At 38.4% G+C, this 72,089-nt stretch overlaps 1 protein-coding gene and 1 pseudogene across 1 annotated transcript; one reads left to right on the forward strand and one right to left on the reverse strand.

The window, feature by feature from the left end:
* Positions 1–21,187: 21,187 nt before the first annotated feature.
* Positions 21,188–24,796, forward strand: LOC139459339 (uncharacterized; annotated as a pseudogene).
* A 2,291-nt stretch (positions 24,797–27,087) lies between these two features.
* LOC139459340 (uncharacterized) lies at positions 27,088–29,753 on the reverse strand. Its single transcript, XM_071240798.1, has 2 exons — positions 29,552–29,753; positions 27,088–28,169 (listed from the first exon to the last, which is right to left on the reverse strand). Exons 1-2 carry the CDS (start codon positions 29,751–29,753, stop codon positions 27,088–27,090), a joined length of 1,284 nt encoding a protein of 427 aa, XP_071096899.1.
* Between the last annotated feature and the right edge of the window lie 42,336 nt (positions 29,754–72,089).

A 72,089-nucleotide genomic window follows, 5' to 3' on the forward strand; every position in this document is an offset into this window, starting at 1 on the left:
TGTACAGACCGCCGTCATATAGCTGGAATACTGCTGGAGTTCGGCGTTAAACAACAACAACAACAACAACAACAACAAAAAGAACAAACCTTACAAAAACACTGCATGTAAAATATCAATTCCAAGAGTTTCCAAACCTTTCAAAAAAATGTTGGACACAATGATGGATTTCTTTTGAAACTCTTGGAAACTGCTCTTTCGAATTTTTTTAAGAGACAAGAGTAAATTGTTTTAACAAATATCTCCAATATATTACACAACTGTGGGATTCAAGAAAAATTGACTTAGTCGTTTGTGCGTTTGCTTCTTTTGACACGCAGAACGTGTTTCTCGTCTCATTGACAATCAGGTGTTTCAAAAACGAAACGTAAAAACGGCAACACCAGAAAAAAGCCAGTCTCGATCATCTGCCAAAACAGATTTCAATCACAATTAAATTTAACGATTGTACGACTCCGTCGTCATGATGAGCATGTGCATACGAATCACTATTAAATAGTGGTAATACCAAGTAATCGCGAAAAGGCTGTTCGGCTGTTTTAACTAGTATCCAACCGTTATGTGCTAGGTACCACAGTCCGTATGTAAGTGACAGAACAGTCAGGGATACTGACAATGGTGTACCAAACAGCAGACCGTCGTTAAAAGACACAGCTTTGTCATGTCAATATGATTAGAAAATATCACGAAGGAAACGACAATGTAATGTGAATGTGGTACTGATGAGAATTGAGACTTTTTCAAGTTTGAGAGACTTGCTGATTATGCTAGCCATAAGCTAAACAATTCTGAAGTTTTACCTGACATGGCTGCGAAGTTAAGTCATTTGTATTGAGTGAGTAAGTGACGAGAAATTATTTTTTGATACTTATATTTTAACTAAATTAAAACCTGTCATCGATGGACAGTAAAATTACTAGAATATCACAGATTATTATTTATAACTAACATATCTAACATATCACTAGCACTTTTGAATAACGAAAAACAAACCAGTACCGGGTTCGTTATTCAGGCTTGGCATAACAAATATAAGATACTGTATTTACAGTGGGTTCGTTATTCGTTATTCGTTATTCGTTTTTCGAATAACGAAAAACAAGCCAGCACCGGGTTCGTTATTCAAAGGCTGTATAGTAAACAACTACAGTCATGTGGTCAAATACACTGAAACTTATTTAATATATGACAACTTGTTCATCTAACATCACCCAAAAGCTGTTTTGTTATTCAGTACTTTTGAATAACAAAAAACAAACCAGTACCGGGTTCGTTATTCAGTATATGTCCAACAATTCCATCAAATATAAGATAATCTAGTGTCTATCTCCCAACAACTGTTTTTCAGTACTTTTGAATAAGGAAAACTAACCAGCACCGGGTTCGTTATTCAGTTCATGTCCACGAAAATATATAAATAAATGGAATAAAGAATCTGCTACTGTTTTTATTTATGTACTTATTTACAATAAAGACTTAAATTGTGGGGAAACGTTTGCAGAAGTAGCCCTCATTAAATATTGACTGTATTTTAGGACAAATAAACTAATATAGGAAATTTAATTGTATAATGAGTGTGGTATCTGCTCGTAGACCCTGTCACGGTATCACTTTCTTCAACCACACCCCCTACATCCGTTCCCACAGTAAAAAAAAACCTTTCTGGTCAGTGTCCATCATCACCCACAACAGAACAGAGTCTTACAATGTATCTATACTGAACAACAAAAGTTCCCATGACATTGAATAAGATTTAATGCAAAGTTACGTTTTTTACCAAATCTGGAACACATTGACGTCGAAGGCGCCGATCCATCTCATCCCACATGTGCTCGATTGGTGCGAGATCAGGGGAGCGAGCCGGCCAGGGGATGACATTCACGTTTTTTGTTGAAGAGAATCCTGAACAAGTATAGCAATATGAGGCCGGGCGAAAAAACGGTAGAACAACATGGCCGATGATCTCGTCGCGGTAGCGCTGTCCATTGAGATTTCCCTCTACCACTACCAAACGGGTTCTCTGTCTTGCTGCAATAACACCCCATACCATCACGCTGCAACCCCCGAACCGATCTTCTTCCATGACACAATGATTGACGTAACGTTCATCTCGACGTCGTTACAGTCGAATCCGTCCATCGCTGTGGCTGAGGTGAAAACGAGACTCGTCAGTGAATAGAACTTGTCCCACTGTAGACGTGCTTGACGGTGGTTTCCTGTCAAAATGGGACGTCTGGTGGGTCTTCTGGCGACAATCCCTGCACATCTCAGGCGGCGCTGACGGTTTGTGAAGATTTGCAAGTCACTGTTGCTGGCTGGAATCGATTTCGTAGGTGTGTTGTTCGAATCAAGTTGTCTTGTCGATTATTGGTTACGCGTGGCCTGCCACTGCGAGTATGGTCTCTCACTGCATTCGTATGTTGCCAACGTTGTCTTAAACACCAAATGTTGTTTCTGTGGACATTAAATTGTCTTGCAACACCACGTTGACTCGATCTTGCTTCAAGCATACAAATGGCTCGGACAGGCGTGGCATTTCGTAATGTTGAATAATTGCGTAATTTTGTTGTTTTTCTGAGTGGTTGTTGTCAGCACGATGCTAAACAATGCATGTGGAATCCGGTTAACGCACATGTTTTTATACCCATTCTCGGTTAGTGAAATGCATGGGGCTTGCATGAAAGTCAACTTTTGAATGTAATGCATGCTTTTCTGTAGCAGTTGCTTTTTTGAAACGTGATTCCATACATGTAATACAATATTGAAAGCCAAACTTTACTGGTATGAAAAATACACTAAAATATTGGTGTCACAGGAACTTTTGTTGTTGAGTATATGTTTTCATGAATTACATGACTGGCAAGTTAATGGTAGTGACTTATCACACAGCTGCAGTAAGATGCCCTACTACTCTCCGAATGTCTGATACAATGACATTAGATTTATTCGGGTGTGTAACTGTGATGGTTGACTACGACCTGGAATGGATCCCATGATTGTATTAATCATATAGGTGACAAGTTAACCTCACGTTTGTTTCACAGTTCTAGACAACCATTGCATAGTGTAGTAAACTTAGATAGTAGTTCAGTAGAGTTCAAGACTTCAGTTAACATAAATGTACATTGCCTGTATAGATACACTTTCATTTAGTATCATAGCAATCAGATGGATCAGTTTTGCATGGTGACCTATATAACTTTCTGTCCACAGCAAATTTACCTATAAAACGAACATAACTGCAATCTGACGAAATACTTTTTATAGAATATACTGTCTGGGTAACTCACTACACTTAACTGTAATGAAAATTATCATACAAGAGTGTAAGTAGTATTGTAACCCTTTCCTACAAATAAATTGAATACAGTTTGATCTATCCCCTTTTAGTTCATTATTATTCATCCATAAACTGCCGGAAAGAATCCGACTGAATCGAGTTAATGATAAAAGATGAATGGTGCTGTTTAGATTCCAGTTGCTGGACAGCACTTAGTAACAAAAAACTGCTTGAACATAGATTAGACTACCTCACATTTGTCAATGTGTTGGACATGAACTGAAAACTGAAATGCCGCAGGTTAGTTTTTCGTTATTCAAAAGTACTGAAAAAATAACAGCTTTTGGAGACAAATCTGAAGCCATATATTAAATGAGTTTCAGTGTATTTGACAACATTACTGTAGTTTAATATACAGCCTTTGAATAACGAACCCGTAGCTGGCTTGTTTTTCGTTATTCGAAAAACGAAATTACACTCAAATGAGTTTCAGTGTATTTGACCACATTACTACAATTGTTTAACATATGGCCTTTGAACAACGAACCCGGTGCTTGCTTGTTTTTCATTATTCGAAAAACGAATAACGAATAACGAACCCGCTGCTAACTTCAGGCCCCTGAATTTTCACTGGTCTTGCATGTTGTGATGTAGATGTAGGTGATGCTGTGCTTGTGAAACAACATCCCTACCGGATGAATACGAGCTTGATGCTCTAAAGAAGGAGATTTAATACATGTTGGACAATGACATTATCGAACCAAGTCATCATGACTGGAGTTCACCTTGCATTCTTGTGCCGAAACCTGATGGCAGTTACAGATGTTCTACAGACATGAAGCATCTTAACGTGACTCTAACCCAACACCCCAAATCGATGGCTGCATCGACAGAATTGGTTAAGCCTTGTGCGTTAGCAAGTTTGACCTACTGGAGGGCTATTTGCAGATTCCCAGATTCCACTGACTGATTGTGCCAAGCGGGTATCAGCTTTATCATGATTTATAATGTTTATTATTATGTTCTGTACTTAACTGTTTTTGTACTTTTATAAGCAAAGAACGTTCTCACTGTGATCAAACTTTCTTTCTCCAATAGAGTGTCATGTGGCAGTTAAACCTGTGGCAGGAGATAAACCTACTGTGTATTAAAATTTGATGTAGTACCGTCAGAGTAGATACCTCTTATTTATACATTCGAGACCAACGACTCTAAGACACACTAGGTTTATCTCCATTCTACCGTGACATCAAGGGCACTTTGAAAGTGGCGCCCTCTTGCAATGTGTACCTACACAGGGTACAAAGTTCCGCCTTCTTAGAGCATTTCGGAAAGGGTCATGGGTAGTTATTAAAAAAGAAGTTGGCAAATAACCCTCTAAACTGAGTCCAAAGATATATTTCATCGCAACCTGTTGTGCACTGTGTGGACTCACGAAGTCATTTCTTGGAAAACAGCGAAACAAGTCATTTCTTGGAAATCTAATGTGCCATCTCCCATTTCAGGGGTGAGAGGTTGTAGATATAGCTTATCATAAAAATGCCAAACAACAAACTTTACTAAATAACATTCTAATAAGTATTCAAAATGTGTAAGTATTATTAGTTAGTTATAAATTAGCCCCAGTACATAATACACTTTCAAAAGTAAATGCCTCTCCACCCGAACTTGGATGGGTCAGAACTTAACCTACATCATGGTTACTCATAATTAACAACTGTTAATTTGGCTGCCCTTTTTGTTGTTTACCTCAGATGAGTTACACAAAGAAAGATGAAAACACCGATCTAAGATGTGGTTCAAATTTTACCTGTAAATTTACTGGGAATGAGATTGATGGTACAACGTGATTACCAATGGAACTAGAGTAGGCTCAGGACTGAACAGACGATTTTTAAGCTGAAGACAAACCGTCATTTTACAACACTATGGATTGCGAGTTTGTTACCTATCAATTTCAAGATTTCATGGATTAGACGCCGCGTGTGAAAGAAATGCAACATTCGTGGGCAAGAAACAGTGGTTCGTGTATTATTTGCTTAATTTTGCCTGTTCTGAAACGAAGTTCATCAATTTTGTAAACATCCGGCAATGGGACTCAAACTACCTTATGTCCTCTATTACACGCTAGGCCATCTATTAATTGCACTAAAGCAGTGTATTAGAGACCTGACTTGTATTAGAGACCCAGCGTGTAATAAAGGGAATATTGATAATTTCTACAGTTCCTTTGGGTGAATGATCAGCGGACAATTTTTTTATGAATCAATATGTAGGCTATCGATGTATTCATATGCACGTTTTGTTTCAGTTTAGGAATTGACACATAACATTCAATATTCTTGAAAGGTTTCACAGATTCATATGCACGGCAGCCATATTGAAAAAAAACACCACACGGTTATTTTTGAAAATAAAAAGAGGTATATTTGACCTGTGCAAATATACCATGCTATTAAATTCTCCCAAAATGTGTCTCCTCGCACTGTTGACATCGACACCTCAGAAACCTCTGTACCAGTGAATCTTCTACCTTACATTCCTGTTCCACAAAAGAGGGCTCACCAAGTTTTAAAGAGGTTTGAATTTATTCAAGATGTTTTTAGTCTTTACTCGGTCAATTTTGGACAGATTGTACAACCCTGACGCCTGACATATTACTATTTTGTTTAGTCTACGAATGTAGTTTTTGTCCCCTTAATTAAGAGAATTTTATGATAATTTGAATACATACATACATACATACATACATACATACATACATACATACATACATACATACATACATACATACATACATACATACATACATACATACAAACATACATACATACATACATAATTGTACCATGGTCTCACTTGGTATGTAATCAACAGTTTAAGATGTCAACAAAATCAGCCACTTAAAAAAAATCGCTTATCAGTAATTCACTAACCTGCAATGGAATGGAAATTCATGGATTTAACAACCAACATATTTTTGACAGATATGATCAGATGCAGAACAAAAAAACATGGAATTCTAAGTTTGCATAACATTGGTAAAGCTCTTGACAAAATATGTAAAAGAAACTTTCCAAGCGAGTGTTATCCTATACAACATACATAAAAAAACGAAATAAATGATAGATTAATTCTAACTTTTTTAAATTACTAAATCATGCTCATCTAGCAATTAAGCTGAACATTTCATGGCAGATACAACCTGAATAATTTATGGTTAAACATGTCACTGCTGAGACAAAAAAGCAGCTTTGGAATATTAAATTTTGAAACAGCTTTGGAATTTAATCAGCAATAAAATAAATGTCATTAATATTCCCCTGATTTAAGGAATTACAATGTTTCCCATATAATCCACTTTTGCTTATTATTTGTGACTTATGATACAACTTCATGTATATCAAACATGTGACAAAACATGCACATATTAAAATAACCTTTCATGTAAATAAGTAACACCTTCTGAATGATGTTTTCAGTGCGAGACTTGCCGTCTGGCCTTCCGATGTTATGAGGCTGCTTCCGGGAAAGTGACTTGTGTTAAAGGTTAGTGTCGCCTCCTTTTGTCTGTTTCCACTTTGCACACACATGTTTACACAGAGTAACCAATACTTGATAAATTATCAATATCCTCTCAATATCCCCACAAAAAAGCAAACTTATTTTCTATAACTCCCTTTCAACCCTTGACTGAAATAGCAAAAAACATGTTCCCACTAAGGCGAAGGCGTGTTGGATTATTTCAGCCATAATCTGTGTTTATATCTAGGATATGTTATTATATGACCAAAAACTGTTTTAGTAGTAAAGGTAATGGGGATTCTGGTCCACTTCCACTGGAGACAGATCTATATACCTATACCACCACTACAGGAGGATTTTTTATGTGTAAACGCTGATGCGATTTAACGATCGTCATGAGATTAAACTAAATTGTAATGAAAATATTCTCTATTATTTTAATTCATATGTATACCATCATTTTGAACGAAGTGATACTCAACATTTTTACTAAGTTCTTCGTTCATTTTACTAGGAGACCAGACTGTATACTCTTCTTGGTAATTGGAAAGAAACAATTGATGACCGTATTTGGTTGGGTTGACATCACTGCTATAATAAATACCTTATGGTAATTCTGTCCATTTGATAATTTTGTCCCTGAGCATAAATGTTTCAATAGCCTTTCCGAGTTCTTCCTTTGTTTGTTTGTAATTCTCCATTATTATATATTTATGTAAGCATTCTTCTAAATGAATGTATGATTTTTTATGTGGTGCGATCCATTGATAGTAAGCAATCTATTATTAATCTCCAACTAGTTCTTTGGTTTTGGTCTTGCGAGAATTTGATCGAATCTCCTGCTTCATTGCATTGCATTTGGTGAGTTCTGACAACACTGAACGAAACTCCTCCTCGGATATCTTACAATCAGCCATTGCTGTTGAAATATGTTCCTTAATGCTATTCAACTTTGCTTCGGCGAGTATCCGAATATCATCATGTTTTAATGCTTTCTTTTGCAACTAACGAGAAATGAATTTTATCGCTCTTCCCGCCAGTCCTGAGAATCCGGCTTCTTCTTCCAAGTACGGTAGGCGCTGCGATTATAGTTGATAATCAACCGACACCAGCTACACAGAGTCTCATGCCAGCTTAAAAATCAGGTATAAATTCAGATAATAACACCGAATTGATAACGCAAACAAACACAGGCAAAACGGGAATAGTCAAGCCATAGTCACCACATGTTTCACAACCATCTACTGACGTAAAACCACCGCATATTGCAGCCAAAATTCAACAACATATCGATGAAAAAACAGCGCTTATAGTAGGTTGAGTTGCAGCTGGTTTACTCATGATTTGGTTAAATAGTTATATATATACGTACAACAGCTCTGCAATTGCTACGATCAGTGCCTACAAGTTTTGACTAAGCCAAGTGGTGGTCTTAGCTAATATATTCAAGAGCCAGGAAACAATACTCGCTATTATACCGGGAAGTGCAGACGCGGCTTTCCCGGCAAGCTTCCCAGTGCTTCTCCTAATGCTTTTTAATGCTTTTTTATCCACTCTTTTACATCTAATTCAAACTTTGAATAGTAACGACCAATTGGGATAACATCTTTAAAGGTATTGTAATAATCATTAACGGTTGATTGTAAAAGTTCATCATTAAGATTTATGCCACCAACGCTGGTTTCATCAGTACCCTCTTCGATTGTACTAGTATCAGTTACGTTATCTAGATTAATATCATCCATTTTTATATTAAACATAAGGTTACATAATTTCAATATAACAATGTCTTCACAATACGGACGCAAGTTAAACCCACAACGTAGACTTTGGAATCCTGTAACTATAACTAATAACCCAAGTACCATTGATCAGAATCAAACGCTTCTGGTTGACTTTCCTAATCTCGGTGCTTACGATGTGTCCGACTAGCATTTACGATTAGTTTGACTTCTATCGACGTTAACAGGGAGCCTGATCAGAACATAGGTCGTGCTATCGTTAAGAAAATCGCGATTAAAATAAGTGGTAATGAAGTTTTGAGTAACGATGATAGCGATGTATACTATTGTTACATGGATCTCTGGAGAACGGATAAAGAGCGGGAAAACTTACAGTACCAAGGTGTATTTGTAATCTGAACACATTGAGACTGCATGTGGGTGCTGATAATGGTGATAATAAAAGATCTTGCTGTTGCCGGCGCATTAGGTAACCGATTCTATATTCTGCTTGGCTTTGAATTACAATTACAATTAGTCACATGCCCTTTTATCAAGCATTCCTAGGCGATAGGTTAGAATACGAACTCACTTTTCATTACTACAGTAGAGTAATCAGAGCTGCTGAAGATGCTAGCTATTCTATTGAAAATATCTCACTGGAGTATGATATGATAACAGATCCTGAATAAGCCAGACAATTTTGTAACCAGTATACAGAAGTTTAGCTATTTTGTACGATCGCGTGCATGGACACCGAAAGATCATAAGGAGCAAAAAAAATATGACTTGGAATATCAATCTAAACGTCCCCACCAGATCGTTGAAGGGTATTTTAATGTTGTTCGAGGAACCCTCCGATGCATTTAAAAGAAGTTCTACAATCCCAAGATTACAAAAGTAGAATTGACTATCGAGGCCGTGCCTAATTAACTATATAGTCAAGGAATGCTAGCGGAGTAACAATGGGATGAGATTAAAAAACTCCCTTCTATAAAACCAAGCCCAGAAGTTATCCCGGTCGCGAAAGATCTATCTTTTGGGGATGTATCGATGGGTGAATACCTCACCACGAAGTATGCACTATGGCTCGACATGCGAACCGGGGATGATGACCAACTACACGGCAGTGGGCGGAGAATAGATAATGCTAGCGAGGGTGTCACTATACAGATAACGAAGCTCCAGGAAGCGGCTGGTAAATTAAACATTTATTTGTACGTGATTATGGATGGACAACTTAATATACAGAATGGAAGATTCGTACAAGCAATCTATTAATAATCTTTTACCTAAAGAACCGCACTGCGCTATCATGTGCAGGCAAACGGGTTGTGGAAAAACAGCTTTTATTCTAGATATTTTAGAAAGTCATTATCGGGACGTTTTCGATCATATTATTATTATGTGCCCGACTATAAGCGTTAATAAACATACCTATCTAGAGACTGATCCCGGGGTGCACAAAATGATTCGGGCGATCGTTTACAAGACTGTTTACGAGTATGTCACGAAACATACAAAGGAGAATCAAGCCTTTTCATAATAGACGACTGCAGTGCGAGTAAAGAATTTACCAAAAAGAAAGATATGCTTTCATATTTAGCATTCTCCGGTCGGCATACTCAGCATAGCGTTTGGGTACTTACTCAAAAATCGAAGTCTGTCCTGAAAGATCTTAGAGAGCAGACCAAATGGGTAGCCCTGTTTCATTGCAAAGACAGAGATTCATTCGAGGAATGTCTACGCGAAAATGATGTTATTTATACCAAGTCCGAACGAGATAAAGTCAGAAAACTGTTAGCAGCAACAAAGCACTGTAAATTCATATTAAAAACTGATCAACCAGCTGCACATGCAATTGCTTAGCAAAAATAGCAACTGCTAAGCAAAATTATAACAAATATAGCAACTGCTTAACAAAAATAGCAACTGCTAAGCACAAATTATAGCAAAAATAGCAAAATTATAGCAAATGTAGCAACTGCTGAGCAAAATTATAGCAACTGCTAATCAAAATTATAGCAAAATAGCAAATTATAGCAAAAATAGCAAAATTATAGCAAAAATACAATAAATTGAACATTAGCGGTTATTATTATGTAATAATGTTGCTTGAAATCCTAATTCTTTTGCAACAGTTTATTATTACTGGTTGTTTTGGATATGCCATATTTTATTATGTTAGACATAAATATCTCCTTAGGTATTACATTATGGAATGTGGCAAACTCATCGAACAAATGCTCAAAGAACCAGATAAACATAAAGAAAGACTCACTGCTTTGGTAGCCGGTGAAAAATGTTCCCAATATTTGGGGGAAAATTATACCATCGAAAAAATTGATAACATGACCAACGAAGAAATTAAAAAACTGTACGCGTGTTACGAGTCTAGACTGGGAGCTACCATGACTAAAATAATAGGTTCGGCTATGTAATAACTATACACAGTCATAGTTAGTACGTTTCTTCCTATCCCGGCAGAACATCGGCGGTATTTATCATCCTGACAAGGTAATATGCTAAACTTAACAAATATTGAACCTTGAGCAACATTTTGTCCTTTGTGAAGCTTCACTATAAACAGTAAAAACAACAAACGCAATATTTGTGTGGAATAGAATATGGGTGCAGTTTATTACAACATTTGTGATGAAACCCTCGGGGGAGGTTTAAGACTAATAATAAAATAATAACTGAGCGCCGATATATCATACGTGAGCACCTCAGAGCATGAACAGGAGCGGCTTGTCTCACTGGGGTCGCCACAGATGAGTAACACTTCACCCCCACCCCCTGTAGCTATCCCCACATCATCGGAAAGGTGAATGTCATCATTGCATATAAGTTGAAATTGCTTGCTGTTATATCATGCTTAATTCGACGTCCCCTTTTTTTTGCATATTAGATTCGTAACGAAACGTTTTACTCTCTTCTTCTCCCGTTCAATAGCAGCCCCGCTCTGTGCGCCATGCCACACCCTTTTAGGTAGGATTTCCGACCACACCAGAAGTGTTTCAGGCATAGACTCTGTGATACAAGAAACCAACCCTTCTATTTTCTTACTTAAGTCTACACCACTATCCTTCACTAGGTCATTTGTTCCAAGATGTAATACAAGTACCTTTGGAGGAGGATGTGTCTTGAGTCTATTCTTGATGCATGGTCTCAAGTCGTCCATCTTCATTCCTCGCTTGCCAAGCCACTTCACCTCAGCACCCAGCTGGTCTAGTTGCAAATTCTTCCCAAATCCTAACCGCTGTGAATTCTTCTGGGCCCAATACACATAGGAAGATCCGACAAACCAAATGTCTGAAAAACTTACTTGACAGCATAAGCATACACATGAATTGTAACTGTTTCTTATATTAAAGCTATTCCGATATTGTTTGAAGCATCCGATTTCCACCTTCCCCAACACTTGATGACGTCAGTCGGGATACCCTGCATAGCTGCAGAGGTAGCTACACCAATGCAAAAAGAGTGAGACTTGTATTTATTGTGCTCAAGACCAACAAACCCTAATGCTTTTGATAACATTGAAGAAAACTGGTATCCTGTAACTGGAAGACCATCAATATGTATGAAAAAACTTTCTTGGGATGATGAATGGGGTCTGATATCCAAATACAATCTCAGCAATGCCACTGGGCAAATTGAAACATCAGCATTAAGCTGCTCTCAAATCGGTTTTGGACATGCGAATTGTCATAACGATACTTGATGACCATCAGATAGCAGCAGTCCCTGATACGCTGGGCCTCTGTTACTCACTTGTTCACTTACACGCAAGAATCCAAAGAATGCCAAGTAGAACATACTCTGAAACAGAATAGTCTCGTACACCGACTTTGGAACAGATCGCAAGGCTTTCCGTTTACTGTTTTAACAATGGTTAGGTGATAGGAGCTCTTGTATCAGGCTTCTGAGCATCTCTTCTTATTCCTTGTGACAACTTCTTGATGACAAAATTCTCTGTAGGGTCTGATCATGAGGCTAATTTATGATATCTACTGATAGCTGAGATATGTTGATAAGCTGTTGCTGGAGACTTACCCTCCAATGATAGGTTGGCTATGTAATGAGCAATCTGCGAAACTGGAACCGGCCAGGTTTGATCTAGGTTATTGCTGAAACGAAACTGTTGCAATCCATGCAACGCATACCTGTATGCCTTATTGGTGTTTTAAGATACTGACATACTTAATAGCTTGTTAACTTCGTCTTCCATATCTGCCATAGAGAATCTGGTATTGGAGTTGGCTGCGGACAAGCCTGGAGTGACATAATCCGAAACTGCTGCAACTGAAAGCAGGATAAAGAATCTGCTATGCTGTTGTAGCACCCTGGAATATATTGAGATTTCATGATAATGTTAAGCTTCAAGCATTTGAGAGTAAACAAACGGACTAAAACCATTACCCTCGGTGATGACGATGTTAACCTACTCAGTATATGCACTACTGCCTGGTTATCAGAATTAAATATCACTTTCTTGTTTGTGAGATGTTCCCCCCAAATATTAACTGCCACAAATATTGTGAAAAACTCCATGAATATGATGTCTGAGGTGTAACCTTGGAGTCTCCATTCCTTGGGCCATAATCCAGCTGCCCACCTGCCTTTGAAGTACAAACCAAATCCACAATGCTCTCCACCCCATTATCTGTAAATAACTGTAGAGAGTCACTTGTATTAATGTCTTCCTTCACCCCTCTAGTCAGCCTGATATGATGATATGCTCTCCTTATATTTCTTGTTGAATCTATAAATCGTCTTGAAAATGGGCGTCCCATGGGGATTGCTCGGCAGATAAAGTTCAACAAACCTATAAGTGACTGCATTTCCCTCAATTTCACTTTATTACGATCTCCAAACCCATGAAGTAAGTTTTTACATTGATTGATTTTGTCTGTCGGCATTCCCAATTCCATTGTTACTGTATCAATTTCAATTCCAAGGAATGTCAAACAAGTACATGGAAGTACTGTCTTCTCACTAGCAATAGGAACTCCCAACTTCTGACATAGCAACTTAAATGTGTCAAGAGCGTCTTGGCAATGATTAGGGTTAGGTGAGCTTCCAAAAAGAAAGTCATCCAAATAGTGAAGTAATGCCTCTTGTTTTTAACCTGCATAAAGTAGCCCAGTGTATAAAACTTGCTACTTTTTCAAACACTGCACAGCTGGTGCGGCATCCCATTGGGAGGCACATATCTACATAAAAGTTATCCTGAAAAAATATACCTAAGAGATCAAAATCTTGCTTATTGATTGAACATAATCGAAATGCACTTTTAATGTCTGCTTTTGCTAACATTGCCTCTTTGCCAAATTGGTGGACTAAGTCCACTGCTTTGTCAAAACTTGTGTAAGAAACTGAGGCATACTCATCACCAATATAATCATTGACTGATGTACCCTCTGGGTATGACAAATGGTGAATTAACCAATATTCTCCTGGTTCTTTCTTTGGGACAAGCCCAATTGGCGACACCCTTAATTTTAGAAGTTGTGGGAAACTAAATGGCCCTGCCATCCTACCTGATGTAATTTCTGCCTGACTACTTCTGGTAGTTCTGTACATGATTTCTAGTTATTGGGAATAACATGATTCCCTTGGACCTGTATATTTCAAACTAAAAAAAAATTTCTCCTTGCTATTTTGAGGTATATTGGAACCTAAGTTATCTTGGGAGAGAACGATAGGCTGAGGAGCAATAAACTGAGAAATCATGCACACCAAGCCCCTGTGACTGACTAATGCCGGTTGCCATAGCAAGCGTACCGCTGTCGCTGCTATCAAGCCCAATAGGCCTATCGCCTACTGGTTGGAATCTAACTGTAGCTGTACTACTATCAGTATTACTAGACCTACCACTTGTGATATTTATGCTGCTGTCAGACCTGCGACACGAATCATCAACTAAGGAGGATAACTCACCTGTAGTTGAGACGAAACTGGCGGGCGCAATCATTGTCTGCTTGGCCGACGTCGCTACCTCGCTGTCCGCTCGCTGAACAAGTTTCCTCTTTCTTCCAGCCCCTCTAGACTTAACAAACTCCCTGCCTGTCGACCCTAAGGATCTTGAGACATCCTTTTTCCTTGGCATAGCGAGCTGGAAAGCTGTTACTCTTGATAGGATACTTAATGTGCAGAGCGAGCAAAAATTGTTGTTGCTGTCTGTAGCGCAACATGAGCGGAAAGGATAAACACATGAAAACTGCACGTGAATCAGACAGATCTAGAGTAACTTCCCTTTCCCTATAAAATGAAACTGGCAGTTGATAATTGAATTTTATTATTATACTGAAGATATAATTAAATTATTTATGCGAATCTCTCGAGAAAGACCCATTCATCGAAAACGCTATGAGTTTTATCATAGATACGGAATGTTTTTAGCTCCGGTAACCACCGCTTTAATAACCGCTAGGTATTGTCAATTTAAACATAAGTGCCCACTTGATAATAATGGAGACTCAAGTGAGACCACAGATTGTGGAGACACATTCACAACAAGTGAACGAGGAAATAACCCCGATTGCACAATCACAACAGATTGTGTAAACACAATCACAAAAAGTGAATGCGGAAATACCAGCGATTGCAAAATCACAAGTCAGAGTTACTAAGAACCCCAGAAAAATCTCAGCCGGTAGGAAGGGCGGGCTAGCGAGGAAGGCGAAACTAATGCATAATTCAAATATTAAACATAGTCGTCCGATTAAAACTTGGGCCATAGGTGTTGTTGCTATAGCGGTGGTATGGTTGTTTTATAAAACTGGAGAAGAGAAAACATCACCCTCGATTACACAACAAGTTCAATTAGAGGTTAGCCCCCATATAATGCTAAAGAAGCATGACTACTCCAGTTACAGACGGTAAAATGTTGGTAAACGCAACGTATCATTCAGCGGTGGTCAGCGGCTCGGCCGATGGATATGCCCGTATAGCTAAAATGATTACTAAAGCAACACCACCCAAGCTAGATTTTAATGGTTTTGATATTGGTTTGATCATTCTTGATATTGGATTAGCAATGGCTACAAAAGATCAAACAAGGGCTTATCCCGGAAGACATAATGAAGTAATTAAACATTTCAATATTTTATATTATTGAACATGGCAACAATTGCGATGATGGTCAGTGGGGCTATTGTTAATGCTCTAGCTTTTTCGGGGAGTAATTATTTATTTTGAAGAGGAGCGTAAATGACATAATAAAGCATTAGAACAACTCGAAGCAGCCTTGTCACAATGGACCAGACAGAGGATATTAAGATTAGATGTTATTAATGAAGAACTACGTAAACAAGGACATTCAATTCAAACGTTTAAGGATGTTGAATCTGCCATGCACGAATACTTCCTCATTTATGGAAAAAAACTTGACCCAATACAGAGACCAACAATAAGTCAGTTTTATACACCATCAGAGCAACAAAAAAACAGAGAGATATTATTTATAATTTTGGGATTGACTGGTGTGGCTATTTAAGGTTATACAATAACTACGTATAAGCCATGCCACTCTGACTGCTAATCTATAAATAGCGCTGACTGACTGTTAAGTTATGTCAGGTTGACTGTTCTCTATTTGTAGCTACACATAAGCTATGAGCTATTACGTGTCAACTAATCTATAAATAGTGATGACTCACCAGTGGAGATGTGATTTGCATTTAGACAAATGATATGATAGATGTATAACCATGAATTTGTGCAGATTTACACTCATGGGGAAAAAATTCAATGCAACCGACGTTGTGTTGGTATTTACTGTGGGATCCACTTTTATTACATCAGGCAGGGAAACATTAACTATACATGTTCTGTGTGCGGGATAGGGGTCAAAGGTCGTTATTGTTTATGTAAGAAACACGGTGCTGATAGGGTCAGGAACCAGATTATCTTGTGACCCAAAGACTCCGTAATTACATTCATGATACAAGTTCATTTATGAAAAATATAAACAGGACAGGGCTGAGTACACAGCCCTATCTTACACCAGCTGAAGTTCTGAAACATTCAGTGATTCCTTTATCTCTCTTCATACATGCCTTAACTGAAAAGTACATGCTCTGTAGAACGTTTGACAACTTGCCTGTTAATCCTTTAGTAATTAATAAAAACATCATTTTCTTTCTATCCACATAGTCAAAAGCCTTTTTGAAATCGATACAGGCCCAATAAAAACGGCCCTTGGGTTTGATAAGATATGTTGTACACAAAGATTGAAAAATAAATATATTGTCTGATGGGTCTAAATGCAGCTTGGGATTCTGATAACAGGTCATTCACATCTAACCATGTTCTACTAATACGTTTTTCAATTATAACAGAAAACAATTTGCCAGTCACATTTAAGAGAGAAATACCTCGATAGTTGCTTGGATCAGATATGTTTCCAGATTTACGTAGAAGAAATAATCATTCCTATATTCCAGGAATCTGGAAAAACACCAGTATCTAGAATTTTATTAAAAATCTGCCTAAGATAAAGGTTTATGAAATTTGTTATACTTTTCAGATATTCAGGGGGTATACCATCCTCACTGGCTGCTTTACCCACTTTTAACCCATTTAAAGCTTGTTTAATTTCATTTTCAGTAATTTCACCTGATAAGAGCTGAAACCAGATTATTTACACTAGGAAGAGACATTACATCAATGAGAGGAATAGGTTGGGGAGAATACGTATTTAGATATATGAAAAACAACCATTTAGAGATTTGACTCATTTTGTATATATCATTAAGCCACAATGGTTGTTGTGAGAGAGTTGAAGGCTTTGGCAAAACACTGTGGTCTACATGGATATTCTTGAATGAGAAAAGCTGAATTGATCGATTTACTCAGTTTGGAATACAACAAACCCCAGACTGTTAGAGAACTCAAAGCTCAAGTGAAAAACAATGGGCTGAGAGGTTATTCTCGAATGAGAAATGCTGAATTGATCGCTTTACTGGATAATAATCAATCAGATGATGTTAATAAACCCACTGTTGATGATAATAATGAGTACCCACAGCCGGCATTAGTAAATATCTAAGAGATTGGAAGATGGATATTAATTCCAACATGGATGTTAATGATGTTAAGCCCATCATATCGAGCAAAATTAACGAGCAGTTAGATGATTTAAATACCAGCTGATAATTAAAATGTCATTGAGTAAAAGAATATACCGAACCATATTTTCGTAGCAATTAAGAAGTTATAACCGAATCCAATACTATAAACACGTCATTAGATAGATCAATTCACAGGATACAAGAAACTTTAGAACGCTGAACTAATAGAGGTTCGGGTTGGGGTGCGGAAAAATCGATAGTTTATATTTAGATATAGCAAATTATATGCCCTTCAAAGGTGGATCTTATATAGATTTACCCCTGTACTATAAAAAGAAAAAGAAAAATGGCATAATTAATGTAAGAAATAAAGGCAATGACGGTTTAAGAATGATGATAAGATCTACATTGTTCCCCACAGACAAACATCCGGATAGACCTTCAAGCTATCCCCAAATTGATGGACTAAACCTTGATGGTATAGACGAACCTACACCAATCACACAAATTGATAAGGCGAAAAAGCAAAATAATTTAGCTATCAATGTTTTTGGACATTCTTCTAAAGGAATTGTTGTACACAGGATAAGCTCCACTCCGGAACATATTCCCAGAATCAATTCATTTCTGATCGAAAAAGATGGTAAATATCAATATACATGGATAAAGAGTTTAAGCAGGCTATTATGCGATCAAACAAAACATGCAGGAAAGAAATATTTCTGTAAACGATGCCTGCATGGATACAGCAGACAAGATCTATCAGAAGCGCATAAAGAAGACTGCAGAGGTGTTGGACAGAATGCTATCAGGATTGATATGCCTAAAGAGGGGGAAAATATATTAAAATTTGAACATTATTGTAATCAAATGCCAGTACCGTACGTAATTTACGCTGACTTCGAAGCACTTATCAAACCTATAGAAAATACAGTCCAAAGCAATCAAGATAGTTTTACATACAAAACTCAAGAACATATTCCTTGTGGGTTTGGATATATAGTTGTAAGGTATGATGGGAAAACAAACCCGCCCGTGATTTACAGAGGTCCCGATGCAGCGGGAAAGTTCCTAGAATATCTACAAAACGAAGAGAGAATAATCAGGGAAAAATAATTGCGTAAGAATCCCATGTGTATGACAAGGGATGATTGGAGGGCCTATAAGAAGTCGACTAGTCATGTTTGTAATAAACCTCTGAATGGGGATTCTGTAAGAGATCATTGCCACGTCACGGGTTATTATTGGGGAGCCGTGCATAACGAGTGTAACTTGAAACTAAAAATGAATTCTCAAACAATACCCATCCCCGTTGTGTTTCACAACCTTAGAGGTTACGATTCACATCTCATCATGCAAGATATCTCAAAGACCGATGGCGGCTTAACCTGTATTCCTAATAAAATGGAAAAATACATATCATTCTCATTGACTAAAACTATACATTATATGGACAAGGATGGGAAAGCCAGAGTAAAGCAAAGTAATGGGCTTAGATTCATAGACTCCCTACAGTTTCTGTTATCTTCCCTGGACAATTTGGCTTAGGCGAACAATCCCAATGACTTTGCAATAACAAATCAATATACTGATCGGTGTCATCATTTGTTGTTGAGAAAAGGTGTATATCCTTACAAACATATGGATAATTGATCTAGATTCAACGAAACTAAATTACCAGCCCTTGAATCATTCTTTAGTTACTTAACAGAATCTAAAATAACCGATGCTGATTATGAACACGCTCTGACTGTCTAGGATAAATTAGGTTGTAAGAATTTATGTGATTATCACGATCTGTACTTAAAAACTGATGTACTGTTATTCGCCAATATACTCGAGATATTTAGAAAGACATGTTTAAAACAACATGGTTTGGACCTGGCATGGTACTTTTCCAGTCCCGGACTATCGTGGGATGCATTGTGGAAGAGGACCGGTGTAAAACCAAAATTACTCACAGATTATGATATGCACTTGTTTATTCAAAAAGGATTAAGAGGTGGTATATCGATGGTAGCAAAAAGGTATTCTAAGGCTAATAATATATCAGTGGAAGGATATGATCCGAGTTAGCCCGACACGCACATATCAGATCTCAACGCCAATAATTTCTACAGATGGGCTATGAGTCAACCTTTACACACGAGTGGTTTTGAGTGGATAGATGTGAATGATAACGAAGTAAATGATATCTCCTCAGATTCCGATAAAGGATACATACTAGAAGTTGACTTGGAATATCTAAATTCATTACATAAAGATCATAACAAATATCCACTAGCTCCTGAAAGATTAATTGTTAATAAAGATTGGATGTCAGAATATCAACACTCATTGATGGGGAATACTAGGTTAGCTAACGTAGAAAAACTTGTACCAAATTTGATGGATAAGTTCATCATAAGTTTGAATATATAGTTCACTACAGAAATCTCCAGTTATATTTATCGCTAGGTATGAAACTAAAGCAAATACACAGAGTTCTAAACTTTGATCAAAGCCCTTGAATGGAGCCCTATATAATGCTGAACACAGATTTAAGAAAGATAGCTACCAGCGATTTTGAAAAGAACCTATACAAACTCATGAATAACTCAGTATTTAGTAAAACTATGGAGAATCTAAGGAAGCATGTTGATGTTAAATTAGTTAGGTCTAATGAGGAAGAAAGACTCAGGAAACTTATAGCCAGTCCGGCTTTAAACAGAAGCAAGATATTTTATAACGACTTAGCTGCACTACATATGCAGAAGAGTAATATAAAATTCAACAGACCGGTGTACGTTGGTATGAGTATTCTCGACTTGTCAAAACACTTAATATATAACTTTTATTACAACAAACATAATAAGCAATACGGTGGTGTTATAGACCGACACAGATTCTTTGTTGATGGAAATACAAACCGAGGATGTGTATAAAGATATGGCAGAAAAAATAGATATGTACGACACAAGCGATTACACAAAAGATAATCCACTGCACATCGTAGTAAATAAAAAGGTGTTACGTAAGATGAAGGATGAATCTGCTGGGATTCCTATAGTGGAGTATGTCGGATTAAGACCTTAGATGTATTCGATAAAGAAGTCCGATAATGGAGAGATAAGAAAAGCTAAGGGTGTTAAGAAGTATGTGGTAAAAAAGCATATCAAACAGTATAAAGAAGCATTATTCAACGGTAGAACTTTCCAACATGAGATGAACTCTTTAAGAAGTTACAATCATAGGATATATGGATTAAGAATGAACAAGTCATCATTATTCCCCTTACATACAAAGAGATGGATTGATAAGGATGGTGTAACTACCTACGCTTCTTTGACTCTCTGAGGTGCTGAAGATTCAGAAGTCAAAGATTTCATTTTAATCGCATTGGATGGTTTCTTCCCAATTAATCACGTTACTTCATTATACAGCGCTGATACAACAGCTGATAATGGGGAATACCGCCGTACTAATCCGCCAGGGGCGTGCGTGTACTAGCGGTCATACTCTGTGACGGTTCCGCGATTAGAATGCGCTGCGAATCATTTAGCGCGAATTTCAAGTAGAGCCGTAGCCAAGTTTATGTGAATATGGCCAGCCAGTACCTGCTATGGTCCGTGCCAAAACTCAAATGTGCGCTCTTTCAACGAAAAGCTTCGACAGCTGGAAGGAAACTTGAACTGATCAAGAGGTATGTAACCCATTTTTTTAGTTATCAAGTATGCTTACATTCATAATCTGCGATATGCACCGCAATTTCTACTAGGCCCTTTTCTTGCTTGTCAAATAAGTGCCATCGCTGTCACTGTCAGGCCTACTGTGACTGACAAAATCAACTATCGATATATTTCAGTTGTTGCCTTCCATTAAACCATGACCTACTGTATAGTTACCCATAACCAAAGTACTAACTGTGGCTCCCGGTCTCAGATTATATAAATCCTCAATAAAAGGCGCAGTCTCCATTGCGTCGTCTGTTAACATTCACCGCACTCCAGAGACGTCACCTGTTTTCGAACACCCGATTGCTTTTGTTGTTTAGCGGGGCTTTTTATGAATATGATCAGCAGTGTTTTGACACGTAGTTCTCAACAAATTTCGGTACGACTTCCGCCCGTATCCGCCAACATTTTTTTCAAAAATAATTAAAAGTACTGAGCGTCAATGCATTGGACATATTACTTTAGGATGGGGGTTTCGGGCGGAAGATTTTCCCATAATGCTTGCAAGTTGGCATTAAAACACAGAAGGTTTATACAACTTTGAAACCTGTTGTATTCACAAAATATAGACGTTTTTCAAATTATAGTGTTACATTTTACTCTTCCTTTTTGCATGATATGGGCACCAAAATTCTGAATGACTTATGATAGGTGTACAGTGCAGTGCTTACTGACATTTCTGTGTCCATGAAATGATTATTGAAACTTGGCGACTCTATGTCACATTAACAATTACCATATTTTTATCCAGGTATTTTATAAAACAGGAAATGTGTTTTCAAATAGTATCAGTATATCTGGTAATAATGTGTCTTCTGGCTATATAGGCATGAGATTATCAAACACAGTTTAATCATACAGGTTTCATTGCTTATTCATGATGCATGTCATTTATGAGATATATTAGTCATAGTGATAATGATATGAATTATTTTCCTATAATATTATGCCCTTATGCAAATCTGAAATAGTAGTTGCACAAGTTAAAATATTTAATTTTCATTTCAGACTTGAATCTTATGACAGAAATGATGATTTTGTTGGGCCATCTGTCTCCATCCCACGTCCAGAAGATACATCATGGCCAGTGTTTAGGATTTCAACAGCTGATGCCTCCCCATCGTCAACTGCTGCCTCCCATTTCCAAAGAAACCATTGAGGGTTACTTCATCTACCGTATGGCAGGAGACAACCAAGCTGCACATGATATCAAGGCCATAGAGAAAGGTTCTCTGATGTTTGAGGGGGACAGGGTGCTGGCATGCAGTGTTCACATACGTGCATCTACTGATGTATACTTAAGTGGCATCGTCAGTGCATCTATGAAAAAAAAGGTAAAATATTTACACACCATAAAATAAAAATAAAAAATAAAACCTTTTTAAATTATAATGAAATTTGTACTCAAAGATGAAGCTAATCCGAAATACATTCTTGACATAAAACTGATTGAAAGTGAATTTATTAATGGGAAATTAAATTGCACATACATCACATTATATGCATGACTTCTATGCCTTGGTTAATGTGGGTAGCCTAGTGGTCCAAGTGTTTACTCATCTTGCTGAAGGCCAGGTTCAATTCCCAAAAAGGGTTCAATGTGTGAAGCCAATTTCTGGTGTCTCTAGCTGTGAAAGAGCTGGAATATTGCTAAAAGTGGTGCATAACCATACATACTCACTCACTCTATCCTAGGTCACATACAATTACAAGCTGAAGGTGGAGAAGAACGGGGAGCCCGTCAACTCCCACTGCGAGTGTCCCGCAGGGAAAGGACCACATTCAACCTGTAAGCACATCGCTGCGGTGCTGTTGATGTTGGAGCATTTCATCTCAACTGGCAGTGTGCAAGTTGGAAAGAGCTGTACCGAAAACTTGCAGTTGTTCCACAAGCCCAAAAAATCGTACAAAGGTAGGTCATATTACAGCCAAGGAAATATCATACCCAGGCCTCAACTACAATGTTATGATGAGGAAGAGAATGTATGGATGTCAACTTCTATATTATGAGGTTACGGGTGTTTCCTCATTATATAGAATTTGACATCCATATATTCTCTTCCTTATGTGCATCACTTCTAAATGCCTTAGACACGTTATGATGGTTTATGATTTTGTATATAAAAGAGAAACTGTATATGACTAAATATTATGTGTTGGATATTGGAGTGGAAAAAGTTTTTAAATATTTGTATAAGTGTTGTTTTGAACAGGATTATTATGGCAATGTAGTATCAAAATATTGTATTCAGGATCACCCGTAACAGCTGCAGAACTGCCGTCAAAAAGAAAATGGTCACAGCATATGCTGGACGATCCAAGGCCACAAAAATACAGACACATGAGTGGCTACAATGATCATGTGCGCAACATGATGACAAACTACTGCTCAAAGTCATCTCATAATATCGCCCTAAGATATCTTCACCCAAAGGCTGATGTCCAGACAGCTGCTGAGGACCATCACTACCTTAAACAGCCATTTACATGGTTGACATGGCACTGAAGGTACACAACAATGGAAATTCTGTTGTATAATACATGTAAAAAATCTTTAAAACCTAAAGTCTTTCAGATTTGATCTTTGTAATACACAGTTAAAATCATAGCTTGTGAGGAAACATAGCAACATCTGAATGTTTGGGGTTGTGAGTCATTTGTAAAATGCAATTAACTAAGTTTGAAAATGCCTAATCATGATCAAGCAGATTAGTTCCCTTGTAAAAGAAATATAGACTTGTATATTAGGCATTTTTCAGATTACTGTCATGTAAAACAAACTATGTGAAAAAATATTGTTTGGGACATCTCTTTTATGTCTTGACTTTTGTTTTCTTTACAGGTAACTGAGGAATCTGCGAAAGACATTGAGGCAGCAACGCAAGACCAGTCCCGGAGCCCAGTGTGGCGCACAGAAAGAAAGTGGCGCCTCACAGCCTCAAGGATTGGTGAAGTGACCAAAATGACCAACCGAAGAAATAAGGAGAAGTTATGTAAATCAATTGTGTCCACAAAATTTTTATCATGTAAGCCTGTAATTCATGGAAAGCAGTATGAAAAAAGAGCACTTTCAAAATTTGAATCCATGTACAATATCAAAACAAAAAAGGCAGGTCTATTTGTTTCCTGTTCTGAACCCTATCTGGGTGCTACGCCAGATGCCATTATTGATGCTGATATCTTGGTTGAGGTGAAATGTCCATATGCTGGAAGAAATGATTACATTAAACCTGGTAAACATTTTCCATATCTTCATTACAATGTAAACAATCAGATTTGTTTAAATCCCAGTAGTCACTACTACTGTCAGGTACAGGGACAGATGTACAATTTTGCTATATTGTTGTTTACACATTCTGTGACATGTTTGTAGAAAAGGTCAGTGTTGATAAAGATTTCTGTCAGTACTCATTAATTCCAAAACTTGAACTGTTCTATACCAAACATCTAAGACCATACATTGCTTCTACTTTGTAAATTATGTTTTTTCCCTTGGAAACACCATTAAGGCATTTATGAGTCCGAGCTTGTGTGTGTACCAATGGTAATAACCATATGTTTGATTCCCATTGGGAGTTTGTGTTTGTGTATTAAGCACAACCAGGTTGTCTTATTCTTGAAATTAACTCAAAATCTAAAAATGTCATACAGTTATATCCAGATCTAATAGGAATATTCCTTGGACTTTTTGTTGATGATGGTCTTTTCTCTTATTCGGTAATTGGTCTCCAGCGTCAAATCAACATTTTGGAAACTTATTGTGACAAATGGTGACTGTTCGTCAGTCTTTATAACTAAAGTATCATTTTATGCTTGGGTGTAAACTCTGTATCACTTAAGAAAAAAAAAATCCAAATATTTTCCAAATATCAATTTGTTTCACATGCTCATGTCAACATCAAATGTTATATTAATACAAATTATTATATTGTGCATACATCATGCATATTATGTGCCTTGATCTATATTTGCAATGAATAAGCAATTTGAATTGTAAATCATACACATGTCCATTATGATTTAGCTACCATTAAGACAGTTTAGTGTGAAGTTGAAGATTCATGAAGATTCCATTTGAAGAATATACACAGTACTCAACTAATACACACATGTTTATTCAGACACTCATGAGAGAGATTTTGGGTTTCCTCCAGATTTCACTGAACAGGTTTACAACCTGTTACCACAATGTACATACACATTGTAAGAGCATCAGTGGAGCAGTACATTGAGCTCAGGGGTAACTACAGTACACAGAGTTAGAAATAATAATCTGCTGTGGTTTGAGACTATTACAAGTCATTGGCAAAGTTAAAATATTGTGGTTTTGGTTTGCCAATCAATTGTTTGACTAAATATGGTAATACCACCAAACAAAATCACAGCATGTCACCTTTATCTTTCATTTCAAAGCTTACCATATGCATAAATAACTAATGAAAAGAAGCAATTTCTTTGACACATGAGAGATTCACATTTTAATATGACATGCTTGTGTCACAAGTTACACTCCATACACTTTTTGGGTCGCCTTTCACACTCAGTTGAAAGCCAGAAGCCAGTACAAATGTAAGGTTAGCCTTGTATGAATATGTTTTCAGTGGGATAAGCCTCAAATAACTGAAATATTGTGAGCCCATCGCTGTTAAAAACTGTCTCTTTGACTAAAAATGACATATGTTTGATTGAAATGATTCAACTTTTGAAAAATGTTGGTGCAAATAATGAAGTATTTTTCAGACAATGTAGGACTATATATATCACACAAGTGATTGTCAATAGTATTGATTATGTACATCATATTAGGTATTGTTAGACTTTACCTTACAAATTGAATTTTCAACACCACCAGTCACATTTAAAAGCCTTAATGAATTCAGTTCAGCTCCATAAATGTGAAAATGTAGGTAACTTTAATACTTTATATACATATTGTCATTTAGTTGGTTGGTTGGTTTGTTGTTTTACGCTGCAATCAGCAATATTCCAGCTATATGACAGCGGTCTGTAAATCATCAAGTCTGGATCAGACAATCCAGTGATTGACATCATGAGCATCAATCCATGCAATTGGGATAGATAACATGCATCAACCAAGTGAGCGAGCCTGACCACCCGATCCCGTTAGTCGCCTTTTACGGCAAGTTTGGGTTGCTGAAGACCGATTCTACCCCGGAATCTTCCCGGGTCTACTGTCATTTAGATTTTGTTGAAAATGAGTATCATATTAGGTTTATATGCCCAAGGTACTCTGTGATTAAAATTACCTTTTCATAGCTTTAACAACACTCATTCAATGGTCAATAAGCTAAATACAAGAAATGTACATCTCCTTAAATCTGTTGCTCTGTATATGAAACATGTTTTCAAATTACAAGCTCTCACATGACCAGTTATTATTACGAAAAACTGTACTATAGGCCATGTGACCATACCGATTATATTACTACTGTAAAAGGCAGTGGGGTGGCCTTATGGCTAAAGTGTTTGCTCGTCACGCTGAAGACCCGAGTTCAATTCCCGACATGGGTAACATGGGTGAAGCTCATTTCTGGGGTCCTCCGCCATGATATTGCTGGAATATTACTAAAAGCGGTGCAAAACAATTCTCAATCACTCACACTAATGAATACAATTCTACTACTACTACAAATTTCAGTCACAGATATCACAAAAAAGAGATGCTTCAAGCAAATTCATTTACAATGGAATTTCTGAAATTTGAAATAGCAAAACAAACATAAACAATCCGCGATCCAAGTACTACTTTACTTGGTGGGAGATGTTTTTTTCAGAATTTTGAAAGTCTTACTCAGACCAATTATACGTTCAACATTTATTCTTTTAGAAGCAATTCTTCTATCCTTAACAAAATCTTCTGGTTCTAACTGTGACTTGCCTTTTAACATAGTTGGGGTGTTTACTTGAACATCTTGGGCTGCAAATAAGTCTTGAACCATAATGCCCCTGTCAGCCATAATGCTATCCTGTTTTTCAAACATACCATGTGATGGGTTAAGTAAAGGAGACTGTTCTATGATCTGTCTGTCACTTGCAGACCCCCCAAAAGATTCACTAATAAATGAGACTGCCCCCCTGGGTGTGCAACCGATCATGGTTTTCAATGTGTTTTGATGTTTATAGCTGGACCATACCATGCTCTGAGCATCAACATGAGATGGCTTCTTTATTGGTATCTCTGTTGCATCCAAAATAACTCTAGTGTTTTTAAACTTTTTACCGAAATCTCTTGGCATGTGATCATCAACAGTTGCTCTTGATGGCCATAACTGTAGTTCCTTCAGTTGGAAATATAAGAAATTGATCCATGTTATTACAATTTGTGAAACAGTGGATGATGATATGCCAAACAAGAAACTTAATTCAATGTCATCCTTGGCCTGTCTTAATTTCATTAGAGTTAAAAACAGTTGGTCTTTTGGGTGCAAGAGTTCACATTGATAGTTCAGTTCAAAAACTGCTGGACCAAGCGAGTGAAAGAAAAACATGAAATGGTCATAATCTTGGAAACCAGCAAAGTACAAAACAGCTTTGGGATTATTGATGTAGGTTTCTATGGAACAACTTCCTAACAAACTGCACTGAGTAGACTGAGAGTCACTTTGACATGTTTCAATAGGCTCATTCAAGCTACTTGGGCTTGTGACAGCACAATCCTCTCCAATACCGATTTCCACCTCCGACGACACATTCAATATAGCTATGTTGGCTTCTTCTTCACGGAGTTGATGTGCCCTCTTTGGTCGCGTTGGTAGTGCTGATGTACTGGTGCATGATGTATGTGGGAAGATGGAGGGAACCGAAGCTGCCCGGAGACGACTTCGTTCACCTTATGTTAAATACATTTAACATAAGTTACAGAAAAATGAAAGGTTCCAATTTATTGAAATGAAAACAAATGCATATTGAGGTGATTTTCCTCTTAAGAATTAAGAAAATAAGCAAGTAGCTTTTAATTTTTTATAAGTCTTATTAATTATATGAAAATGCAGCTGAAAATATAACTACACTCAAGTAATGTTACATGTTGAACAACCTCAAATTCCTCTAGTGATTTACTTGTAGAGTTTACCAATAATAGAAAATTGTACAAAACTGAGTTTCCCAGGCCTCGTTGAGTAATTCTTCTGTCGGAAGCTTCAGGCTTGTCATCGTTTGTATGGCTCCTAAAAACAGGAATTTAACACAAAGCAACAAGAACAAACATTAACAAGGAATCAACCAAAATAATAATATCTAAATTCACTTGCAAACATGGCATAAATCAACAATACACAAGTTGAAGACACATTCATGGTTGTTTTTTATGATATTCATTATCAAAATGTGTGTGTACGCTATACAGAGCTACAGATAAGATGCATATTTGTGTAAAATACTCCCCAAAAATATTAAAAACCCAATTACACACTGATTATCTTGTGTACACAAACGCATGCATTTAAGGAAAAACTCAAATGTATAAAAACAGTACGCCTTAATACCCAATGAAGCTTTTTCAGCAATCGTAAAACAGGGCTAATTTCCGAAACACAATTATGAGCTAATTTACTATCTGAGTCAAGCCTATATATTAAGTACAGTTATATACATCTAATGATAAATGTTCACTAATTTTGGGAAAATCCGAATAGAGTCATGAATGGATGATTGAAATAATATTGGTTACCCTATGAAAAATGTTATACTTATAACCCATTTAAAATAGAAACCCTAGAGTAAAAACGCATTTGCTCAAAAAAAGTTATCTGGAGCTCTGATCTGAGCTGCTGATTATAGAAATATCTTTACATTGTTTTATGCAAGCAGAAACTTGATCATATTTACTAAGGTTGGGTCTGTGAATGAACAGCTGCTGAACAGTAGCATGAGGATATTGGCTATTCAATATTAATAAATCACATTTTGACAAGTATATTTTTGTCTGTGAATAAATTTACTTCGTTGTTAAAGTTACATAATAACATACATAAATAAATATACAATCAAATGTTTAGGCCTATTCATTAATGTTTGGGTCTGTGAATGAACAGCTGACAAACAGGGCCCAGTTACCAGTATGAGGATATTGGCTATTCGATATTTATTATAGGCTAATATATTCTGCTTTAGCGCTTTTCTTTGCCAACATACAAAAAAAACAGTGAGAAAACCATGCACAAATAATTATTTATCATTCTCAAGAGACAAATTAATACTGTTTTTACGAACCTAATAGTGTATCCACGAAATCATCATCAGTGAAGTGAGCCCTACAGACTACGTCGCCTGTCCCTGGCTTCCACAGATTCTTTGTTGCAACATCAACTCTTCTTACCGCCACGCGCCACTTTTGTTGCAGGTCGGGGTCTGAAGGGTATTTATGTCCTCCAATCTTATTTTTACAACCCGGAACAGAGCAGTATCTTAGCATAGCTGATAACGGTCGAGTGAATCTTCGATACGAGCCACTTTGAAAGCTGACTTCCGGTTGTGACTTATAACCACTAGTACATTTGCGCCACCTAGCGAGCAAATTGGGGCGGAGTCTCCCATTGTGTCACCCATTCAGTTGATGGAACAAACGTTCCGCTAATGTACGGTTAAATCTTTCGACGATAGCTTGACTACGGTTGGCCTCTTTTTCACCACGCCTGATTTCAACATCGTGTTTTGTTAACAGTTTAGTTATTGATCCAATAAACTCGCGACCAGGATCTACTTGAAATAGCTTAGGCCATTTTAGTAGTCCACATATATATATGCGGCTCAGTGCATTAGCTACTTCTGTTGAATCTTTCGAGTTTAATGGCTCAGCCTCTTTGTATCGACTAGCCACATCAACGACGGTTAAAGGGTATTTATACGTTTTGCGTCTTACCTTATCGTGGGGAAGAAACAAGAGGTCAGCCTGATGAACTTCATTCGTTGTAAAAATATCAAACTTCTCCCTCGGTATATAACATGGTGCCGGTAAGTATATTTCCCACATCGCTTGTTGCTTTAGCCAATCCTTGGCCACATCTTGAGATACCTTAGCCGCAGTGGCTTATTTTTGCATTGCTCCTATACGTTTCCAATATCCCCGTGGGCTATAGTAAATTTTATTCATTATTAGTTAATATTGGTGATTCTTTTAATACAACTCATGATGATCGTTGATGTACATTATCATTTTTGCATAAAAAATTCGATCTGAGGTAGCAGTATAGATATACAAATCTGGCTCCAGTGGAAGTGGTCCAGAATCATCATTACCTATACTACTAAAGCATATTTATATGTATTCAAACGGAGAGAATTTCGACAAGGCATACAGTATTTTATGGATGTAAAACCGTATATCAAACACGTTCTTTTTCAGTTGTGAAAAATATATAGAGTATTCATTCTGGTCTCCTAGTAAAATGAACGAAAACTTATCAAAAGTGTTATATGTATGACTAAAAATAATAAAGAATACTTTCATAACAATTTCATTTAAAGGTTACTTTTAAAACATATTATAGTAATATGGATTTTTCAAAGGATTGATATGCAATACCTTTAAATATCAGACAGGTGCAAATTGGTATAAACCTTAAACACGGCTCTTGTATCTCGGAAATTTCCTAATGAAATAAATTACTACAAGAAACATACAGACAATAAACAGAAACTGTTTCACAATTGCAATATATACACAGCCGTGATGTGGGACAAATGGCTCTTTCACTAATTATTTACAAACAAAATTAGTGCACAGCGCTCAGACAGTTTTACATGTACTTGAATACATTTTTCTCTCTTCCATCAAAACATAACTCCACAACTGGAACATAGTTACACTTCTGTATCTGAAAGGTAAGCCAACTACTTGGACAAATTCTCCATCAAAACTCTAAATATATACCAACTACTCTAATAATCTAAACGTTAATATATTTCTCCTCTTGAACCAAGTGATAATCAATTCCCCGTTATAACCTAAACATAACCCCATTAAGGAATATATTCCCTCTCTTTGTCCTCAATGTAACCCCACCTCTGGAATAAATTCCCCCTCTTTAACCTGAACATAACCCCACTACTAGGATAAATTTCCGCCACTACTTCTTTGTGAGCAATCCTTGCCTGACTGCAGTAGTTTAACATAAACTCATCAAACTTCAAACCTGAGTGTTACCACAATATTGTTTTCAATATATAATCAATATGTTATAATTATATGTCAATATGATCATTCTGTTTCTTTAGCAAAAGATGGGAGTTCCGCTTCTGATGACACTAGCGATGACAATTATGGAGGTGAGACCTAAGTTCACACATATCAACATATGCCACTGTAATTTGACAATGCCCTTATTTAGTTTAACGAGGGGACATTATCAATCACATTGCAATGTCACGACAATGATAATTTGCATACAAAGGAAAGAAAACACGACGTCCGGCTCTAAAAGGTACGACTCTGGAGGCCTGCGTGATTGAGCTGGCGCCTCTCGACTCAATGGATGACATGTTGTCAACCTGATCATGACACTCTAAAGCAGAGTCTTTGCTCTGGGTGTGTCTGCAGGGATCATACAAACAAACTTCTAGCCTCATGAATTTTGTTTGTAAGAGAAGAAGTCAAAACTGCAGTAACACCAGAAAAACAGTGGTGAATGAAGGTCAAAGTTCGTAGCTTGGTAAAAATAATTCCCATATATGCCAAGACAAGTATTATATGTTATACCGCATACCGCATATGTTGTTTGGAGACACCATGGCTTGGATTATTCATACAATGTTTCTGCTGCACAGACCTCGTAGTTTCAATAACACTTGCAAAAATGGAATACATACTGTAACCCCATCTCTAAAATAAATTCCCCCTCTTTAACCTGAACATAACCCCACTACTGGAATATATTCACGACACTACTTCTTTGTGAGCAATCCTTGCCTAACTGCAGTAGCTTAACATAAACTCATCAAACTTCAAACCTGAGTGTTACCACAATTTTGTTTTCAATATCTCAATAACTCATCAATATGGTGTCAATATATTTTAATATGATCATTCTGCTTCTTTAGCAAAAGATGGGAGTTCCGCTTCTGATGACTCTGGCGATGACAATTATGGAGGTGAGACCTAAGTTCACACATATCAATGACACGTGGTCAACCTGATCATGACACTCTAAAGCACAAGCTCTGCTCTGGGTGTGTCTGCAGGGATCATGCTAACAAAGTTCTAGCCTCATGAGCTTTGTTTTTAAGAGAAGAAGTCAAAACTGAAGTAACACCAGAAAAACAGTGGTGAATGAAGGTCAAAGTTCGTAGCTTGGTAAAAATATTTCCCATATATGCCAAGACAAGTATTATGTGTTATACCGCATACCGCATACCGCATACATTGTTTGGAGACACCATAGCTTGGATTATTCATACAATGTTTCAGCTGCACAGACCATGTAGTTTAAATAACATTTGCAAAAAAGGGATACATACTGTAACCCCACCTCTGGAATATATTCCCCCTCTTTAACCTGAACATAACCTCCCTTCTGGAATATATTCACGCCACTACTTCTTTGTGAGCAATCCTTGCCTAGCTGCAGTAGCTTAACATAAGCTCATCAAACTTCAAACCTGAGTGTTACCACAATTTTGTTTTCAATATCTCAATACTCATCAATATGGTGTCATTATATTTTAATATGATCATTCTGCTTCTTTAGCAAAAGATGGGAGTTCCGCTTCTGATGACTCTGGCGATGACAATTATGGAGGTGAGACCTAAGTTCACACATATCAACATATGCCACTGTAATTTGACAATGCCCTCCTTTTGCTTAACGAGGGGCCATTATCAATCACATTGCAATGTCACAACAATGATGATTTGAATACAAAGGAAAAAGGAAAAAAAGCATGACGTCAGACTCTATCATTACGACTCTGGAGGCTCGCGTGATTGAGCTGGCGCCTCACGACTCAACGCATGACACGTGGTCAACCTGATCATGATATTCTTAAGCACAATCTCTGCTCTGGGTGTGTCTGCTGGGATCATACAAACAAACTTCTAGCCTCATGAATTTTGTTTGTAAGAGAAGATGTCAAAACTGAAGTAACACCAGAAAAACAGTGGTGAATGAAGGTCAAAGTTCGTAGCTTGGTAAAAATAATTCCCATATATGCCAAGACAAGTATTATATGTTATACCGCATACCGCATACTGCATACCGCATACCGCATACCGCATACGTTGTTTGGAGACACCATAGCTTAGATTATTCATACAATGTTTCAGCTGCACAGACCTCGTAGTTTAAATAAAATTTGCAAAAATAGGATACATACTGTAACCCCACCTCTGGAATATATTCCCCCTCTTTAACCTGAACATAACCTCACTACTGGAATATATTCACGCCACTACTTTTTTGTGAGCAGTCCTTGCCTAACTGCAGTAGCTTAACATAAACTCATCAAACTTCAAACCTGAGTGTTACCACAATTTTGTTTTCAATATCTCAATAACTCATCAATATGGTGTCAATATATTTTAATATGATCATTCTGCTTCATTGGCAAAAGATGGGAGTTCCGCTTCTGATGACTCTGGTGATGACAATTATGGAGGTGAGACCTAAGTTCACACATGTCAACATATGCCACTGTAATTTGACAATGCCCTTATTTAGTTTAACGAGGGGACATTATCAATCACATTGCAATGTCACGACAATGATAATTTGCATACAAAGGAAAGAAAACACGACGTCCGGCTCTTAAAGGTACGACTCTGGAGGCTCGCGTGATTGAGCTGGCGCCTCACGACTCAACGCATGACACGTGGTCAACCTGATCATGATATTCTAAAGCAAAATCTCTGCTCTGGATGTGTCTGCTCGGATCATACAAACAAACTTCTAGCCTCATGAATTTTGTTTTTAAGAGAAGAAGTCAAAACTGCAGTAACACCAGAAAAACAGTGGTGAATGAAGGTCAAAGTTCGTAGCTTGGTAAAAATAATTCCCACATATGCCAAGACAAGTATTATATGTTATACCGCATACCGCATACCGCATACCGCATACCGCATACGTTGTTTGGAGACACCATAGCTTGGATTATTCATACAATGTTTCTGCTGCTCAGACATTGTAGTTTCAATAACATTTGCAAAAATGGGATACATACTGTAACCCCACCTCTAAAATAAATTCCCCCTCTTTAACCTGAAAATAACCCCACTACTGGAATATATTCACGCCACTACTTCTTTGTGAGCAGTCCTTGCCTATCTGCAGTAGCTTAACATAAACTAATCAAACTTCAAACCTGAGTGTTACCACAATTTTGTTTTCAATATCTCAATAACTCATTAATATGGTGTCAATATATTATAAAATGATCATTCTGCTTCTTTAGCAAAAGATGGGAGTTCCGCTTCTGATGACTCTGGCGATGACAATAATGGAGGTGAGACCATACCATAAGTTCACACATACCAACATATGCCACTGTAATTTGACAATGCCCTAATTTTGCTTAACGAGGGGCCATTATCAATCACATTGCAATGTCACGACAATGTTAATTTGCATACAAAGAAAAAAAAACGACGTTCGGCTCTTAAAGGCACGACTCTGGAGGCTCGCCTGATGACACATGGTCAACCTGATCATGACACTCTAAAGGGTTGTAAAAACCCCATTATCAAGGGGATGGTCCTCATGGGTGTCTTCACAGATAATGATTTGTGCATTTGTAATGATGGTTCTTGCACATATCTATGTTTTATTAACGTATAAATTGCTTTAGTCACGATATGGCTGAAATATTGCCGATGTGACTATAAATCTTAACTCACTCACTCACTCACTCTTGCACATATCTACACCTTGAACCTGGCACAAGCTGTACTCTGGGTGTGTCTGCTGGGATCATTCAAACAAAGTTCTGGCCTCATGAAACCATATCAAGATGCATATTGTTTAATTATGACGAATGTTTATTTGCACGAATGGGTTATTTTGCTAGTTTGTCATACTGTCTATGTTGACAGGTTATTTTATTATATGAATGGATTGCCTCCTCAAGTATGAAGATGCCAGAATTGAGTTATGATATCTTTTGCAAAAAGTACGAGGACTTTGTTTTGAAATGAAACTACAGGAGACTACACCAATGAGATTTATGTGGCATTTCCGAAGAAAGGAAGCTCCAAAACACAACATTGTGACAGTCGGAGAGCACGCGCAAGGGGTAGTATGCCACATTTACCGTTGTCACTAAGACTCGGTTGTGAACCAAACTGCTCAAAGACACTTATTAAACACATTTAACCAAGGAAGTAGAAGCATCAATTATGCGACGTTTCCAACGAGATGAACGTTTACGTGCCATAGCAATGTTGCAGGTGGGCACATATCAGAATATCATTGTCCAAACGCCGCATGTTTCTCAATCTGTCATCAGCTGATTGTGTTCCCGATACCAGCTTACACGGTGATGATAAACACCGATCTTGAGGACAAAAGTCAACAACTTCAACACAGGACAGATTAGCCAGAACGATGGCATTGAGAAATCAGTTGCTAACTGACACTCAGATAAGGGACTGGTTGGAACAGGCATCCGATGTAAGAGTACATATCCATACTGTATGAAATTGTCCTGCACAGATGGCATTTGCGGGCATGACGTCCACTTCCGTAAGACAATTAACTACACGTTATTTGAATCAGAGACGTCAGTAGTGTAGGAAACGTCATCACTGGGATAATCAACATTCGGCTAATGTTGTGTTTTCTGACGAATCGATGTTCACTCTCGACTTCCCCGAAGGAGTAGAGCTTTGAGACGTTCCAATGAGCGTTTCAGGGACGTTGACATCGTATAGCATTACGATTTCAGGGGTGGGTCCATAATGGTATGTGGTTGTATCCCAGTTACTGACCGAACTGCGCTCCCTGATGTCCATGGCAGTGTCAAGGGTCAAGCCTCGGGGCAACAACATTGCACCAGTCATGGTGCTGTTTGCACAACGATGATAATACAGGTGCTCATCCTGCCAGGTTTGTGATTCAACTTTCCAAACAGCAAAACATCCATGTCACACCACGTTAAACACGTCTTGGACATCATTGGAAGACGTATACGTCAGCGTCCAAATCCACCCACAGCTCTCAATGAACTCGATGTTGCTCTCACTGAAGAATGCCTCGAAGAAATCAAGCATGTCTGGCAAACAGAGTACATAAGCTTTTTGAGCTCAGACCTGCTTACTCGAACCTCTACTATAATTCAAAACATCAACCGTTATTCCATAGTTTGGAGGTCCTGTCTTGCATTTTTAAATGTGATATTTGTGTCTACAGCATGGAACGGACACGTGGCAAGGCGGAGATGACAAAATATATTTACAGATAACAAGTATAACAAATATCCAATATAATCTAAGTGAGTGAGTTGGGATCAATGTCGCTTTTAACAGTATTCAAGTTATATCAGCTAAATGTGGGAGGAAAGCCCGAAGAGATGCAGGTCTCCGACGTTTACCACTTCGGTGAAACCCACAAGCACAGGTATGGTGCTGACAAACCTAGAAACGTAATCGTGGAGAAATGGGATTCAAACCCACAAACACGTTTCTGGCGTGCCCAAGTGACCCAACTCTGTACAGCGAATCGCGGCGCCTTACACGACTGGGCCACCCGTTCTCACCCAATATAATCTAAGAGTTTACTACAATTCGATAATCTGAAACTTGAAATGTAATTCAGTTTCTAAATGTGATGTTTTCAGATGCCAAGAATTGTGACGGGATAAACGACATGCTTGTCCGTCTCAACTGTTTCTTGGGTGAGAAAACCATGTTATATATCACTATATCTCACACCATGTTATTTGACGTGCAATAAGGCCGCTATATCATTCGTTATTATCTGGGTTCCGTTGTATAAAACGGTCTGAGCCCTAGGGTGATCGTTACTCCCGTACCTAAACATTGACTTACAACAGCTGTAGCCCTGAGGTTGTTTTGTACAACGGCACCTAGATCATTATCACTACTGAATTATGTTCATTCCTTTTAACCCCGCAGTAACCTTACAAATGGTACAAGTAAAGTAAAGCAAAGTAGCTAAAACATCATACCCATAGTATTCCCTGTTACACTACAGTAACACCACTAATACACATGGAATACTAAACGAGCTCACGTTACAGAAATTTTGTGAAACAAGAGAATAGCTCTGGTATCTGACGAGCCTTTATAACTTGCCGTGTATAACTCTTTTTTTAAATTTGACTCTTGTGTGTAAATAGGAAGACATCTACTGGGTCCACAGCATAAATCCATTGAGATTAAGAGAATATTACTTCAAATGCATTAAAAGTTGACACATATTAATTCAAGAATTCAGTGGCACAATCTACAAAGCTATTGTAACGTTAAGGTGATCGTAACTCACTTTAACACAGTCTTATTCATTTTCTGTAACCCTAACTCGCTTGTGTTTACTTGCGTTCTCACCTATTCTCTAAACAATGTTGAGATTATTCTAATTTAACTATCACATCAATATTTTGGCAGTATTACTAACGTTCTTTCTCCTTCAAGGAACTCGGAAGGATATGGTAGGACTGAAACAGCATCCAGGGCTCACATATCAAAATTTTATTTTCTGGGGGCATTTGAACCTGTAAGACGAACCAAGTTTGCTTACATGAATACCTATCTTCATAACCAGAGCACATTTTACATTACATTTATAAATGTCCTGTTTATAAATGTAATAATTGTGTCTCCAGCGGGTTATTTGGTGATTTATACACAGCTATTTTGCCCTTTACGCCAAATGGAATATGTAGCTTGGAATATTCATACAATATTTCAGCTGCTCAGACATTGTAGTTTCAATAACATTTGCAAAAATGGAAAACATACTGTAACCCCATCTCTGAAATAAATCCCCCCTCTTTAACCTGAACATAACCCCACTACGGTCATATATTCACGCCACTAATTCTTTGTGAGCAATCCTTGCCTAACTGCAGTAGCTTAACATAAACTCATCAAACTTCAAACCTGAATGTTACCACAATTTTGTTTTCAATATCTCAATAACTGATCAATATGGTGTCAATATATTTTAATATGATCATTCTACTTCTTTAGTAAAAGATGGGAGTTCCGCTTCTGATGACTCTGGCGATGACAATAATGGAGGTGAGACCTAAGTTCACACATACCAACACATACCACTGTAATTTGACAATGCCCTCATTTTGTTTAACGAGGGGCCATTATCAATCACATAGCCATGTCACGACAATGTTTATTTGCCTACCAAGAATAAAAACATGACGTCAGACTCTATAGGTATGACTCTGTAGACTCGCAGGATTGAGCTGTATAACAAGTATAACAAATATCCAATATAATCTGAGTGAGTGAGTTGGGTTAAATGTCGCTTTTAACAGTGTTCAAGTTATGTCAGCTAAATGTTGGAGGAAAGCCCGAAGTGATGCAGGTCTCAGACGTTTACCACAAGCACAGGTATGGTGCTGACAAACCTAGAAACATAATCGTGGAGAAACGGGATTCAAACCCACAATCATAGGATTCTCGCGTGCTCAAGGGACCCAACTCTGTACAGCGAATCGAAGCGCCTTAGACGACTGGGCCACCCGTACTCCCCAATATAATCTAAGAGTTTACTACAATTCGATAATCTGAAACTTGAAATGTAATTCAGTTTCTAAATGTGATGTTTTCAGATGCCAAGAATTGTGACGGGATAAACGACGTGCCTGCCCGTCTCAACTGTTTCTTGGGTGAGAAAACCATGTTATATATCACTATATCTCACACCATGTTATTTGACGTGCAATAAGGCCGCTATATCATTCGTTATTATCTGGGTTCCGTTGTATAAAACGGTCTGAGCCCTAGGGTGATCGTTACTCCCGTACCTAAACATTGACTTACAACAGCTGTAGTCCTGAGGTTGTTTTGTACAACGGCACCTAGATCATTATCTGTCTTCATTACAACAAAATAATTAGACCACCATTGCTGTATGTTATTTCATTAGAACCATATATAACCTCACTACTGAATTATGTTCATTCCCTAATGGAACAAGTAAAGTAAAACAAAGTAGCTAAAACATCATACCCATAGTATTCCCTGTTACACTACAGTAACACCGCTAATACACATGGAATACTAAGCGCGTGTTATAGAAATTTTGTGAAACAAGAGAATAGTTCTTGTATCCAACGAGCTTTTATAACTTGCCGTGTATAACTTTTTTTTAAATTGTGACTCTCGTGTGTAAATAGGAAGACATCTACTGGGTCCACAGCATAAATCCATTGAGATTAAGAGAATATTACTTCAAATGCATTAAAAGTTGACACATATTAATTCAAGAATTCAGTGGCACAATCTACAAAGCTATTGTAACGTTAAGGTGATCGTAACTCACATACTTCAACACAGTCTTATTCATTTTCTGTAACCCTAACTCGCTTGTGTTTACTTGCATTCTCACCTATTCTCTAAACAATGTTGAGATTATTCTAATTTCACTATCACATCAATATTTTTGCCGTATTATCAACGTTCTTTCACCTTCGAGGAACTCGGAAGGATATGGTAGGACTGCCATAGCATCCAGGCTCACATATTAAAATTTTATATTCTGGGGGCACTTGAACCTGTAAGACGTCCCAAGTTTGCTCACCTGAATACCTGTCTTCATAACCAGAGCACCTTTACATATGGCACAAATAAAGTAAATAAACAGCTGAACCGATAGTATCTAAGACATCACTGACACTGAAATTCTACAGTTGGGAGGTCGTGTAGAGCAGTTTATAAATGTAATAATTGTGTCTCAAGCGGATATTTGGTGATTTATACACAGCTTTTTTGCCCTTTAAGACAAATTGAATCTTTTCACTGGATAATATAGACTGGTAATTCACTTGCATTGATATCTTATATTTTAGAACATCCAGCGTGCTATTATGTTTTGCTAACATGTCAATGTCCCTTAACATGTTAGTCGATCACAATGCTCCCTTTTGTATTTTATCTGTCTTTGATCTATTGCATATATATATCAATCTGTGACTACGATTCACGGATAATAGTCATTAAGTGTCGAGGGATTAATGCCGCTTCTAAACAGTAGATCAGCATTCACAAAATATGTCAGCTGAATGTAGGGGAAAGCCTTAAATGATGACCACTTAGATGGCAACCACTTTGGTAAAACTCAAGAGCACGTACAGTGTCTACCAAGAATTACACCCAGCAAGAATGTGGAATTTATAACCATAGTCAGGCAATGGTAGCAACATGAGCTAACCATGTCTGAGGTCTAACAGATCTAAATGATATGAGTGTATGAAAATGTTGCAATTACAGGGGCAATTACAGCATCTCGTCCACGCAGAAAACTGGCAAACAAAAACGCCTACCTCCATGTTGCCACCATCGTGGGTGAACTGGCCTCGATTCGAAGCTTCTTGTCTGTCGGTGGGGCGGGCATTACCAGCGGGTGGCAGATCGAGTGGCATAACATATTATCTGCACGGAAGAAACAGTCGCCAAACGAAGATATTAAGTATATTAATTCTCATTCTCGTGAATTTAAGGGTTATACTATCCTTCACTGGGCCTGTTACAGAGGATTTGTGAGGATCGCGAAGTATATTCTCTCTCAGGACAAAGTGGACATCAACAGTAGAGATAAGCGAGGGAAGACACCCGTGATGGTTGCAGCGATGAAGGGACACATGGATGTGTTTAAATTGGTTGTTCATATGGGAGCAGATGTGTCACTTACTGATAGTGAATATGGTAACAATATCCTTCACGCCGCGTGTAAAGGGGGAAATGTGGACATGGTGAAGTATATCCTCTCACAGAACATGGTGGACAAAAAGGCCAAAAACCGCTTCGCTGCTGATCCAGCTTCAGTTGCTCTATTTTCTGGAAAGAATCAAGTTTATGATTTTCTTAAAGCATTGTAAACCTTCACTCTGGTCGTCAGGAATGAAGTACTATTTAATGTAAGCAGTCGTCAGTAAGTTAATATATTTAGATGCTAGTGTGGTGTGTAAACTTCCAGTCGGGTATACTGAGGATGGTGATAGTCTGTTATAGAAACACGTGGAATATTCTTTAATGTTAGGGCACTGTGTAGATATTTCCAGTAGCTAGGTATAAAGCTGTATATAATTACTAGAAGAGCATGCCTCTCTCATTTCTTTTACACTTTTCATCAAATCAAGACCAGTTTCGAGTGTGGATTATTCATCACCCCTGAATCTCGATAGCTCTACCACTATTGCCCCTGGGTGAATATTCTATTATCACTGACTTTTGCCATCATCATTTTATTGTTGTGTTTGATGCTGACCACTGCCATCATATTATGTTCTGCCACTGAATATACTACTACCACCCCGTACTACCATTGTAATTTCCTTGTAGCAATTGATTTGTGAACCTAGTTAATTTGTTCACTGTATACCATTTGCTGATTTTCTCTGGATATTCTATAAGGAAGACTGCTTTTAAGCCTAACAGATGGATTGTATCTTTTCCTTAATATCGTAAAGTTCATGCAAAGGAGGGCATGATTTTCAGACTTGAAATGTTGGTAGACACAATGGGAAACATTTCACTTGATGCCATATCTATGCTGACCGAGTCGTGTCGATGATTTCTGTTGTGTCTCTCTCCAAGATAAAAATAAACCCCGTTGACACAATTTTATGGATAACAACTTCTTTAATACTGTAAAAAAGGGACGTTTCAGTATAGATCCTTATACCGTTGTCAAGCAAGACTGAATGAGACATAGTGCAGTATATATATATATATATATATATATATATATATATATATATATATTTATATATAGTAGGTCGAGGATTGACAGTAGAGGATTAAGAGCCATATAACATACGAAACAGCTTGTACAATGTTTGATTGTAAGATTGCTCCTATATATTATGAATGTATAGAAAAAGTACATACGTCCTATTTTAAAAATTATCTCTGTATCGGAAAATATGCCTCTAATAAAGCTATCCTTGGTGAAACTGGGCGATTAAATATGTTCGTGTTTAGCAAAATAAAGGTACTTGAATACTGGTTGAGATTGCTACGTATGAACCCATGTCGATATCAAAAACAATGTTGCAATCTACTTAAACAGTTAGATGATAATGATAACACACCTGGGTCTGATGTAAGATATCTACTGAACCAAATTAAAACCAAAATTACTGCAGCAATTTAACCATCATATATATATATATATATATATTTACTGAACCAAATTAAAAACTTCACAATCCTTTAATTTTAACATTTTGGCCAGTTATCATTGTGGGACCTTATTGTGTATTTAAACAGTAATGGCCACGTATTGCCTTCAGATAACACCCGTTTTTGTGCAAGTGAATCGATCAAAATCATGTGCACAGCACTATAGTAGCAAAAGTGTTTTTTCACGTGCAACTGGTCACGTTGCCATAATACCGCACGTGTTTTCAGCCATACTTGTTAGCAGTCATTAACAAAAAAAGAAAAACACAAGAAAACAAAAGTCTTTACGGCCATTTGTCATGCCATGCCTTTCAAATGTGCAACGAGAACGTGCCATTGGCAAGTTGCAGACGGGAACGTCCGTAGCTGAAGTCACAAGGACGATGGGTTGTAGTCGACGGACTGTCTATGATTTACAGACGCGTCTACAGCAAACGGGTACCACTGCTGATCGCCCTCGGCAAGGTCGACCACGTGTGACGTCGCATGCAGAGGATCGTCTGATTGTCTTACGTCACCTCCGTAACCGATTTTTGACGGCTACATTAACCAAAAATGAACTGTTTAGAGGGAGACTGAGTCCGCAAACGGTTCGAAACCGCCTGAGAATTGCTCACCTTCAAGCACGACGTCCATACTGCGGGCCGTTTCTAACTCAATTACACAGACGTCAACGTCAGTTGTGGGCACAGCGACACTTACGATGGACTTGGAATCAAGTCGTCTTAAGTGATGATTCCCGATTTAATCTTCGATTCGCTGATGGTAGGGCGAGGGTGTGGAGGCGCCGTCATGAACGTTACGCCCAGTGTTGTGTACAGGAAGTTGACAGATTTCGAGGCGGAAGTGTCATGGTGTGGGGTGCTGTCTGTGGCAATGCACGTTCCAGGCTTCTTGTCATCCGTGGCAACCTCAACGTTGCTGCTTACCGCGACCAGGTACTGGCACCAGAACTTCTGCCTTTTATGGCAGTTCAGGAACCCGGTTTGATCTTCCAACACGACAATGCCAGACCCCACACAGCAATTTTGACAAGGAGTTTCCTTCAGAATGCGGGAGTCAACGTCATGGACTGGCCGTCAAGGTCGCCCGACCTCAATCCCATCGAACACGTCTGGGATGCTCTTGGCAGAAGTCTGCGCACTCTCCAGAACCAAACACATAATTTGCAAGATCTTGGCACCATTTTGCAGCAACAATAGCGTCGTCTTCCCAATCATGTGATCACAAGCATCACAAGGTCCATGCGGAGGCGTTGTGTGGAAGTTGTCAACGCACATGGTGGCCATACGCGCTACTGAACTTATGTGCAATCAGATTCTCGTGCTTGGGACTTATGATTTAAACTGTTGATGTTATTACCGAATACCGAAGGTGCTTGGAACAAATTATGGTTACCACCGTTAATCAAAATCCTTCTTTGGACATTAATGATTAAAAATTACCTTCTCTGATACATTTGTCCGTTGTATATCATATATGGGGTTACTTTTAAAAATGTGAAGTTTTTAATTTGACTCAGTATATTTTGTTTTCTTCAGGCTTCCCATTTGTATGGATCTCCCAACATATTGGTGATGAAAATCTATTTTTACTAAAAAGGCTGATTGATATGTATTCACAAGAGTGGCATGACTCTATTTCTTCATCTTAAATATCTGTCACATTATGCAAATCTGAAATCACTTTTACAACCAAAATTTTACATCAATAATCTCACGAATAAATCACGAGAGCATATTGTAAATTCTGAATATCGCTACACGGTTTTAAGATTAACATGCTACGAAAGTTAAAACATACAAATGAAGACTTGAGTCTATATCTATGTACGGACTGTAAAGGCAGGCAATTAGAGGATGAATTTCATGTTTTGTTTATATGTTCAAAATATTCTTCTGTCAGAAACCACTATTTGGGTTGATTATCCAATGTCCATCATGATAAATAGAGATTACTACACGAGTGTCTGTCAGATACAACTCGTTGTTACAAAGCGTATCTAACTCGCTTTTGCTCGTTAGAAACGTTTTGAAACAACTCTTTTTAAGATCAATGGTATCTGACAGACACGAGTGCAGTAATCTGTTTCTTACACACCCTAAAATCGCACCTTTTTAGCATCGAACCGATGAATTTTGTCTATTCTCATGATTGCAGTAGCGCATTAATACATATAAAACCACTGTCATAAGTTACGTCATCCTATGTACTGCTTACTACTCATAAATAATGTGACTCTACACAAAAAGGTTTCCGTCCTATCTGTGGTTTATGAAGGCGATGATGAAAATGCAAACTAGACAAAAACCAAGAACAGCTGGGTGCCAAGTTGAAAGTTTACACCTCAAAGAAATTACCAAATATGTACAACAATGTTTACTTCCGTATGACATCACTACCGGTGACAGACTTTTACAAAATGACGTGTTCACTGACAACAGTACGCGGGATTCCAGAGGTGGTTTTCTTTGATTAAGGGATCGTATACACATAAATGTGTCACGTAAGTAATCAGAAACATTCTGACAATCTGCGTACTGTTATTTGTTTACCATGTTTTCCAATGTAACAAAGAGAATTAGTCAGAAATGCAGATAACTAGGCCTACCGTCATCGTTGTGCGTGATTAAGCGTCAGTCATGGCGTCACACAGGACGGAAACGTTTACAGCTTCTGTTGAATTTACCACATTATTGTAATGTATATATATGTAATTCCATAATTAGTGCAACGATACTCTTCCCATGAATATTCCCAAACGCGTGATCGAGCCAATGTATGCAACAATTAGACGAAAGTACCTCGATCTTTTAATGCTACAGTGTAAAATCTGAATTTTGCTTTGTTTACATTTCGGCAAGTACAATTTTCCGAGCACAGTTTTCGTGTCCATACCTAATTTATTTCGCATGATTTCATCTAGATAATTTGCATTGGTGACAAAGACCATTTATCCATTGTTTCGAAAATGTATTAGGAATTCAGGGATGCATGTATAGCAGCTGAGTTTGAAAAATACCTGATCGATTGTAGGCGTCTCATAATCGGCATTTTGTAAACACAATCCAATATGGCGGAACGGACACTTCGGCGTTTGTGTGTGCATATTTTCCAAAACATTCTAAACGATTCTAGGCTTATCAGCGACGTTTCAGAATTATCATTAGTGATTTGATACCCGTGATCTACTTCAATTTTTCGAGTAAATATCCGATATTTAGATTTCTAAACACACCGTAAATATTTATATAACGCCGTGAATTGTGATTTGGCGAGATTTACAATGTACCTAACTTTCAGTCACTTTCAGTAATTTTGAATTGCCTAAAATGACAGTAAATGATAAACAGAAGGGGGAATTCGAAACTGTGAAGTGTCTGCGTGATGTATTTTGGATTTTATTCGATTTCGAAGTGAGGGTTGAAGAGAAGGGACATATGTGTCGCTGTGACAGTCAGGGGGTTTACACTCGATAATGTTGACATAACAACAGATTATTTAACTGATAATAATAAGTAACAAACTCGCAGACGAGGACGAGTTTGTATATTTTTAAAATTAATTACACGGTCCTGTTGTTCAATACAGACGTAGGTAAAACATTCGACTGAAGCACGAGCAACTTAAGAATGACTTAATTACCCACAGGAAAGTAGTCGGTCATCATCTGACCCCAGCTCATCACCATGGAGTAGCCAATCACGGGCCTGGAATTCGATCTCACACATATGTTTGATACCAGTTATCTCAAATGGGTTTCTCACCCACAGGTGTGTAAGAATCACAGTTTATGTAATCTACTCAACTCCAAAAATATCAACATTGTAAAGGCTTTGTCCTTATACTTAAATCATGTATTTAATGTGAAATAAGATTACCTGTATTTATTTTCCTGACACCACGTGACGCAGCAATTATTGTAAATGTAATTGTACTCTATGCCACATGGCCCAAAATACTGAATAAAGAATCTTGAATCTTGAATTTTGAATCTTGATTAACAGGAAGAATAATTGCACATATGAGTGGGATTACATAAGAAGGTGTGACAACAAAGGGATAATACTGTCACAACACGATAGACTGAGGTGGAAGCCAATTGGACATGAAGCCAATTAAACAGGATAAGTGATTATTGCTTGATGAGTTCATAGTAGGTGGATAGGATGAAATAACTTTGATCTCTGTTGATTGATGGCCTGTGGCGGCGAATGTGGACCGGTTCTGTTAGTTTTCTTTTGGTGAAATCATGGAGGTTATTGGAGAGGATTTGGACGTTGTCCCAGTTGATGTTGTGATCCGGACAGCTGCTGATATGGTCCGAGGTGGCTGATTTACTGTCGGATTGAATTATGGAGGTTTTGTGCTCTTTCCTTCTGGTGTTGATTGAGCGGGATGTTTCACCTACATAAGATTGTCCACAGTTGCAGTCAATTTTGTAAACTACACCTTAAGACTCTTGGGGTTTTGTTGTGTTCCTGTCGTTGGCTCTTAGCAGGGTGTTGAGAGAGTTGGAGCTGAAGTGGGTGTCGATTTTGGCCTGCTGTTTGAGGAGGCGGCTGATGATGTGGGAGGCTTTTCCTATGAACGGGAGGGCGATGCGGAAAGGGCGCTGATTCGGGTTTAAGAGTCGTAGGTCTGGGTGTGGGATTGAGTACAGAGGAGATGACTTTGTCGACGAGATTGGGTGGATAATTGTTGAGGAGGGTGAAAACTTGGCGGAGGTGTTCGATCTCAGGTTTGGTGTCAGCAGCAGAAAGGTTGGTGGGTCGTTTGGTTAGGGTGAGATGATGCCAGTCTTGGTTCTAAGGGGGTGGTTGGAGTTGAAGTGGATACACTGGTCGGTGTGGATGGGCTTCCGATAGACCTCATTTTGGATTCTGTTTGTTGGGGTTCTGGAGACAAGGACATCTAGGAAGGGTAGTTGGTTGTTCTTTTGGTAGTTAACTGTGCTCGGGGGTGTTGTTGGTTAAGATGCACGGTTCGGTTTTGGTCTTGTTTAAGGATGACAAGGATGTCAACTTTCCTGTACCAGCAAATAGGTTGGATGAGTGATGTGGTGAGGGCTTGCTGTTCGAAGTAGGTCATGTAGATTTCAGAAAGGATAGGAGAGAGTGGGGATCCCATGGGTAGGTCGTGTATCTGTTGATAGTACTCGTTGCCCAAGGTGTTATCCATAAAATTGTGTCTACCTTGTCATCTGTCAACTTCTAAGTCATGCCTATCAAACAATTTTATAATAAACCAGACAAAACCCTTTCCATATTCATAAGAAATCTCTGTCAAAAGCAGAGCCGACTGCACGCCATAACCGAGCTCGTGGGTTTCACCGAAATGGTAAACGTCTGAGACCTGCATCACTTCAGGCTTACCTCCCAAATTAAGCTGAGGCGCCGTGATATAACTGGAATACTTTTAAAAGCGGCGTTGAACCTAACTCACTCACTACTATGACCTTCTAATGTTATAAGAAGCTCATCCTCGCTTGTCATATTTTCCCTCTCCCCAGTTTAGAAACAAAACTGTGATATGCCAGTTAGGTTGTCCCTCGTTCACAGGTTAATATATATAGAATACTAAAAGATCTCCCGTGTAATACAAATTTTATGAAACGACTATTCACGAGTTCCATAAAATTGGTTTTACACAGGAGCGAGTTTAGTATTTTGTTTATTACTTGTCATTCATAACGTTTTTAGAATTATACTGTTGAGTGTGAATAGACTGACTCCTACACGATCCACAGCATAACCCAGCATATGAATTTAATACCATACAACGGTCCACCTTTTAGAATTCAGGCGTCCGTTCCAATTACCATAGCGCTAAGGTGATTCACATACTTTAACTTAGACTAACTACTGTCGTTGTGCTACAATACGATCGCCATGTGGAACGGGGCCTTGCTCCTCCAAGTTGACAATAACGTAACAATACCCGATGACGTAATTTGTGGAATTTTGTTGCAAGATCCATCGGCGAACATCAGACTTTTACCACTTCGGTGAAAACCACGAGCACGGGTATGGTTGTTACAAACCTAATCGAGGCAAACCGGGACACGAATCCACAGACCCCGGAAGATTCCGGGTTAGAACAGGTCTTCAGCAACCCATGCTTGCCGTTAAAGGCGACTATGCATGTCGTAAAAGGCGACGTACGGGATCGGGTGGTCAGGCTCGCTGACTTGGTTGATACATGTCATCGATCCCAATTGCCTGGATCGATGCTCATGATGTCAATCACTGGATTGTCTGGTCCTGACATGATTATTTACAGTCCGCCGTCATATAGCTGGAATATTGCTGAGTGCGGCCTTAAACAACAAACAAACAAACAAACGAACCCGAACAAGCGAATTTCGGCGCCCTAGGCGACTGGGCCACCTGTGCTCCCCCTTCCGAGATGGGCCAGGCAGGGACTGATGGGTACCCTCACAGAAAAGCTGGTTTCGATGTTGTCAAATACGTGGGAGATGCGTAAACACGCTCGTGTCTCCTTTCATACAACCTACCTAGCTACTGGAAATTTCTACACAGTGCCCTCACAACAAAGAATACTCCACATATTACTGTAACGTGCTATCACCGTCTGGGGTACAACGGAACGGAAGTTCAACACCAAACTAGCATCTAAATATAGTAACTTCCTGACGACTGATCACTGTTCAAACACAATGCAATGAGAGTCTACCAAACATATACAGTGCAATAAAGCAACAATCACTGTTAAACAATAAAATACACTGCCATATAACAATACTCTCATGTAGGGGAATCAAAGAAACCAGACCAACGTTCTTCAGAAAGACTCAAAATCCGCCATCTCTAATTACAGTAAGCCAACCCGAACCACCACATCCATTGTGAAACAGCAAGATAATCTCAAGTCATAATACGCAACTACAAGACCTCATCACTGGATCTCATCTCTAAAATGAAAGTGTTTTCCTTCTCAAATACACCTCATGCAACCTAACCCACATCAATCTATCAAATACACCGTATTCAGCCTTCCCAATATCAATATTAGCAACTGCATATGTATCGGTTACTGTTCTATAATTACGTGTATAAGCACCAACGACTCTCTAAACTTCCATCGTTCCCCATGGGGACCCGGGGAGGATAAATAAAAATGTGTCGTGAAAGGCGACCGAATTGGCCAACCTGTTTTCCGTTGGTTGCGTCCCTGTGTCGGCAGAGGAAGGGAGTCTGGTGGTTGAGGACGACGGAACCGGCACATACCGGTTCCTTAGTCCAACACATATTTTAGACCCGAACTTTGCCTTGACGGGTGTTAGGAAGGGCCCTGTCCTGTCAATCGGCTGGTCATGCCAAGCCCTGTGCATTTAATTTCACCTGCACACTGTTGTCTGTCATGGGCTACTTTTCATGCTTTTGACTTGGCCTATTTAAAATTCAGATGTCACTTGACAAAGAAAGCGATGGTCTTTTATCCACCCATGTATGTAGAATTGAAAGATTGTAAAAAATGACAATTGAAAGAACATCATTAAATACTGAACCGCAAAAGAAACGTCACCATGGATAGCTATATGAGAAACCTTATTTGTACAAACACTGTAAACATACTTTGAGACATTTCAAAAAGATTAAACTTAGCAAAACTGATCATCAAGGTTGAAATTTAAATGTCAAATGTTCTTAAAGTGCAACACAACACTAGTCTTTGAGAAAGTCGCATCACAAATCGGTATCTCATGTCTCCTCCATGTGCAATGATGACTGCCGCGCAACGTCGATACATTGAATGGATGAGGCGGTTCATGAAGGCCATAGGTTCTTGAGCCTACACTCTGAGGAACGCCTCACGCAGTTCAACTGCAGCTGTCGGCCTTGGGCGGACGTCATTCAGCCGTCAGCCCACAGGTGCTCAATGGGATTCAAATCGGGACAGGGTAGGCAAATGCATGGTTCTGATGTCATTCTGCTGGAGAAAGTCTCTTGTTGCTCTCGCAGTGTGGGCACGGGCGTTATCATGCGGAAACTCGTGGGTGTGGCGACGTGCTAAATGAGGTATGGCGTATGGTCTCAAGACTTGATCATGTGGAATCGTTCGAGATAGTGGGAGATTTCTGTCAGATATGACTGACGATGAAATTGTATTTGAACTGAAAGGTCAAGGTTAAGTGCTCTACTGCCAAAAGACAAAACAAGGTGGTTCTAACCAACATTTATTTTTTAACGTTTGGACTTCCTTGAATCACGGATTCACTTAAAGCAGGGTATTGTAACATCAAGGGGGGATAAGTATATTCCTAATCCGCTGAGATGCTACAAATGCCAACGATTTGGTCATGGTTCTAAGTCATGCAATCATCCAGCTGCTTGTCATCGATGTGGTGGCAGTTGCGCCGACAGTGCTGTATGGGATTGAGTGCCATTTTGTGTCAACTGCTCTCGGGACCACTATTCATCCAGAAAGGAACGCGCAATTTGGAAACGTGAAACTAAAATTGTCAAAAAGAAACATGAACAGAACATCTCCTACTTAACAAATTATACTAGCTGAAGAGCAACCAACAGTGCCTTCGTACTCAGTTACAGCTTCAAGACCTGTTTCAGGTCATGTTTCAAAAGTTGCTTCAAGGTCTGTTTCCTTTACAACCATTGGTTGCCAAACAGATTACACTTGGACAAAAACTGAGTCTCCTCAAGACATTTTACTGCCTCTAAAACATCTAGTTCACAGACTACTCAATCAATACCACCTGCTTACAAACAAAACCCAAACGTAGATTATTCTAAGAATAAGAATAAGTCTGATTGTGTCCCAAAATGTCTTTGAGATCCTGGCTCTGTTTTTAATAGGTTTAGTGTGTTCGAGGACATGGACGTGTCCTCTCCACAAAACACACACTCCGGGAGCCATTCTCCAAAGAAGAAAGACCGAGACCAGTCTCCTGTAATTGCTCCTTAATGAATTCTAATACAATCCTTCAGTGCAACTGTCTAGTGCTTAGGCGAATTTTGATGAGTTAAAACTTCTATCAAAAGAATATAATCCTGTGGCTTTTAGTCTTCAAGAAACGTTTTTAAAAGAATCTTCACTTCCGTAAATATATTATGTTTCATTCATATGTGAAGGTTACTGATGGTAAAAGGACAAAAGGTGCGCGCCTAAGTGTTCAGCAAGGGACAATACACAGTGCTGTCTAACTAAATACCAACCAACAAGGCAGTTTGGTAGACCTTTAGTACCGTGCAGTGATGAATTGACCTTTGACAATTTTATTTGGGATCCTTGTAAAAACACCATGGTATAATGATGAATGTAGAAAAGTCAGGGAAAATAGGAAAAAGTCTGAAAGTGGGTTTTATAAACACCCAACGGCCAACATTAACCATAAACCATTTACGAATGTCAAGAGCAAAGGCTTGAAGAACAATAACACAAAATAAACGTACAAGCTGGAAAAAGTTTGTTTAGAAAATATATTCTCATACTCAGCTTAATAAAGTTTGGAATATGATAAGAAAGATAAAAGGAAAGAGACCTCTGAACAATATTCAGCATCTACAATACAATCAGGATATATTGACATCAGAACAGGATATTGCTAATAAGTTGGCAGAAACGTTCAGCCAAAATTCCTCATCTTCCAACAATGACCCAAAATTTCAAAAAATTAAAAGTCAACAGGAAAGGAAAATTGTGAATTTCGGGTCTGATAATTCAGAGGATTACAATGAATCGTTTTACAAGAGGCTTCGAACAAGGCTCAGGATAGACCTTCTGGGCCAGATGACGTACACTATCAATTTTTTAAACATCTTCCTGATCCTTCTCTTTTAATCCTTTTATCCAAATTCAATAGCATATGGGAAAATGGTAACTTCCCTCTTACCTGAAATGAGGCAACTATAATACCTGTGGCTAGATTATGTAAGGATTCTTCCAATTACAGACCTATTGCTCGGAAAAGTTGTCTCTGTAAAACCATGGAACGGAATTCTTGAATGAAAGAATCTCATCACAGACATTCAGATTGGTTTTAGACACCAGAGGAGCACCATCGATCATCTTTACTGATTAGAATAATTTGTACGCGCTTTGTAAACAACACATTGTGTCGATTTTGAGAAGGCTTATGATACCACTTGGAAATATGGTATATTAAAAGATCTTAACGACATGGGTATATGTGGCCGTATGCCTGACTTTATCACTCGCTTTTTTAGAAGATAGAAATTTATAGTTCGAATAGGTTCCACATTGTCCGAGATATATAATCAGGAATGTGGGGTCCCTCAGGGCAGTATTTTATCAGTGTCACTTTTTTGCATAAAAATCGACAGTCTTGCTAAAGGGTTAAATGAATATACTGATCGTCAGTTGTTTGTTGACGAGTTTAATGTTTCATGCCAGGGTGCAAATATGAATATCATTGATAGACAGAGACATCTTTGTCTCAATAGAATACACAAATGGTCCCCAGAAAGCGGTCTTAAATTTCCCCCCAAAAAAACCTCCTGTGTTCATTTTTGCATTAAACGGAAACTACATAAAGATTCAGAATTGACTTTAAATAATATACCAATTAAAGTGCTTAAAGAAACCAAGTTTTAGGGCATTACCTTTGATTAGAGGTTATCATTTATACCTCACATTAAAAATCTTAAAGCAAGATGTTTGAAAGAACTTGACATTTTAAAGGTAGTGGCAATTGCTAAGTGGGCTGGTAATAGAGAAACACCATAGAACTTTGATAATGTCTAAACTTGATTACATTGGTGCAGCTCGTAAATCATATATTCAAGAACTAAACACCATTCACCATCAGGGACTTCGGCTGTGTTTTGGAGCATTTAGGACTTCGCCAATTGACAGTCTATATGTGGAAGCCAATGCACCCAGTCTTAGTCTGTTATTAGCTTTGCAATATATTGAACAGTCGTCTAAAAGCAGTTTTCTCATATTTTCTGACAGTTTGTACTGTTTACCGTCAGTCACAAATCAAAAATCGGATCATCCATTTTTAAAAGAAACTTTACAGTGTCATCTTAATTTGTCTTTAGTTGAAAAAGATTTCACATTTTGTTTGTCACCCAGTCATGTTGGCATTAGAGGCAGCTGTAGAGCAGATGCTGTTGCAAAAGCCGCTATCAATAAGTTAACTTGAAACACAAACTTATTCTGTACCCTGTATTCTGATCTTAAATCTTCAATCAGCCAATACGTGAATGACCACTGTCAACAAAACTGGAATACCAAGGTTTTGAATAAGCACCAATGCCATCAAGCCATTTATATGAGGTCCAACCAATTCTGTTCCATATCGACATGACGACGTTGTATTACAGCAGTGCCGCATTGGCCATAGTTATTATACACATTCATTGTTAGTGAAGGGTGAAGATCCACCTTTTTGTATCCCCTGCAATAGTCCAACTACTATCAAGCACATTTTGCTTGATTGTGTTGATTTTGTCTTGAGTCTTACCATGTTAGATTTGGTAGTGTTTTCACTATTTCACATGATACAGTCGTTTATTTTGCAATCCATCTGCCAGTTTAGAGAAGAAGGGAAAAAATAACGGACAGTCAGGGTACAGTTTAGTAGAAATCTCATGGACAGAAAGACAATTTGACAATATATTCATAGTACTGCATATTCTTATTCATAATTTTGGTTCTGGGTCCAGCCATAGGAAGTTGACGGCTTCTCACATAATGTCTTTAGAACCATGATATAATACAATTCCTCACAACTCACAGTGTTATGGAGGCATCACAATGGAGTAGATTTGGCCTCAAATATTTATCATGAAGACGTAGAAAACGTTATTTATCTTTGCAAATGGGTGTTTTAAGAGTGAGTAAGCGAATTCAGTTTTATTCTGCTTTGTATTCCTGGACTGTAACGGCAGGTAACACAAATATGAAACGTCAACGCCAGGGCAGAAATCACACAACCTCCTATGTGCGGAATTTTAACTCGAGGCTTCGACGTAACAAGCAGACAATTTGACCACTAGGGTTGTGAGTCGTAACCAAGACATGACAATGAAAAACATGACATCAAAACAGCATTTAATCATCCTTTCTGAGCCTCACAAAATGAGTGAGTGAGTGAGTGAGCACTTAACGTCACATCGGCAGTATTTCAGCCATATCGTGACGAGAGGTCATACATTTTTAATACATATATTTAAACTAAATAAAACCTGTCATCGATGGACAGTAAAGTTACTAGAATATCACAGATTAATGTTTAAAACTAGCATACAACCATAAAGAGATATCACTAAATAAAACAGTACAATATAAAAAAGGGCTACAGTTCGTCAGCAGCTGAAGGTAGATCACCATGCTTGGGTCCATGGGGACTTACAATACTTTTGATACCCAGCCGGATTTACATCATCCCTTCCGCTGTTGGCGATTAATGACAAAGTTAGACAGATTAAAAGAACATATATACTTCGATTAAAAATGTGTCAGAATAAATATACTTTGAAAGACGTTGTCTTACATACCCTCTCAGGGGGACAATAATTTTACACTACTTCAACCCCCTTCGAGGATATAGCCACTAACAATCTCAGTTATTGATTCATACTACCAATTATACAAGGGAAGTTATTTATATACAAAACATAATCAAAATTTATGAAACAATTCAATTTCCTTTTAAAAAACAAAAACATAATGAGAACTTACTTGATTAAAAAGATCCTAGATTCCTGAAACTTTGAAATATTTATCCCTTGTGATGGAAAAAATCAATGCAGTCAAGCAGAACATGCTTGACCGTGATTTTTTCATCACAAGGGATGCAGAATGGAGGATCCTCGCCTTTAAGTAAATATTCACGAGTATATGAGAATGGCTAATACGACATCATCTTAATACGACCTCTTCAAATCTGCACTGACAACCCAAGTAGGGATAACTGATATTTGCTTTTATTGCATGTATTTTATTTATACCCACTTGGGTGTCCCACTTCTTCTGCATTAGATTTCTGATGAAACATCTAATGACAGGTTTATAATCACTGTATGGTATAAGAAGTGGTGTCAGAGATTTGTTGAGTGCTCCTTTTGCAGCAGCAGCCAAAGTGTTACCAACGATCCCGAATTGGCTGGGTAACCAACAAAAGACGATGTCGTATTGGCCAGTAGCAAGACTATTGTGTAATTCAATTCTTTCAAGTACAATTGGATGTTGACACGACATATTTTTTATTGCTTGAAGACAGGACAATGAATCTGAAAAAAATAATAAACTCCTTATGTTTAGACTGGCAATTTATGTAGTTTAGAGCAGTTAAAATGTCCTTTGATTCTGCTGTAAGAATTAAAGGGTCATCTGGTAATCTGGTTGATATAGTTATGGATCCAATGATAGTGGCACTGGCAACAGCACCTCCATCCTTGGATCCATCAGTAAATATTGATTTATAAGTATTATATTCGTTTCTTAACTGATTATATTCTTGTTGACATTGTATTTGATTAGTTTCATAGATAATGTAAGATCCACATGTGGCTTTACCAGTTGCCAAGGAGGAGAAGAAAGCAGGCGGAAAGGAGATATATTCTTGAGCTCAACTCCTGCAGCAGAAACGAAAGGTTTAATTCTGATTCCTAGTGGTGGAATAAGGGCTGACTTGTTATGGAAAAGATCCCCATAAAGAGGATTAAAAACGCGAGGGTAAGCAGTATTGGACTTATTTGAGAATAATTTAGTTATGTATTGTAATGATAGTTTATACGTCGCTGTTTAAGAGAAGGTTCATAAGCCTCAATGTACAAACTGTCAATAGGAGATGTTCTAAAAGATCCAAGACAGAGTCTTAGACCTTGAAAGTGGATGGAATATAAAAGTTTAAGATTGCTTTAACCATATACGATGGAGCCATAGTCAATTTTAGAACAGACAAGTGATCTATATATGAAGGAGGGTCATCTGATCTCCTCCCCACTTGGAATTAGAAACGACCTTCAGTAAATCTAGTGCCTTCGGACATCTAGCTTTCAAATATTTAATATGTGATAAAAACGTGAGGAGATGATCAAAAATTATTTAGCTTCTTTTACGACTATTATTGGAAATCCAGTGAGATGTAATTCTGGGTCCGTGTGTGGTTTATACTTTCGACTGAAATTGGATACAATTAGTTTTAGATTTAGAAAATTTAAAGACTTTCTGCTCTGCCCAATTATTGATTATATTCAGACAAAGTTCTAACTGACTTTCAATCGTGTTCATATTTTTACCTCGACATGATATATTCAAATCGTCAACAAATAACGACCCATCAATGGAGTCATTCAAAACTTTAGCTAAACTATTAATCTTTATACTAAACAACGTTACTAATAAGACGCTACCTTGGGGGACACCTTGATCTTGATTGTAAAAATCAGACAAAGTGGATCCCACACGTACCTGGAAATGTATATCTGTTAAAAACTGATATATAAGAGAAGCCAAACGGCCTCTAAGACCCATCTCTTGAAGATCCTTTAAAATTCCATGTTTCCTGCTCATATCGTATGATTTTTCTAAATCGAAAAATATAGATACGGTGTGTTGTTTATTGATGAAAGCATTTTTAACAAATGATTCTAACCTAACTAAATGGTCAATAGTACTTCTATTTTTCCTGAAACCACATTGAATATTTGTTATGATATTATTTGTTTCTAAGTACTATATTAATCTGTTATTGACCATTCTTTCCATGGTCTTACAAACACAGCTAGTAAGCATTGGCCTATAATTTGAAGGATCAGAGTGATTCCCGCCAGGGTTTGGTATTGGTATTATAACAGCATTCCGCCATGATGAAGGGAAATTTCCCGTTGTCCAGATATTATCAAATATACTTAATATGGTTTCTAAACACGATTTAGGTAAATGTTTTAAGAAACTGATAGGGGATATTATCAGCGCCAGTAGCAGTATCATGAACTTGCTCTAAGGCAGTATTTAGCTCATGAATCGAAAATACTTCATTATAATCCTCACCATTATCCGATTTAAAATCAATTTTCTTTCTTTCCTTGATATTTAAATTTCTGAAATTTAGGGGTATTATTTGATTCGGACGTATGTTTATTTAAAGTTTCTCCTAATTTGTTTGCTATATCACATTTATCGGTCAATAGTGTGGCACCGTCCATGAGATGATGAAGTAGGTTTTGATCCTTTACCCTTTATCCTTTGCACTATATTCCACACTTTAGACATTGGTCTGGAGTTCAATTTGGATACAAAGGTCCGCCAAGAGTTGCGTTTATTTTGTTTAAATGTGCGACATGCTTTTGCATTTATTATTTTAAATATATTTAAGTTATGGGCAGTTGGGTGGTGGCAGAAATATTCTTCTGCCTTTTTTCCTAGCTTTCCTAGCTTGTGTACAGTCAGTGTTGAACCATGGTTTACGTACATGTGGATTTGTAGAGGACTTTGGAATACATTAATTGGCAATTTCATTTACAACGTCAGAAACAAATTGAATAAGATCAGCGACATCACTGAAACAATCGGAATTTATTTTGTCCATGTATAATGTTTGAAACAAAGGCCAGTTTGCCTTTGTAAAATTCCATCTCGTTAAAGGAGGAACATCAGATAGAGTTATTGTTTTAATCATAGTTGGGAAATGGTCACTTCCACAAAAGTCATTGTGTACCGACCATTCAAATCCGTTGAGAAGAATAGGTCCCAGTTGCAGGATGCTGATAAGTGCTAGACTCATCATTAAAGATGCATTGACCATTATTGGAGATAAAATCCTCAATTATTTTACCTATATTGTTAGTGTTTGTACCACCCCAGAGTGGGTTGTGGCCATTTAGATCACCCATAATAATACAGGGTCTAGGGCATTCATCATAGAGAGCTTGAAGATCTGACAGCTTGAGAGCTGATGAAGGCGGAAGATACAGTGAACACAGAGTAAAAACAACGTTCAAAGTTAGTCGCACTGCAACAGCTTTGAGATTTGTGTTAAGTGTAATGGGACTGTGGATAACATCATTCTTAACTATGATTGAAGATCTTCCAGTGGCCCTATCATCCAGAGGAGAAAAATAATGATACACTTCAAATTGACGTAAGTTAAAATTATCTGTCTGCTTTAGATAAATTTCCTGAAGATAGAATGCCGATGGTTTTAAATCCTGAACTAATAGATGCAATTCATTTAAATTAGTCCTTAGTCCTCTACAATTCCATTGTATAATATTATTACAATAAACTATATCTTTGGTGGATTGATGGGTGATCTACCCTGCACTTTCTTGGAGGGCGACAAGCTATGTGCCCGAGGATGGATATTTTTGGACACATCCATGTCCTCAAGGGATCCAAACTTATTATATACTTGGATTGGATTTTCTGACCCCTTTGAGCCTCTGCCTCTTTGATAATTTTTTATTCTGATATAGATTTCATTTTGCTTTTGGCATGTTTCAAATCTGATTCAGAACGGGTTTGTTGAGCAGGCTGAGAAGATTGTTCCTGAGATATTGATGAATTCTGAGAAGATGACTGTGAGTGAACTTGAGATATCAGCTGTGTGTCAGGAATAGATTTCGCGGTCTGTGTGGACTGTTCAGTTGCGACAATTTGAGGTCAAGTCAGTTCGACAGGTCATAGACGATGTGGTTACTTTTGAAGTGGATTCAGTGGGTGTTCTAGTGACAGAAGCATAAGTTTCAGTTGCTACTTTGTCTTCCAACAATTTTTTTGGCATCAGCAAAGCTAATGTTTCAGTGATTTCCATTTGTTTTTTTCCAAACAGGACAATCTTTTGAGAAAGATGAATGACTCCCTGAACAATTGGCACACTTTTTGAAATGACTATCACAGTCCTCCATTACATGAGTGGTCTCACTACAGTGAGCACATGTAACAGCCTTCACGCAGGTATTGACACCATGGCCGTACTTTTGACACTTAAATCATCTCAGCGGGTTTGGAATGTAGGTGTCCACTGTGACATTGCAGTAACCTACGTTGATTGATTTCGGAGCATTAGGGGAAGATAATGAAAATAGGTCGGTGTTTGTCTGAGTTGTTTCATTGTTTCTGAGAGTTGTAAATCGTTTTACATTGATAACTCCTTGATCTTTCATTTCAAATACAATGTCAAATTCACTCATATCAGCCAAAGATAGATCACGGTCTCTCACAATGCCTTTACTGGTGTTCAGTGTTCTGTGCGCAGTGACAGAAACTGTGACTCCAACAACCATTTTGTTGACATCAGGTTTGTAGCTTGCTGTTTTCTATTGCATTCAATCAATAGAGAGCCTGAACGCATGCGTTTAATGATTTTAACATCACCTGCTATGCCGTATATTCCCTTAGAAATTACAAAAGGGTTTACCTTGAGAGCTGTCTTGTCTAGAGTTTCAATTATTAGAAAACGAGGCCAGTATTCTACCAAGTTTGATCGACGCTGTTCAGAATCATCATTGGCAAGGGGACGTTTTGTTTTCTTTGAGGGGGTTTCATAATCCATGTTGAGTGTTCCCCACCCACCATGGAGTATCACAAGGACAATGCTATGAACAAGTGGACCTCTGACTTGCAGCATCAAGGATACTCGGATGATATACTCAAGCAGAAAAATCAAAAGTTAAATTTTTCCACCAGATTGGCCAATGAGCCACCACCTTCTGGACATAGGACTAAGCAAACTTCATACTTAAAATACATATATTTGAATTACAAGCATTGGACATTGAACTGAGACATCAGTTATGATATTCAGGGCCAAAGAGATTGGCTGCAGAGGTTAAGGGCGGCAGGGAGAGCCAGGAATACCATCCCCTTTCTGGGTGGCTGTCACTTCCAACAGTAGAAATGATTCAGAAAATCCAAAATATCAAAATGACTGAGAGTCATGATGCTTGTTTAATAAGCATTTACCAGGAGTACATCCCATTATCACAAATGAGAAAGTATCAGCTCATTGGGTACCAAAGCTTCTGATATCTGATCAAAATGCACCAAAACAACTCTGTTTGAAGCTGACACAGCTATTTTGCCCTTTACACCAAATCTAAATTTAAACGCCAAGCAAGAAAGATAAAACATGTCATCTTTTTGGTCTTTTTCGTGGAGTATGATTCGACATGAAATAAAAACATGCTCGACAATATCCTTGGCATCCTTTAGACTGTATAGAGGATGGTCCGATGTGTGCAAACCTGGCAATGTCAGCAAAGTTATCTGGATGTAATTGAGCAAGCTTCCCCATCCTCTGTGCACTACTGGATCTGATCGAGATGTATCTAGACAGTGATTATCTGGTCTGCAGTTCTCTTTCTGTTGCTAACGCATCATCATGGTGGCTAATTGGGTCCAAGATTGTTTCCGAATATAAAGAAAATCGATATTATGTCCACATGAAACTGATAGGAGTACTACAAAGTCTTCCACACGTTCGCGTGACATCTCACCTGTGAATGACCCACCATGAATCCACTAAACAGTAAACAATGGAATTGCAGAGGTCTTAAGAAGAATTTTATTTAAATACAACTTTCAATCCAAAATTTTAAACCGTCAGCTTTTTGTCACCAAGAAACATAGCTAAAAAACACGGATCTGTTTGACATCCTTCAGTACAGTTCTTACCATTCGTTTTCCCCTCCTGGTGATAAAGCCATATATCGTCGTGGGCGATTTAAGTGGTCATATTCCCCTATGGGTGATAACTGATACAAATATTAAGGGAAAAGTTCTTGGAGATATTATCTCAAATACTGATCTATGCATCTTCAATACTTACAACTATTAATTGTTTCTGACGAACCACCTTCAACAAGATGGAACTTTACAAAGGCCAACTGGTCTTTATTCTGAACTTTTTGTTCTGAAAAATTAAAACCTCAGGAATCGTTCCTGATCCTATACAGCTTCTTTTTTTCAGATATATTAAATGATATTGGAGGCGAAAGCATTCCTATGTCCTCTGCAAACACTCATATATGTAAACCATGGTTCGATGATAATTGTAAACGAGCTAGAAAAAAGAGTAAGAAAGCTGAGAAATATTTGCGCCAACATCCCACTGTCCATGATCTGAACAACATTAAAATCATGGGCGCCAAAGTGAGACCTAGCTTTAGATAAACGTCTATCATGGAGGAACTATGTATCCAGATCAATTCCCGCACACCCATGTGCAAGGTATGGAACATGATTCAGAAGATTAAGGGAAAAGAGTCAAATTCTGATGTTCACCATCTCAAAGATGGTAATACACTTTTAACTGCTAAATCTGAAATAGCCAACAAACTTGGTGACACTTTCGCAAACCATTCCTCATCATCAAACTATGATCCTAAATTCCAGAGGTTTTAAAAACAGCAGGGAAAGAAAACAGTAAAGTTTAACTCTGATAATGGTGAGGACTATGATGAAACATTTTAACTCCATGAATTATCATGACACTGCAGCAGGACCTGACAACATCCACTCTCAGCTCCTGAACCACTTGCCCGATTCATGTTTGGAATATATTTGATGAAATATGGACAATCAGAAATTTTCCTTCTTCATGGCACAATGCTATTATTACTCCATTCCAAAGCCTAGACGGGATCTCTCAGATTCATCCAACTACCGTCCAATATCATTAACTAACTGTGTTTGTAAAACCTTGGAGCGCATGGTCAACAATCGATTATTTGGTACCTGGAGATCAATAACCTCCTGAGTGACATCCAGTGTGGTTTTCTAAAAAAACATTGTACCATTTGGTGCATTTAAAATCGTTTATTAAAAATTCCATTGTCAACAAACAACATACTGTATCAATCTTTTTCGATCTGGAGAAGGCACATGATACAACGTGGAAACATGGTATTTTAAAATATTCGCATGAATTTGGATTGAGGGGCAGATTACCTCAGTTCATATCTCAGTTTTTAAAAAACAGACAATTTCAAGTTCGAGTGGGCTCTACCCTGTCTCATCATTTCGATCAAGATCTGGGCGTCCCTCAAGGCAGCATACTATAAGTCACTGTTCAGCATCAAAATTAATAGTCCCACTAAAGTAGTAAACAATAGCGGTGATGGTTCACTTTTCGTGGACGATTTTGACATTTCTTGTTGTGGTAAGCATGTGAATACAATAGAAGGACAGCTACAGCTCTGTCTCAACAAAATTCAAAAATGGGCGAACGAAAACGGCTTCAAATTTTGTACATCCAAAACAAACTGTATTCACTATTGTCGTAAATACAAAACTCACAAGGATACAGATTTATTATTATATGGTGCTCCTATCAAGGTAGTAAAGGAGGCCAAATTCCTGCGCCTCATATTTGACCATTCTCGCATCTCGCATTCTTACCACACATCAAATATCGAAAGACAAAGTGTCTGGAGGCTCTTGACTTGGTAAAGTCGTCTCACACTCCGAATATGGAGGGGATCAGACAACACTCCTTCACTTGTACAGATCGTTAATACGCTCCAAACTAGAATATAGTTCCATTTTCTATGATGGAGCCTGCAAAGGCAATTAAGGAAAATTGGACACCATTAAGCCCTAAGAGCTTTTAGGCCATCTCCCCTGGACAGTTTGTATGTGGAGGTTAATGAACCGTCACTTGAACAACGCCGCATCACACTCTCACACCAATACATTACTAAATTGCACTCAAATATATTAAATCCAGCGTACAATTGTGTTTTCCACCCTCAATATGAAAACCTGTTTCCACATCTATCAAACCTGGTTCCGGCACTTGGAATCACCACACATCAACACAGCTGAAATAGATTTAAATATAATATCGCCTTACCGTCTTCTGTCTTCTCCCTGGCAGATGGTGAAGCCAGAGGTGGACCTTACACTCACTCAGCTCAAAATGTCCGAAACAAATCCTTTGGTTTATCAACAATCATATAACCAATAAAGTTCAAAATACAATTCTCACATATTTACTGACGGGCCCATGGATGGTGCAAAGTTGCTAGTGTCACCACCACTGGATCCAGAACGGTCTCCTCAAGAATCACAGATTCTAATTCAATTTTTACTCCTGAGGCCTAACCTATCTTAACAGCTTTGACCTATATCGAACATAACACCCAACCTATAGCATATATCATCTTTTTCTGATTCATCATCTTGCCTCCTCAAATCATCCCAAGAAGGAAGCAATAAACTTCACGAATTAAAACCAAAAATCGGTCACACCTACTTGGGTTGTCAGTCAAGACATGACGAGGTCGTTTTACGACGTTGTCGTATTGCCACAATCGGTTTACACGCGAATATCTACTTAAGACAGATGAGGATGAACCTCCTTAGTGTATCCCTTGTGATGAAAGTTCCACCGTCAAGCATATATTGCTTGAATGTGTGGACTTTGCAATATCACATTATCAAAACGTAAATCTGAAAGATCTCTTTTCCCGTGTCAGTGGGCATCTAATCATCAGCTATTTGAAAGAAATTGGTCTGTATAATAAATTTTAAATATGTATGTGAATAATTACATGCTTGTTTTTAAATTTGGTGTCATCTCATTATCAACTGACTTTATTAAAGGCTCTGTCCAGGGGATTAAAGTATCCTAAAATTATTGTCCCCCTGTGTGACATGTAATCCTATCATAATGGATGTAACCATCATCAAATGTGTTTTTAAGCCAACTCATTACTGAGTATTTTTTAACATTGGCTAGTATTGTTCACAACAACCAGTTGCTAAAGTGATGACGTAAATCCTGCTGGGGTATCATGCAGGAAGCATAGGTATTGTACGTCCCCGTGATACCAGGCTATGTAGCCTAGCTTTGGTTACTGGCCTGGTGGCCTATAGCCAATGTTTTAAAACTGTGTACATGGTATTGTTGTGCTCAAATGTGTTTCATGGATTGGTTTTAAATGTAGTGTGCTCAAGTATATTTTATGAATTGTTTCTAAATATAACTTCTGTACAAATGTCTCAGTTGTGAATAAATTATCTTGGTCTCGTCGCTATCTGGCTAAAATAATGCCGATGCGACGTTAAATTTTAACTCACTCACTCACATACAATAATCATTCACAATTACTGACAATGGGAGTACACTCCATGCATGATCCGAGCCTGTGACAGTCAATGGAGGTACATTCCATAGTAATTTATACTGTAATTACATTGACCTGTAAACGAAGTCTTTTAAATTTTCAAGGGGAAGTTCCTTACACCTATATACTTCACTTACACTTCCATGGTAATATTATATATCTTATACAGTGTTTTACTAACGCCTCCATCGCCCACAACTAAACTGCTGGTTTGAAGATCTCGATACACAAAGATAAATCTTACTTAGATGTTTTTTTGCTTTTGGAAAACCTCAGAAGACACGCTATATATATATACTCACACGCAATAGAAACGCTAGTGGTTTTAAACAAATAGGTAACAAACACGGAACCACACATGTAGTGAAGCCTGCTGGTGTTATCAATATTTTTGGTTGCATTTTGAAGCCCCGAGTAAAAACGCAACAACAAAAACGAATCGCCAAAACGCACCATTTCAATGAATATGTGGGTATCATGCACCCATTTCTCGCGAAATCGAAAATGCACAAACTGTCACGAACTGTGGTGGCTATAAAACTGTGGCCGATTATTGGACCTACCACTCCTTGGTCAACAATGCCACGCCTAACTCAAATTCAGAGAAACCAGGCTATCGGACGTTTGGAAACTGGAGAGTCTGTCCAAGATGTTGCCCGTCATTTCTACGTTAACATAACCACAATTTACCGTCTCCTGCATCGATACAATGCTACACAGACCACAGATGACCTTCCTCGGAGCGGTCGTCCTAGGGTCACCACACCTCGACATGATCGGCAGATTAACCGTCAATACCAGCGACATCCGTTCCTAACTGCAAGTGAAAGTGCTCGACAGACCATAGGAACACATAGTCGACACATTAGCCGGGACACTGTGAACCGACGCCATGTTCCAACAACTTCAGATGTCGCCGACCAGCACGTCGTCCTGTTCTCCAACAACGGCATCGACAAGCACGACTTCAGTGGGCACAGGGTCATCACAATTGGCGTCATCGTGAGTGGAGGCGTGTCATCTTCTCCGATGAATGTCGCTTTCAGAATTTGGCGGCGTTGAGGTGATCGTTTCGCTGACAGAAACGTTGTGTAAAGGAATCCATGGGGTGGACCTAGCGTCATGATATGGGCAGGGATTGGACTTAAGGCGAGACTTGGACCCATGTGCATTCTGAATGTTGGTCAAGGTCGGGGTCACGGCGTCACTGCTCAGCGGTATATCGACCAAGTGATCAGACCCCACGTTGTTCCATTTATTGCACAACTTCAACAACACATTTTCCAGCAGGACAACGCTCGTCCCCATGTTGAGCTACCATGGCCTTTCTGCAACAACACAACATCCGTGTTCTACCGTGGCCAGCCCTGATCTGAACCCCATCGAACACTTGTGGGATGAGGTTCAAAGGCGTCTGCACAATATGCGCCCAGTCCCTACATCTGCCGATGAATTACGCACAGCTGCTCTGGATGTGTGCAGGAGGATCCCTAGTGCCTTCACGAATCTTCTGATCCACTCAATGTACAGGAGATGTGTGGCGGTGATCAATGCTAATGAAGGTCACACCAGGTATTAACTGACATTTTTGGTATTGACCTGAAACTGTGTAAGCCCTTAACATTTGAAAAAAACAATTGCCTTTTAATCCATTAAAGTGTCTTCAGTAATTATTTTATCAATCCAGCCCTAATAGTATTTCTTGTCTTTACTGTTGAAAATAAATAACATGTATACTGCATACTCGACTTGCGTTTCTATTGCGTGTGAGTATATATATATATATATATAGAGAGAGAGAGAGAGAGAGTGTGTGTGTGTGTGTGTGTGTGTGTGTGTGTGTGTGTGCTAGGCATCGTCTTCTCCTGTGAATGTACAGAGCATATATCAGTGAAACAGGTCGCTGGCAATGTAAAACGAATAAGGAACAGTTTAATTTTAGTATGGTTGAGGAGGTGTATCACACATTTTAATTTTATAGTTTGATGTCTTGATGTACCAAAATCATTATACACTCGGATGATGGTATGTGGAAGAATATGATTTAACAGTATATTGAGGAAAAATGTTGTATCAAAAAGTATTTAACTACATAGCCTGCAGTTGATGAGGCTGTTTTGGCTGTACACAGAGACAATTGAAAATTAGCGGGAACTATTAATATTTGCGATTAACATGACGATTAAAGTTTTGTTTTTTGTGTGACGTATAGTATAGGGTAACTACACAAGTGATCTTATATTTGGGTGACATCAACACACCAACAGTTCATGGAACTTACTCTTCTGAGCAGCAATCAAATATAATCTGACGACATATTTTTTAAGGATGGAACATATAACATTCGGGTCCCGTCTGTCCATCCGTCCATGATCTTTCTTTTCATATCATGAATCATAAACCTTTAAAGTTTCTGTAGAAGTTTCTGTTCTGCTTTGTGTCTTTTCTAACAGGGCATTTGTGAACATTCTGTCGTTCCAAGGCAGCAAGTAAGACACAGTTTGTTTCAAAGGGGTAAAATGGATGTTTTTAATTACCAAAAACTTGCAGTATATATGGAGTAATTGACCTCAAAACGAAAAATATGGTATTGTTTACCATAATGTGTTCAATAAGGATTCCAGTGAACTCTTGCCTGCATCTCTAAGGTGTTGGATTTCTTTGTCAAAAGATACCATCAGTACAATCAGGTAGGTTAACTTTCCTCTGTTTATTTAATGATTTAGTTTTATATTTAATGATATCCCTTAATTTCGAAAATTCTAAGGAATCTGAAAGAGAAAAGTCATATTTTCTTTCCATTTCAAATGTCGTCCCAAATTGCCCCAAATCCAATAAGTGACCGTGGCTTATACCCAGACAAACCTTTTCTTTCTCCCCTCAATGAAATATCTACACTTTTATTCCTTGGTGCTGACAACGTCTTAGTTACAGTATTAGCTGTTTTTCAGGGATGGAGCTCTTCAATTTCGCTTTCTGTTTGCCACAGCAACCATTATTTTTTTGGATGTTTAAACAATCACCAACAGCTAAAGGGATGGTTTAGGCAGACATAAAGGCAACATCAGTCCCAATGACCCCAATTATGGTGACCTAACCTTTTCTTCTGGTGTTATATTTTGACATTGTTTAATAGTCTATAATTTCACCTGACTGAATTGCTCATGTCATATTTGTCCGTCGCCCGCAGTGCTTTATGTGCTGTTTTCATCTGCGCCCCAGAAACAACTGAACCGACGAAGCTAAAACTTCACATACTTATTTCAATCAATGATGGCACCCCAAATAGTTCAGGATGTTTGAATCTGATTTTTAAAATGCTCGTGACAGCAGCTATGTAAAATGTAAAATATTAGGGTTTTGTTTGATAAATTCTGATGGTAAACAGAAGTCGTTCATGTAATGTAATCAGTGGTTCGGAAAACGTTGTTACGTAACGCACGTGCAATGCTTGCTCGGGCTTGACTACCGATTGTCACTTGTTGTCTGAGAAATAAACGAAGTGGGAAGTTGGCAGGTTGTCTCTTGGTTATTGAAAGAACACTACAATTTTGGCGACGAGGATGGGATTCTACATGTGTGGTACCAAGAAGACCAATCTGTAAGTTGGTGACGAACATTCGCTCTGTGTTAATGGGACTGATAGCGCTTGTTGTAGTGTGCGCTGTGCTGTTAAAAATGGCGTCCTCGACATATGGTCGAATGGAGGAATTTTCAGTGAAAAGCATATGTCATATCTGTCAGAAGCAAGGACACATTAGCAGGAGGTGCCATGAGAAACCACAGGAGAAGGCCCATAAGCCAGACAAACTTAAGAAATAATCATCCAAAGTCAGGTATATGGATTCAACAGTGGAACATGAGCTACCTGATGGCAGTGATGAGGATGCAGACTCTTATGAGGACACATTGAGTATTCTTTATTCACTGTAAAATCTATTGCAGGTGATAAGCCCATCTACATTCCTATGTGTGTTGAAGGGTCAAACATTTCATTGGAGTTGGATACTGGAGCTGGAGTAACTTTGATTTCGGAGGAGCAGTACAAGAAAGATTTTAGGCATATTCCGCTGAAATCCACCAACCTGCCTTACTTGGAGACTTATACTGCAGAAAAGTTACCTGTTTTGGGAAAAATACAGGTGGATGTTGACTATAATGAACAGTCTATCACTTTACCTGTATATGTGGTGACAGGAAGTGGACCGGCGCTCCTAGGCAGAAACTGGCTATCTCAGATACAGCTTGACTGGTATTCCATTGGCAGAGTCAATACCGTGCGAGTTGACAATTCCCAGAAGGACTTGGAACAGTTGTTGTCAAAGTATTCAGCATTATTTGATGGCAGTTTGGGAACTGTGAAGGGTGTTAAGCTTCATCTGTCTGTAAAACCCGGAGCAAAACCAAAGTTCTATAAACCAAGAACTGTGCCATATGCACTGCAGGATAAGGTAGCTGAGGAATTGGATAGACTAGAGAAGATTGGGGTCATTGAGAAAGTGGAATATTCTGAATGGGCTGCTCCCATTGTACCGATACTCAAACCTTCAGGCGCTGTGAGGATATGTGGGGATTATAAGCTGACAGTGAACAGAGACTTGGAGGTGTCTCAGTATCCTTTGCCTGTGCCAGAAGATTTGCTCAACCAACTGAATGGTGGGACGAAATTCACCAAATTAGACCTATCACAAGCCTATCAACAAGTGTTACTTGATGAGGAATATAAGAAATATGTGACTGTGAACACCCATAAGGGCCTTTATCGTTATACACGATTACCCTTTGGGGTCGCTTCAGCCCCTGCTTTATTCCAAAATGTCATGGACCAGGTATTACAGGGTCTTCCAGCAACTGGCGATTTCATAGATGACCTGTATGTCACTGGTAAAGATGACAGTAAACACCTGAAGCACATTGATAATGTGTTTGAACGTTTGGATTCTTATGGCATCAAACTAAACAAGTCGAAGTGTACTTTCCTGCAACCATCTATGGAGTACCTTGGTTTCAGGGTGGACAGTCAAGGTATTCATCCGACGGAATCCAAGATTGAAGCAATCCGAAATGCACCGCGACCAACAAATCTGACAGAACTACAATCCTTTTTGGGGTGTGTGAACTATTACCGGAAGTTTATACCAGATATGTCCACAGTGTGTGCACCATTAAATAAACTTCTGCAGAAAGGAACAAAGTTTCATTGGGACAGCTCGTGTGAGGAAGCCTTTCAGAAACTGTGTAAGCATTTGACTACATCTGATGTACTAGTGCATTATGACCCAAAACAGCCTCTGATCTTGGCGGCTGATGCATCTCAGCATGGTTTAGGTGCAGTCATTTCTCATGATACAAATTCTGGGGAACGACCTATAGCGTTTGCTTCACGAACTCTGACAGCCGCTGAAAAAAACTACTCTCAAATTGAGAAAGAGGCTTTGGCTATCATTTTTGGAATCCAGAAATTCCATAAGTACTTGTATGGGAGACATTTCACCCTGTTTACGGACCACAAGCCACTAACAAGTATTATTGGACCTAAAACAGGTATTCCTGTACTTGCTGCATCAAGACTGCAGAGGTGGGCCATCCAGCTATCAGCTTACACTTACGAGATCAAGTATAAATCCACGAAACAAAATGCTAATGCAGATTGCCTTTCCAGATTACCATTAGCAGATACCGATGGTCAAAAATCCACTTCGCACACATTTTGGACACGAGAAGCTACTTCAGTGCATATTGCTCAGCTAGATAATCTGCCTGTTACATCCAGAGACATATCAGCTGCAACTGTACGAGACAAAGTGCTATCTCGAGTGAAACATTTCACTGTTTGTGGTTGGCCTTCAGTAGGAGATATTTCTCCTGAATTCCTTCCGTATTATAGAAGGAAGGACGAGTTGACATGTGAAGAGGGCTGCTTACTTTGGGGAGTGAGAGTAGTAGTACCCACTCAGTACCGAGTTGAGATTTTGGATAATCTTCATGACTCTCATCCGGGGATTGTTCGCATGAAATCTCGAGCAAGGATTCATGTGTGGTGGCCTAATTTGGATACGGACATAGAGCAGCTAGTTAGAAACTGTGCATCTTGTCAAAGTGTACAAACGGTCCCACCTACAACTAGACAGAATCCCTGGATCTGGCCTTCCCGTCCTTATCAACGGATTCACGTTGACTTTGCTGGCCCCTTTATGGGTGAGAACTTTCTTATTGTGGTGGATGCTATGTCCAAATGGCCTGAAGTAGTTCAGATGAAATCAACAACAACAATAAGTACCATAAATGTTTTGAGAAAGCTCTTTTCTTCTTATGGCCTTCCCGATCAGCTAATCTCTGACAATGGACCTCAGTTTACCTCTCACGAGTTCAAGACATTTCTGAAGAAAAATGGAGTAAAACATATTCTGTCCTCGACGTACCACCCAAGCTCTAATGGTGAGGCAGAACGATTCGTCAGAACGTTTAAGACTACTATGAAATCCATGAGGGCATCTACGTCTACTCTTCAACAGCGACTGTGCAGATTTCTGCTGTCGTACCGAACCACACCTCACAGTACAACGAAAACGACCCCTGCAGAATTGTTCATGGGGAGGCGTATTCGTACTCGACTCGACTTGCTGAGACCAGATCTTGCTTCTTCAGTTCAAAGAAAAGTGTCTCCGAAAGTGGTTGCCGGGAGGCGTTTCGAAGTTGGCGATCCAGTCCTGGTGAGGGACTACAGGGGACGTACCGGGGGGTTGTACTAAAAGCATTAGGTCCTGTGACTTACAAGGTTCAGGTAGAGAACTTTGAGTGGAAGCGCCATGTTGATCAGCTAATAACTATGCCAGGTACGCCTGATCTATCAGTAACATCCACTACTGAGGACATAACAATCCCTGATAGGTCTGAAAGTGCGCCAATGTCTGGGGTAGAGAAGATTCCAGTTGAAAGTACCAAGGGGTCATTTCCTGGGGAAATCGGGGTGGAGAGTGTTCCACCTGGGACAAGGCACCCAGTGGCTGAAATTGTACCTGTTACAGAAACAGCGACCCGAAGATATCCTGTTAGGGAGAGGAAGAAACCAGATAGACTGTCTTATTGAACTGTTAGTGTTACCTTAACACTGCTGGGATCTTAAATACCTGAGTCACAGACCTTGTACCATTCCTGTCATAGTTACCTCGTATAGTATATTCGTGTGTTGACACTGGATTGAGGTATTGACCTAGTGACCACATCTTAGGTCAGTGTGACATTTGTGTTTCAACGATAAACATTGATTTGGATACTTTGCTTATGAAACGGCAGTAAGATCGTACTATTATTTCAGGTTACGTTATGTTTGTATATTTTTCAGGGGGAA

The sequence above is a fragment of the Haliotis cracherodii genome, unplaced genomic scaffold, assembly GCF_022045235.1.
Source record: "Haliotis cracherodii isolate W230 unplaced genomic scaffold, xgHalCrac1.p SCAF_13, whole genome shotgun sequence".
Classification (NCBI taxonomy): Eukaryota; Metazoa; Mollusca; class Gastropoda; order Lepetellida; family Haliotidae; genus Haliotis; species Haliotis cracherodii.

Coding starts and splice junctions, on each gene's coding strand:
- LOC139459340 (XM_071240798.1), bottom strand. CDS start 29,753: ATGCTAAGATACTGCTCTGTTCCGGGTTGTAAAAATAAGATTGGAGGA. Junction 28,170..29,551: donor TTTCGTGGATACACTATTAG/GTTCGTAAAAAC, acceptor ATTTAACATAAG/GTGAACGAAGTCGTCTCCGG.